General features: G+C 52.1%; 2 protein-coding genes across 7 annotated transcripts; one reads left to right on the top strand and one right to left on the bottom strand.

The window, feature by feature from the left end:
* The first annotated feature begins 26,036 nt into the window (after nucleotides 1-26,036).
* Nucleotides 26,037-36,765, top strand: FAM240A (family with sequence similarity 240 member A). Its single transcript, XM_055342791.1, has one exon. It carries the CDS (start codon nucleotides 26,047-26,049, stop codon nucleotides 26,215-26,217), a length of 171 nt encoding a protein of 56 aa, XP_055198766.1. The 5' UTR covers nucleotides 26,037-26,046; the 3' UTR covers nucleotides 26,218-36,765.
* Nucleotides 36,766-46,659: 9,894 nt separating this feature from the next.
* Nucleotides 46,660-68,028, bottom strand: ALS2CL (ALS2 C-terminal like). Of its 6 annotated transcripts, none has more exons than XM_055342787.1 (27): nucleotides 67,973-68,028; nucleotides 65,204-65,329; nucleotides 64,034-64,232; nucleotides 63,625-63,690; nucleotides 62,994-63,159; nucleotides 62,340-62,471; nucleotides 61,571-61,690; nucleotides 59,999-60,057; nucleotides 59,807-59,873; nucleotides 59,231-59,427; nucleotides 58,074-58,139; nucleotides 57,559-57,657; nucleotides 57,292-57,453; nucleotides 56,483-56,594; nucleotides 55,510-55,587; nucleotides 54,477-54,607; nucleotides 53,125-53,298; nucleotides 52,848-52,944; nucleotides 52,502-52,659; nucleotides 51,917-51,985; nucleotides 51,528-51,635; nucleotides 50,847-51,020; nucleotides 49,614-49,656; nucleotides 48,744-48,805; nucleotides 48,499-48,648; nucleotides 48,099-48,195; nucleotides 46,660-47,688 (listed from the first exon to the last, which is right to left on the bottom strand). In XM_055342787.1, exons 2-27 carry the CDS (start codon nucleotides 65,304-65,306, stop codon nucleotides 47,608-47,610), a joined length of 2,970 nt encoding a protein of 989 aa, XP_055198762.1. In that variant the 5' UTR covers nucleotides 65,307-65,329; nucleotides 67,973-68,028; the 3' UTR covers nucleotides 46,660-47,607. The 6 variants fall into 6 exon arrangements, 4 of the variants coding, with proteins under 4 accessions (XP_055198762.1, XP_055198761.1, XP_055198763.1 ...); XM_055342786.1 differs by having other exon boundaries at nucleotides 67,906-67,979; XM_055342788.1 differs by lacking the exon at nucleotides 67,973-68,028 and having other exon boundaries at nucleotides 49,606-49,656; nucleotides 51,539-51,635; nucleotides 65,204-66,214.
* Between the last annotated feature and the right edge of the window lie 1,900 nt (nucleotides 68,029-69,928).

Raw genomic sequence — 69,928 nt, 5'->3', positions numbered from 1 at the left:
AAGAAGAAGAAGAAGAAGAAGAAGAAGAAGAAGAAGAAAGAAGAAGAAGAAGAAAGGAAGGAGAAAGAAAGAAAGAAAGAAAGAAAGAAAGAAAGAAAGAAAGAAAGAAAGAAAAAGGAAAGAAAGAAAGATTTTTTAAATTTTTTTTAAGATTTTATTTATTTATTCATGAGAGACGCAGAGAGAGAGAGAGAGAAAGAGGCAGGGACACAGGCAGAGGGAGAAGCAGGCTCCGCGCAGGGGACTGGATGTGGGACTCGATCCCCAGACTCCAGTATCACACCCTGAGCTGAAGGTGGCGCTAAACTGCTGAGCCACCTGGGCCACCCAAGATTTTTTTTTTTTTTTAAGATTTTATTTATTTATTCATGAGAGACACAGGGAAAGAGACAGAGACATAGACAGAGGAAGAAGCAGACTTCCTGTGGGGAGCCTAATGAGGGACGCAATTCCAGGACCCCAGGATCACACCCTGAGCCAAAGGCAGATGCTCAATCACTGAACCACCCAGGCATAGAAAGAAGGAAAGAAAGAAAAAAGAAAGAAAGAAAGAAAGAAAGAAAGAAAGAAAGAAAGAAAGAAAGAAAGAGAAAGAAAGAAAAAGAAAGACAAGGACTATAGACTAGATAAGTCAGCATGGAATCAATGTCAATCAGAAAATCTGACAATCATTTTCATAGGGTTTTATCTTCAAAAGAAAAGTCAAACTGACTTTCTGGATTTACCAGACTAGCCCAGCAAAACAAAACTGATCTATGAAAAGAAACCCCACATCTCCTTTGGTATTGTTAAAAAGCAAGACGCCGGATAGAAGGTGTTTCCCCCTCCAAAGGGGGTCCTAGGGACCACAAGTTGTCCAACACATCAGTTAGAAATGTCGAGAGCCCCATAGGACACAAGATGGCCTCAATTAGGTCGTCTGCCTGAGACCCTTCCCTTCTCTCCCCTCTCACAGTTGCTGACAGCAAACACCACCCAGCCTCAGACTGGGAGCCAACTGAGTCTGCCCAGGCCCGGCCTCTCCAAGGGCTTCTATCACCCCAAGTCCAAGACATCTCCCTCTCTGGGCAAGGGAAGGAGGAGGGGAGTCCACAAAGGGGAATGGTGACCAATAGCTTTGCAACTCCACGAGCCCCTAAAGCCCCAAATAGGAAGCCACTGGTGACGTGCCCTCCTCCCATACTTTCCTGCCTGGTCCCTGTCTTTCCCTCCAGCCTGGGAAACACGTGGAAGCCCATCGTTTTCTGGGCCCAGGTCGCTCGGAGCAGCTCTTAGGAGGCAGTTGTGAATTCAGCTGTGGATTATGTGGCTTCTTAGGAGGAAGCTACAGCTGCCTGGTGCCCGCAGTCTGCAGAACCAGCAGCCACACCTAGCGGGCAGATTGGACCCATGTGACCCTCCTCCCACCCATGGCCTCGTTCCCAGTCCCCAGCCTCCTTCGTTGAAACTGCCTGGTGGGCAGAGCTGATTGATGCCCTTTGAAATGGATGTGGCTCTTCCCCTGGTTTCTGCTAGTCACTGGGGTGGGTGATCTCACTAGTGGTCTTAACCACCCACTTAGAAATGGCCATAAATAGATCAATATATATTACACATGCACACACACACACACACACACTCATTCATACAGGCCCCGGAGATGATGTATCATCTCGGGCAATTTTTACCGAAGGGCTCGTTTCCCCTTTGGACCTGGAGGAAAGAAAGCAAGTGAGGCCTTGCCCTGTCGCACAGGGAGACACCCATCCTTCTGGGGTCCGGCCTCTTCTGGGAAAAGGAGTGGAAAGAAAGAAGGGTCTTTAAAGAGATGGAGGAGAGCAGGGAACCGCAGACACACCTTCTCGGGCTGCCAAGAGCTGGCCCGCCCAAATGTTGGTCTTTTTCCCAGCACAGTGGGTTTGGACTCGGACATCTAAAAGCAAATCTCCGCCCCACCCTGTGCTAGCAAACAGCTTAAAGGGCCTGTGCTTGTTGCTCGAAGGCAGAATGAGGGCACTGGCGGGGATGGAAGTGGTGCTCTGAAAGGAGGTGGGGGCGAAGGTCCAACCACTGAGCTTCCCAGTAATCCCCAGCCTCTTCCCAGGCGCCCCTTCCAGCCACTTTCAGCTGCCTTGCCACTGCCGTGCCTGCCTTGAACACCACTGGCCAAATCACAGGGCAGCATAGACTTCGTGCCCTTCGTGCCCTCCGAACCTAAAGCAATGGTTCGGAAAAGAGGCAGATTAGGTTCTCATAATAATTGGATTATTAAGAGTCTATTTTCTCTTTTTTTCCCTTCCCTTTACTTATTTATTTATTCATTTATCCATTCATTCTTTCTTTCTTCTTTTTTTTTTTTAAGATTTTATTTCTTTATTCATGAGAGAGGCAGAGACATAGGCAGAGGGAGAAGCAGGCTCCTCCAAGGAAGCCCGATGGGGGACTAGATCCCTGGACCCCAGGGTCATGCCCTGAGCCAAAGGCAGACACTCAACCACTGAGCCACCCAGGCGTCCCACTCATTCATTCATTCTTTTGCAGTTGTTTTGGCAAAACATATCAGAGGTGGACACAAAGCAGTAGTGTTGAGTGATCTGAGTTCAACCCCTCTTGGCAGCTCATCCAGTGCCCAGTGCCCTTCAGCTCCACCGCAGGACATCTGGTGTGGTCGGAGATGGCCGGTCTGACCCAGGATGCCAACTTGACAGATATTTGGACTAAAAGCCAATAAATGATTTCCCTCTTTCAGGGATATTTCGCTTTTTCTTGCTCTTGCCAAAGAATCACTTTTGCACCTGGCCCAAGCCAGCAGCCACAGCAGGGAGGGGGGTTTGTTTCCCTGCCTTGCCCCCAGGTGGGGGTGGACACCAGCCGGACTCCCGGCTCCTGTCAACCAGGCTGGCCCTAGGGACAAGGAGTGTCCTCTCCATGCAGCTGGAGGCAGAGGGAGCAGCCAGCTGTCTGGGAGTGTGCTCCCTGACTCCAGCCTTTCCTCCCCTGAACTTGGCACCCTGGCTGTGAGCTGCCCATTTGGACGCATGTGGAGGTCCCCTTGGGAGGACCCTTCCTCACCATTTGGGGCCCCACTGCGATATTTTCTTCTCAGAGACCCCTGACTGCACTAAGATCACTCATCTGAGACATTTTCCATCCCAGGGTCTTGCCTTTGTCCTAGTGGGTCAACTGCAGGAAATCTCACACTCTGAGGTTGTTTGTGTCCCTCCAACGGGACTTATGCTTTTCATGAGGGCTGAGGTCCTGTATCTTGTGTGCTGTGTCTGGAAATATGCCTAGCACCTCGTAGGGGTTGGAAAATTTCTGTTAAAAGAGTAAGTGGGGTCACCTGGGTGACTCAGTTAAGCGTCGCCTTCTGCTCAGGTCATGATCTCAGGGGCCTCGGATGGAGCCCCACATAGGGCTCCCTGCTCAATGTGGAGTCTGCTGCTCCCTCTCCCTCTGCTCCTCCCCCTGCTGTGCTCTCTCTCTCTCAAATACATAAATAAATAAAATTTTTTAAAAAAGGTTAAGTGAATGAGTCCTGCCTTACATTGCTATATTTAAAGATTCTGTGTTCACAGATCTTTACTTCTTCAATCAGGCTTCCAGCTGTTTATTCAACTACACAATAAAACAGTGTTAGAGCTGCTGACCCCACCGGAGCCCCGGGCAAGCTGAAGCAGGGAGGCAGGTGGCCTAAGGTCACACACGGAGTCACCACATTACATCTCTGCTGTCATTACAATACAGCAATGATTGAGCATCCACCAAGTCCAGCTGGCCCCAGGAGAGGCCCAGACCAGCCATAAAGTGAGGAATCAGGAAGTCCACTCTCTGCAAACGAGGGCGAGCCTGGCCTCAGGGACTCCATTCTGTCCCTGCTTCTGAACGAACGGCTCAGCGTCATGCCTGTGCTGCTGCTTTCACCTGCAAAGGGACAATAAAAAAAGACTCTGCCTGGCAGGACATGCACAAGAAGAAGAAACAGGTGGAACGAACGTACCTGGCATTGCAGTGGTTCTTTGGTAAATCACCTGGTCTACCTTTATCTTCACTGCACAGAAAAATCAGTCTTTAAGAGTCAAAGGCCATGAATAAAATTTGTGAGCTCACTGATACAGAGTCAGGCGTATGGCCTGTGTAAGATGAGAAACTGGACTCGGCATTCGGAGTCAGGAGTGGAACAGTGCACAGCATGAACTGCAGGCTCTGTAATGCCCAGGACTGGGCCTCCCACTGCAAGAAACATGGAAGTGGGAGGAAGCCCAGAGAAGTCAGAAGAAGGATTCGTGTCCCCTCAGTCCCTCCCTGGCCATGAGACCTGGGGTTCATGTTATTGTCACTGTGCGCTTTGCGGATTTAAGGAAGCTATGGCCTCTATTCAGAAAGAAATGCATGTATGAATGTCCATACGAGGACTTCACAGATCCCCTGAACCCTGTTCTTAAACTCGGATTAAGAACACTCCCCGAGGGGCACCTGGGTGGCTCAGTGGTTGAGCATCTGTCTTTGGCTCAGGGCATGATCCCGGGGTCCTGGGATCAAGTCCCACATCAGGCTCCCCTCGGGGAGCCTGCTTCTCCCTCTATCTGTCTCTGCTTCTCTCTCTGTCTCTCATGAATAAAAAAATAAAATCTTAAAAAAAAATAAAAAAACAAGAACTCTTCCTGAAACCACAGTGTACGCAACTGGAGATGACCTTGAAACTCTTCATTTCACCGGAGAACGGAAGGAGTTTCCAAGGCCACAAGACCTGACAGAGGTACAGCCAGAGCTTAACTCGGGAGAACTCTCCCACCTGTCCGGTCCTCACCCCTACTCGCCCCCAACACCAACCCAGATCACCCCGTAATACCATGGGAGGCCTCAACCTCAACAGGAGAAGGTCAGGCCCCGGGAAGTGCAGGCAGGAGCCTACTGGCCTGGGTCCTGACCAAAGGGTGGGGGCCCTTCTGTCCCACTGCTGGATTCACGCGCTGCCCGGCAGATCACCAGCTGTCCTCCAGACTTAGGGCGTCAGGGTGCTATGCCCTACACCCACGTTCTCACCCACCCACCCCACCTGTCCCTTCAGCCCGACCCCTCCTCCTGGAAGCCAGCCGCGGGGCTGGGCCGGAGAGCTGCCCGGGGGCCACCGCCGCCCTTCCCAAGCTCTATCCTTGAAACGGTAAGGACGTGCTTGGCCAGACGTGACTGGGCTCAGCAGCCTCATGCTTAGTGTCTGTAAAGACCCCAGAAAGTCCTCGCTCAAAATAATCTTCCCATGGCGCTGCTGGAGAATCTTCCCCGTTCTCATTTTTCTTCCCCGAATGGCCGGGAGGGCCGGTGAGACTACGGTGCGATCCAGGGCAGCTCGCTCACCGGCATCCCCTCCCTGGCAAGCAGGAACAGCTTATCCGAAGGTGGCAATGGAACATGGATCAGATTCATCAAAGGTCAGGCCAGAGAGACGCAAAGCCCAGGCCCTGGCGGTTTCGCAACTCTTATCTTTTGCAAAGCACAGTTTTAAGTGAGGTCGCTGAAGATGAATCCCCAGGGGGACAGGCTTCCAATTCCCTACAGATTCTTGCATCACAAAGTGGTCCCCCACTCCTGGCCACAGAAGGTCCCCAGAGGGAGGCTTCCGTCTGTTTGCAGAAGAGGAGCTTCCGTCCGTTTGTCTCAGAGGAGCTCCAGGTCCCAGCTCTGTGTCAGTGGGGTCCGAGGTGGGCAGGGGCCTCGGGAACCAGACCCTTGAGTCAACAACTCTGTTGGTCACGTGCTGTCCTGCCTCTGCCCAGGCTGCACTGCCCTTGGGAGCCTGCTCACCAACACATCTCCAACTTCACTTACCACCCCCAGTTAGGGGGGAGCATCAGTTTCTGGGGGGACTTCCCATGCTTGTCTTCTGTCTTTCATCATATTTATTGCACTTACCACTTTTCCTTATCCTCGCTGTACTCACTGAAGTACATCCTGCAGTTGAAAGCACTTTGTAAACTAAAAAGTCCCCTACAAAATCAGAATTAAATTTTTAGCTTTGCAAGACCACCATCAGGACTCAGGACTCATGACTTCTCTATTACTTGAAGAGAAGCCTGGAAGAAAGGAGTCAGGGGAAGGAATTGCTGAGAGAAGATGGAGGAGATGAAGAATACTCCACGGTTTCCTATGTCACCACCCATGGGTCCTGGTGAAGGTGCCAGAGAGGGCAAAGTAAGGGATGACACAGCCTGTGTCCACTACTAACACAGTCTCCAGACTTCCCTAGATTTGGCCTGGATGTATGCAGACCTCTTTGTTTATGGTAACTGCATTTTACAAACGAATGAACAAAGGAAGGAAGAAAGAGAAGAAGAAAGAGAGAGAGGAAGAAAGAAGGAAAGAAAGAGAGGAAGGGAGAGATGGAAAGAAAGAACGAATGAATGAAAGAAAGAAATATAGAAAGAAGAAAGAGAGGAAGAGAAAGAAAAAAAGGAGAAAGAGGAAAGGAAAAGAAAAAAGAAAGGTGTTTAAGTAGCAGCATCTTCAAGGGATAATAGGCTGGAATTATTTGTGGTCAGGCCTGTCTTCAAAATGTCTCATACGAAGGTCCCTATACCTGTCTCACACCTTCTAACCATCTCTGCTTAATGGCATGGCCTCTGGGCTGCATGCTCATGAGGGTTTCTTGTCTCCTGCTCAGGCCCTGGCCACATTATAACTGAAGCTCAGCACTTGTTCTGTGTTGCACAGCTAATGGAGCAGAGCTGTGGGAATCCTACACAATTAACTGGACTCCAGAACCCATAGTCCTAGACTCCGAGCCTTCATTTTCTATTGATCAAGCCGAACACCTCCATGCTGTTTGATCATTTATTTGGTCATCTGTTTTTATAATTGACCACACTGGAGAAAAAAAAGAAGAAGAAGAAAGAAGAAGAAGAAGAAGAAGAAGAAGAAGAAGGAGGAGGAGGAGGAGGAGGAGGAGGAGGAGGAGGAGGGGAAGGAGGGGAAGGAGAAGGAAGACCACATTGGCCATACTCTTCCCTATGAAAATGAGACCCAGGAATGTTGACATATCTTATCAAATGTGGCTCCAATCACATAATGTTAATTGTATGTTATATGGATATTCACAATCTGTATCTTATGTGCCTGACACATGGGCCAATTTCTTTTTTTTTTTTTAAGATTTTATTTATTTTTTCTGAGACAGAGAGAGAAAAAGAGAGAGCATGAGCAGCGGGAAGGGCAGAGGGACAGGGAGAAACAGGCTCCCTGCTGAGCAGGGAGCCTGACACAGGGCTGATCCCAGGACCCTGGGATCATGACCTGAGCTAAAGGCAGATACTTAATGGACTGAGCCACCCAGGCGTCCCTTGCTTGACACTCCTTCTGGCTGTGAAGTGATGGGGTGACTAATAGGTCATGGATAAAGCACTGTGAGCTCTCGGAGGGAATGGCACTCATCCTAGGGAGCATTAGGAAGAAAGATCATCAAACAAAACCAAACAGCAAGTGAGGCATTCTACAAAATACAGGCCTAGTATCTTAAAAAATGTCAGGGTCATGAAAGACCAAAAACAAAACAAACAAAAGATTGAGGAAATATTCTAGATTAACAAAGACTCAAGAGACAAAAACGAGTGAATACCATGTGTGATTTGAGACTGGATCTCATGGGGGGAAATTGCTATAAATTGCATTGAGAAAATTTGGAAAACATTTGTATATTGGATAATAATTGTTACATTTCCTAATTTTGACCACTAGATGGTGATTATGTAAGTGTCTTTATTCTCAGGAAAGACTCACTAAAATACAAAATTTTTAGAAGTAAAAGGGCATCATGTTTGCAACTTACTTTCCAACAACTCAGAAAGGAGATAATAGTAGAGAGATGATGACGGTAGCTAGCTAGATAGATGAGAGAGAGAGAGACGGAGACTGAGAGAGAAGTAGGAAATACTATAGCAAATGTAGCAAAAAATGAACATTTGGTCCATCTTGGTGAAGGATATGGGAATCCTCCGACTGTTCTTTTATTTCAAAACAAAAAAGTTTTAGAAAGAAAGCAAGACATGACAACTGAAAAAGAAGATACTAAGTAAAATATATGCAGGGTGGGAATAGAAAATGGTACCACTGCTCTGGAAAATCATTTGGCAGTTTCCTGCAAACCGACACTTAACTATGACCCAACGCGATCAAATTCTTGGGCATTTATCCCAGAGAAATGAAAAGTTGCATTCACAAAGAACACCTATACACAGGTGTTCACCGAAACTTTATTTGTTATAGCCCAAAGCTGGAAACAACCAAACATCCTTCAGTAGGTAGGTCGTGAAACAAACTGATGCATTCACGCCACGGAATACTACTCAGCAACGCGAAGAAGCAAACTCTGGATATACACCAGTTCAGGTGGATCCCAAGGAAAATATGCTGAATGCGGAAAGCCAATTTCAGACGGTTACATGCTGTACGATTCCATTTATATGATGTTCTTGAAATGACAAAGTCATAGAGATGGGGAACAAATTAGTGGTGGATAGAGGTTGTAGCAGGTAGAGGGAGGGGATTCTTGAAACGGAATAGGTCTGTATCCTGACACTCACATGCACACCTGTGAGGAAATTGCATAGAGACACACCCGCACATGTACACGCGCACATGGACACATGCACACACACAAATGCACAGCAGGTGAGTGAAACCTAAAGAAGCTCCATGGAGGGATGCCCGGGTGGCTCAGCGGTTTAATGCCTGCCTTCTGCCCAGGGCATGGTCCCAGAGTCCCAGGATCGAGTCCCACATGGGGCTTCTTGCATGGACCCTGCTTTTCCCTCTGCCGGTGTCTCTGCCTCTCTCTTTGTGTCTCTCATGAATAAATAAAATCTGAAGAAGAAGAAGAAGAAGAAGAAGAAGAAGAAGAAGAAGAAGCAGCTCCATGGATGGCACCCTAGCCGGCTGCCTAGTTTGGCTATCGTGCTGTAGTCAGTTATGCAAGGTGCTAACTCTGGCAGAAACTGGGTGAAGGGTACACAGGACCAGCCTGTACATTTCTTTGCAACTTTCCGTGAACTTATACTTATTCCAAAACTCAAAATTCAAACCAAAATAACCAGTGAGCCCTAGACAGAGTGAGTGCCAGCTTCCTTGCCGACACAGCTGTGACCTCTGCTCCCAAGAGGAGTTGTCCCATGGGCAGTCTGGCCTGAGTGTTGTCTTCTCGTCCCATTTAATCTGACAACCCCTGAAGCTTTTCATGAAGTCTCAACCCCCTTCCTCATGTAACTTATCACCGGGGAACAGATGATGTAAGCATGAGTGCAAAGACCCACAGAAATTGGGTCACCTCTAAGGGCTGGAGTTCACATTGGATAGAGCTTTGAAGTCAGACTGCTTGGGTTCAAACCCTAATTTGTCACTCACTATCAATGAGGCCTTAGATAAGGTGCTTACCTCTTAGTGTGTCGAGTTTCTCATCAATGAAATGGGGATGACGATAGTACCGTATCAGAGGTGTACATGATCCATCATGGTGGGTTGTATATATGAAGCTTGGAACAGCACCAGACTTGTAGAAAGGGTTGATCAATGTTAGTTATTAGTAATACGAATGAAAACAATAGCTAACTATTATCATATCTGTCTAAAGGTTTGATCATGGAGAGCCCTGGGTGGCTCAGCGGTTTAGCACTGCCTTCGGCCCAGGGTCTGATCCTAGAGTCCCGGGATCATATCCCGTCGGGCTCCCAGCATGGAGCCTGCTTCTCCCTCCTCCTGTGTCTCTGCCTCAGTCTCTCTCTCTCTCTCTCACTCTCTCTCTGTCATAAATAAATAAATCTTTAAAAAAAATAAAGGTTTGATCATTCCTATTTTACAGTGGAGAAGCTAAGAGTTAGCAAAACAAATTAACTAGAGTGGGTCAAGTAGCGACAGAACTGGTAACGTAATGCAGAGCCTCCAAGTCCATGCGCTTCCCAATATGCCTGTTTGAGTGTGTGTGGAAGCCTTACCAGAAAAAGGAGGAGAAAGAAATTCAGGGAGCAGAGAAGAGGAAAAAGAATCAGTTATGTGTGAGGAAGAAAGATGTGAAAGAACATCTGGACTGACTTAAACTATAAAGGAAATGTATTTATCCCATGCACCATGAATTCCTAAGGTTGGGAGCCTCTGGGTTGGTCAGTTCAGTGGCTCATCAATCAATTAATTAATCCATCCATCAATATTTAAAAATTTAAAAATGTTTTTTTAAAAAGGGGGGCAGCCCCAGTGGCACAGCGGTTTAGCGCCGCCTGCAGCCCAGGGTGCGATCCTGGAGACCCGGGATCGAATCCCACATCGGGCTCCCGGTGCATGGAGCCTGCTTCTCCCTCTGCCTGTGTCTCTGCCTCTCTCTCTCTCTCTCTCTCTCTGTGTGTGTGTGTGTGTGTGTGTGTGTGTCTCTCTCTCTGCATCTCTATGAATAAATAAATAAAATCTTTAAAAAATAAAAATAAATAAAAATAAAAAGGGGGCACCTGGTGGCTCAGTGGTTGAACACCTGCCTTTGGCTCAGGCCATGATCCTGGGGTCCCAGGATCGAGTCCCATATCAGGCTCCCTTCAAGGAGTCTGCTTCTCCCTCTGCCTATGTCTCTGCTTCTCTGTGTGTCTCTCATGAATAAATAAATAAAATCTTTTTTTAAAAAATTCAGTGGCTCATCAATGTCCTTAATCACATGTGTCTGTCTCTCTTTCAGCTCTGCCAATTTCAGCCATAGTTTGGCTCCTGTTGTGGTCCTAACATGACTGAGCCATTCCAAGAATCATTTGAAGACACAATCAATTCCAAGGGAAAAAAGAAGACTCTTCCCTAAGAAAAAGGAAATCTTAACCAGATCCCCCCACTCCAAGGAGACGCCATCTTAAATCTCATTGGTTGGAGTTGCCACAAGGCCATGGACCAGCATGGTGGTGTGGAGAGGGCTATGTTACTGTGATGGACTGAATGTTTGTCCCCTCAACCACCCATAATATGTTGAAACCTTACCCACCCCCAATGAATGTCCTTCGAGAGGTGATGAGGATGAGATGAAGTCATGATGGTGGAGCCCCCATGAATGGCATTAGTGCCTGTGTAAGAGTCACAAGAGAGCTTGCTTGCTCTCTCTGCTCTCACCACGTGAGAGCTAGCAGTCTGCCACCTGGGAGAGGGCCCTCGCTCAACCACGCCAGCACCCTGCTCTTAGGCATTAGTCTCCAGAACTGTGGGACGTAAATATCTGCTGTCTCTAAGCCACCCTGTCCATGGTACTTTGTTAGAGCAGCCCAAAGTGACTGGAGACAATGATCCAAGAGAAACCAAGTTTTGGTCACAAGGAAGAAGCGGACAGTGGTTCTCAGGCTCAGTAATCACAGCTCTACCATGATGGTAACAAGTCCTCCTCCCACCTTCTCCTGATCAACAGGCAAGATAATAGTTTGAGGATTGAGCCACAACATAAATCATACAAAGATTCAGCTAGGTCAGGGGCACCTGGGTGGCTCAGTGGTTGAGCGTCTGCCTTTGGCTCAGGTCATGATCCCGGAGTCCTGGGACTCAGTACCCCAACAGGCTCCCCGCATGGAGCCTGCTTCTCCCTCTGCCTATGACTCTGCCTCTCTCTGTGTCTCTCATGAATAAATGAATAAAATATTTTTTAAAAAAAGATTCAGCCAGAGCAGAGAGTCTTTGACAATCACATTGGACATCTGCATGTACCAGTCAGAGCAGACTGGGCTTGTATGCCACAATAGACAACCCCAAAATCTCTGAAATAAATTATCTTTTGTTCCAAAGCCCCACTACAGGTACAGGCAACTCTCCAGCCATCGAAGATCAAGCACAATGTCCTCGACTTACACGATCTTCTTATATCTCCGTCTCAAACCAAGGTTTCGGGGTTCTCAGCATAGGAGGAGCCAGCTTGGAGAATCTCACACCAGCCTGTAAGAGCTCTGGCCTGGAAGCAACAAGTGTTACTTCTTTTCCAAGCCTTTGGCTAGTGTGAGTCCCATGGCTCTGCCCAGCTGCAGGAAGTCCAGAAAAGGGAAGAGAGCCAGAAATATCGATTAGTTCTGGAAAAGTCAACCACATCCCCTGTCCAGAAAAGCCACAAAGGGGCTCTGCTCCAGTTGGGTGCAGGCATCAGACAAGGAATGTCTATCTGCCAGAACTAGGTTGGAGCAAGGCGCCTGGCCACTTCCTTCCATTCAGCCCCCATGCCAGTAGGATCCCTGTAATTCAGCAGGAGCCCAGTGCCAGGGGATGACTAATTCCAATTAATCAAAACAATTTGAAATTAAGCCTCAAAGTGACAGATGCAAAATTTTGCAAAATTATTTAAAAAAAAAAAAAAACCCGGGCAGCCCCGGTGGCGCAGCGGTTTAGCGCCGCCTGCAGCCCAGGGCATGATCCTGGAGACCCTGGATCGAGTCCCATGTCAGGCTCTCTGCATGGAGCCTGCTTCTCCCTCTGCCTGTGTCTCTGCCTCTCTCTCTGTCTCTATGAATAAATAAATAAAATCTTTAAAAAAAAAAAAAGATTTAAAAAAAAACCCATAGGTAGAAGCCTCCTAATTGGGAAAACAGTGGTGCCTTCTCATCCCCAGGCCCCTTTTTATGCTATGAGCTTTGTTAAATTCAACTCCAAACATTTCTTATCCTATAATATGAGTAATACTGGTGTTAGAGCAGAAAGGACCTGGCCCTAAATATCTCTCTCTCTTTCCCACACGACCATAAACCCTAAAGTGTGAGAAAATAGGTCAGCAACAGGTCCAAGTAAGTGAGCTTGGCTCCAGATGCACATGTGGCCAGAATCAGCCTGCCCCCCCCCCTGCCAAAGACAAGATTCTTCCTGTCTCTGAAGTTTTCTTTTCTTTTTTTTTAATATTTTTATTTATTTATTCATGAGAGACACAGAGAGAGGCAGAGTCATAGGCAGAGGGAGAAGCAGGCTCCATGCAGGGAGCCTGGTGCGGGACTCGATCCTAGGACCCCGGGATCATGGCTTGAGCCAAAGGCAGACACTCAACCACTCAGCCACCCAGGTGCCCCTCTCTGAAATCTTCTTAAATTTCCCAGAGAAAGTATGTACATGACATGGATCCTGGGCACACCCTCATTCCCAATAAGATGCTTGGTTTCACTCAGATGAAGAATCTGGGGATGCCTGGGTGGCTCAGTGGTTGAGCCTCTGCCTTTGGCTCAGGGTGTGATACTGGGGTCCTGGGATCGAGTCCTGGATCAGGTCCCAGCGGAGAGCCTGCTTCTCCCTTTGCCTGTGTCTCTGCCTCTCTCTGTGTGTCTCTCATGAATAAATAACTAAGTAAATGAATAAAAAGAAAAAAGAAAGAAAGAAAGAAAGAAAGAAAGAAAGAAAGAAAGAAAGAAAGAAAGAAAGAGAAAGAAAGAAAGAAGAAAGAAAGAAAGAAAGAAAATCTGATTGGAAAGATCCCCTTTAGGAGGAGTCTGTCCGTTAAATAAATCACAAACACAGGATGAAAACTTGGAAATTCAGAAGGTTGTCAGTTCATCCTTCACTTGAATTGGGAAAATCACAAATGTCTGTTCTTTGAAGTAAACAGACACTTCCAAATTCCATGCTAGAGGATTAAATCGATTTTCAGATTCCTGTGAGCCCGGGGGGGGGGGGGGGGGAGCAACAATTGGAAGCTTAGTAAGTTTTTTTCTTTCTTTTTATTTTTTAATAAGTTTTTTTCTTAAAGGCCGTGCTAATGGCCTCAATAAAGTTTGAGGAACTCCATGTAACCAGAAAGGCTTTGCCAGCATTCAGCAGTGGGAAAAGAAAAAAATCCTTCAAGATAATCTTTCACCTAATATGCAGTTCCACTGTGGATTTTTTTAAACATTTTATTTATTCACGAGAGACACAGACAGAGGCAGAGACACCGGCAGAGGGAGAAGCAGGCTCCCTGCACGGAGCCTGATGCAGGACTCGATCCCAGGATCCTGGGGATCATGACCTGACCCATGACCCAAAGGCAGACGCTCAACCACTGAGCCACCCAGGTGTCCCTGTGGATTTTTTTTTTCTGTAAAGAAGAAAGGGGATATTTAAAAACATGCAGTAGAAATATCTTACTAGCCTTATCATCCTATCCTCTCTGCTTGAGATATTACACTTACTAGCAGAAACACAAGAAAAGCAAAATGGGTGATTTTGTCTTTAAATGTGCTTTGGAGATGTCAGGGTTGCTGTAGGTGTCATTGTGAAGAGGTGGTGCGTGGAAGGGTGGCCTATCACCCTCTTTCCCCATGAGAAGCCTCAGCAGCTGCTCCGCTGCTCCCCCGGGGCATCCACATGAGGAGGGGAAGCCTTCGTGAAATAGCTCCACGGGTTCGAGGCCCACGATCCTACCTGGCTTCACTTTCTGGAGACCCGCAGGGCATGCAGGGTTGGGCTTCCACACTGCCCCTCGGATTACTGGGTTATAAGCATGCGTATCAGTGACCCAGCAGAGTTGGATAACGACCAGACAGTCCTCAGGCAGGGACCATCCCAGATGTTTCACTCAAGGACACAAATGAAATGGCGTGAAGGTCCCTTTCAACTGAGAAGCCTGTCCCGGTTTGGTGCCCTTCACTGGAAGAGAGTCACCAGTGGCCAGTTCCTGCGCTCCCCCCTGGTTGGGGGGGGAGAACCAAACAGACCGTAAAAGGTCGTCACCAAGCTCCCTGCATGGATTAGCAGCTCCGAAGGACAACACGCCTCTCTAAGTCGTCCTGTAAAGTGACCTCTAAGTGTGACTCGTCACGCCATCCCAGGCTCTTTTACCCTCTGAGGGGTGGAGGGGCAGCTTTGCCTGATGCACTGCGGGTGTGAGCTCCCGGATAATCCAGAACATGTTCTGAACTGTAACTCTGGTTCCAGCCAAGTCATGGTCACGCAGGGCCTGCCAGACCAGAAGCCTGCATGCCCTGGGGTGGGTAGGGGTAGGTAGGGGGAGCAGGGGCTAGGGGCTATTTTTCACCAGGAAGGAGGCCACCATGTCCCTGGAATGAGACTTCCGTGACTCTGCTACTAATTTGGTGCACGTAACCTTGAAAGGTTGAGGCCTTTCTGTGACTCCTCCGCTCTGCATATAAAGGGTTGCGCCCTCGAGGTTTTGGGACCAGGAGGCAGCCTCGTAACCCCCAGAGCTGTGGTACTCGCCCTCTTTTCTACGTGATCGTGATCGAGGCAGCAGCAGCTCCATCTCAAAGGTACAGGATGTTGAATTTGAGTGTGCCTGGGATGGATGTTCTCTTGCCCTTCTCAGGGAAAGCGAAATGGGTATAGTCCTTGTAAGAGCCTGTCTTTCTCAGCTCCTGGGGTGCATCTTTCCCTCTGACCCTCCTACCTTGCATCTGCTTGGGAAGGACTTGGAAATCTGAATGGGACTTTTCATATGTAATATATATATACATATATATGTGTGTGTCTGTGTATATATATGTGTGTGTGTGTGTGTGTGTGTGTGTGTATTTAAATGATGCATTCAAGACGAGCTAACCTCTGTGAGAAAGCCAGAAATCAGAGCCAGTGTTCACTTAACACAATTCTGATAAAATGAAATACTAGAAAGAAAAACAGTGCCTATAGAGGAAGAGATGCTACAACCCCCAGAACCAATACCCTCAAGAAATTATTTAAACAGGGACGCCTGGGTGGCTCAGCAGTTGAGCATCTGCCTTCAGCTCAGGGCATGATCCCAGGTTCCGGGGAGTCCCGCAGAGGGCTCCCTATGAGGAGCCTGCATCTCCCCCTGCCTAAGTCTCTGCCTCTCTGTATCTCTCATGAATAAATAAATAAAATATTTTTTTAAAAGAAATGATTAAACAGATGCTGAGCCAGGGTGGGCTTCTCAGGAGGCTGAGGCTCAAGAGCACTTAGTGGATTTGGGGTCCTGTAATTCTAAACCAGAGCTTCTTAAACATTAATATGCATGTGAATCACCTAGGGGTTAGGTTAAAATGCAGCTTTTGATTCAGATTCTGGTCTTGATAAATTCTATGTTTCCCACAACTCTAAGTGATGCCCCTGCCGCTGGCTCATGGGATAATTGTCAGAGTTCAGCGGTGTTTCAGGGATAGTAAATAATCTTTACATAATCAATGATTGAATCTTATCAAATCAACAAAAAGTCAAGATATGTTTTACTAAAGACAATTCTGTCCTATTTTTTCAAAAAAAAAAATTCAGGGATGCCTGAGTGGCTCAGCAGTTGAAAGTCTGCCTTTGGCTCAGGGCATGATCCTGGGGGCCTGAGATTGAGTCCCACATCAGGCTCCCTGCAGGGAGCTTGACTCTCCTTCTGCCTATGTCTCTGCCTCTCAATCTGTGTCTCTCATAAATAAGTAATTAAAATCTTTAAAAATAATTTGACAGAGAGAGAGAGAGAGAGAGAGAGAGAGAGAGAGAGAGAAAGCACAAGCAGGGGGAGCTGCAGGCAGAGGGAGAAGGAGAAATGGAGGGGAGTCCTGGGCTCAATCCCAGGACCCTGGACCATGACCTGAGCTGAGGGCAGACACTTAACCGACTTAGCCACCCAGGAACCCCCTATTTTTAAATTTTTATTTTTACCTTTACAGCAAAAGATGACTCTCATGTGCATGCTGGGCTCTATGAGGTTATCAAACATACAGCTCTGTGTAACTACCATCCCAGCCAGGACACAGAACAATTCCATCACCCCGCAAAGCTCCCTTATGCCATGCCTCTGTGGTTATCCTCGCCTTCTTCCACTAACCCCAGGCAATTATAGTTTTGTCTTTTCAAGAACATTATATAAATGGAATCATAGAGAATATGGTCTGTTGGGACTGGCTCCTTCCACTCAGCATGTTGCCTTTGAGATTCATCCAAGTTACTGAATATGTCAATAGCTTGCTTCTTTTCATTGCTTCACAATATTCCATTGTATGGATGTTTGCTGGTTTTTATCCATTTATTCACTGAAGGACTATTAGGTTGTTTCCACTTTTTCCGCAGTTAGAAAGAGAACCGTGTACAGGTGTGCAGGTTTTTGCTAGAATGCGAGCGGGCATTTCTCTAGGCTAAATACCTGGGAGTGGGTTTGCTGTATATGTTTAACTCTGTAGGAAACTGCCAAACTGGTTTCTGGGGTAATACCTGTATCACGTCGCATCCCAGCAGCGGTGTACGTACGAACCTTCCAATCGCTCCACACCCATCCTCTCTAGCACTTGATATTGTCCGTGATTTTTTATCTGGGCCATTCTTTACGGGTATGATGGATCTCCATCTGGTTTGAATTTTCATTTCCCTAGTGGCTAATGGGGTTCAAATCTTTTAATGTTTTTGATGTTTAATTTGATATTTTTGCGTACTCTTTGATGAAGTGTCTGTTAAAGCACATTGCCCATCTTTTAATTGGTTGTTTGCTTCCATATTGCTGAATTTTGAGAGTTCTTTATATATTCTGGATACAATCCCTTTGTCATCTCTGTGATTTTTTAAAAGTTTGTATCTTGGGTTTCATTCCCTTCACGGTGTCTTTTGTAGAGCAAAAATTTTTAATTTTGATGAAACCCAACTTGTCAATTTTTCTTTTATGGATTGTGCTATTGATGTCATAACTAATAACTCTGCCTACCCCCAAGCCACGGAGAAAAAAACCTCCTATGTTTTCTGCTAAAAGTTTTACAGTTTGGGATTTTATGGTAGATCTGTGGTCCATTTTGAGTTAATAAGTTCCAGGGCTTAAGTAGAGGAATTTTTTTTTGTTTTTGGCATATTGGTGTCCTGTTGTTCCCATGACTTTTGCTGACACTTTTCGCCAACACCACATGATAGCTTTGTAGTGAGTCTGACAATCACGTAGTGGGATTCCTTCAACTTTATTCTTCATTTTCGAAACTGCTTAGTTACTCTATACCTTTTGCATTTCCACTTCCATTCTAGAATTGGTTCGTCTTTATAAAACTTTCAGGTTGGGTTTTTATTAGAGTTGTTAACAAGTCTACCATACTTTTGAGAGAACTGGTATCCCTGCCATGTTGAGTCTTCCAACCCATTAGCATGATAGGTCTCCATTTACCGAATTTTTCTTTTATTTCATTCTTCAGCATTTTGCAGTTTTTAGCAAATATATTTTGTACATGCTTTGTTACATGCATACCTATGTATTTTATTTGGGGGAAGTTATTGTAAAGGGTGTTGTGTTTTTAATTTCAGTTTCCAGTCTTTCATTGCTAGCACATACTGATTTTAGGTATTGATCTCATGTCCTGCACCCTTGCTGGGAATTAGTTCTAGGAATTTGTTTTGTGGTTTGCTTCATGAGCACTAGAAAAGAATCTAATCTGACATCATTGGGTGGAGAGGTCTATAAATTACACTTAGATCTAGCTGGCTGGTGATGTTGTTCAATTTTTCTAGGTCTGTAATGATTTTCTCTCTGCTAGTGCTTTGTTTGGGTCAGATCCACATGTGTGCAGCCCAGAGGCCAGCTTAGGCATCTGTAAGCAATTCCTAGGGGTCTCATTCCTGAGGTCCGCTCCTTCTGTGCTATTTATCTCTGGTAATTTCCAGTTCCCTGGACTCCCCTTTGCAGTCCTTTGGCCAGAAACCAGGGCTTTGGTTACCTGGTCTGCTGGATGCTTCTGGCGCTACACTCACATCTGGAGTCAAGTGCAGGGGGTGCTGAGAGAAGACAAGCAGTGGAAGGGGTAGGGTCGCTCCACCGAGAAGCCCACAGCCCCTCCTAGCAGAGCAAGTTGTGCCATCCTCCGGTTTTGTGTCTATTCAGCCCTGCTGCTGCCACCGGGTCAATACCATTGCTGAGCCTCTCACCCCTCAGAACTTTCTAGAGACTAGAGAAAGGAAAAAGCATATATTTTCCCTCGTTCTCTGAGCATTGCGACTGTCCTTTCTTCCTAGAGTCAGGGGACACAGAGCTCTCTCTGGCTGTGTCTTGTTTCTGGGTTCCCCCATTGTCCTGAGTCTGAAATGGGGACCCCAGAGTAAAAATGGGAAACATGGCACCATTCAAAGGTGACAGGATAAGGATTCCGGTCTGCTACTGTTTACTTTTTGGAGCCTTCAGTCAGCCACCCTGTGCCTTGGTCCAGTCTTTGGAGCTTCATTCTTTGGAAAGACAGAGGGAGAGTGTGCTTCCTCCATTTATCTGGAACTGGAACCTGGTGTTCTATTTCAAGCCATGATCTCCATGAAGCTTTTTGAAACATTGTGGAAAATCATCACAAAATAGCTGCTCCTATGAGGTGTTGGATGCACAAGACATAGGCTGGTGGCATGTGTGGTTGGCTGGTATATAATGAGCCACTCCAGCCAAGGGTCATAGGAATGATCAGTCTAAGCCAAAATTCTTTAAAAACAAAGCAAGAACCCCCCCCCCCAAAAAAAAGAGCTCATATTCCTTAATTTGGGTTTAATCCCCTGAGTAACTCCAGATCTGGAAAATTAGATGGTTTGTCCAGCATCAGGACTCATGGGAGACCAGTGTGCCTCTGTTTTAGTGGACTCACTAACATTAGTTGGCCCTTCATGCAGCACAGAAGCCTCACAGATGGGTAAAAGTTCAACTCAGTTTGTTTAACTGACCTGCTGTGAAGGTGTCCCATGCTGTCATTCTCTTTAAGCACCAATTGATTTTGTCAAGTAAAGTTCCTGTCACAGAAGTTATGGCTTTTCCGAGTTGGTGGCAATGGGCTGGAAGTAGTGCTACAGATGTTCTTAAAGGGAGCCCACTAGTGGCTGGTGTTCTTGGTCAAGGAGTTGGAGAGGATAGAGCCATTTGTTTATCGAGGACAATCCTTTGTGTGTCCAAAGGCCTTTCCAACTATGGATATCTTCCTCATCGCATTTCTGCAAAGTAGTTGTCTTCATTTTAGAAGCCTGGAAACCCAACCACAAATGCTTACAGAAACATCTGCTACCCATGGAGGAATGGGTTAACCCCTACACTGAGGTGCTGGCAGTGTCTCGGGGGAGGTTAGGACCAGGGAACTTGGATGGAGCTCTCTCTAGTCCAAGGACAGAAGACATTGCTTCTCTGCTTTTATTGAGATAACACTTATGTCAATAAAATTCACCCGATTTCAGTGTACGGCTTGATTCATTTTGACAAACTATCTCTAGAAACAGGATATAGAACATTTCCATAATCCTAGAAAGTCCTTGTACCCCTTTGAAGTCAATCCCTACCCCCACCCCAGACCATCCCGCACCTCTGTTCCTGCCACTTTGCTTCTGCAGGGCTCTCATCACAGACCTCTGTGGTGTCAATGTTTCCTGCACCCTAGGGGCTCCTATCCACTCACCCTGCACATCCTTTCCCCCCGAGAAGCACCCTGAACCCCTCAGACCAGGTCTGGTGGCTGCTCCTGTGCCCCATCCTCCATCCCACCTCCTGTCACAGGAAGTGCTGGTGTGATGAATCTGTATGATGAGGAGGGACCTTGTATTAGCCAGGTATCAGCCCTTGGGGATTGGGAGCTTAGGAGTCCCAGATATCTTTTATTTATTTATTTATTTATTTATTTATTTATTTATTTATTTATTTATTTATTCATTCATTCATTTATTTATTTATTTATTTATTTTTAAAGGTTTTATTTATTCATTCATGAGAGACACACAGAAAGAGGCAGAGACACAGGCAGAGGAAGAAGCAGGCTCCCTGCAGGGAGCCTGATGCAGGACTCGATCCCAGGACCCCAGGATCATGACCTGAGCAAAAGGCAGATGCTTAATCATTGAGCCATCCAGGCGTCCTTTTTTAAAAAAAAAAAAAAAAAAGATTATTTCTTTGAGAGAGAGGGAGAAAATTCAGGGGTGGGGGCAGGGCAGAGGTGGAGAGAGAGAGAGAGAGAATCTCAAACAGACTCTGCACTCAACTGACTCCCCTAGGAGCCCTAGATATCTTTAACTCCCTCTTTCCTCTTTTACTTTTATGTTTTCCCAAAAGTTGTCATTAATTGTGTTTCCCTGATGCTACATGACTGAGGAAAACAGCTGCTACAGGTTCTGGTCATACTGGGGACAATGAGTGGAACAGGTTGGGAGAAGATGAGGTAATTTGTCTAACAGCAAAATACATTTTTTTCTTAGAGCAGATCTTGCTTCTTTTCACCATTGTGCCACCGGTATTTTCCAGCAAAACAGCTAGTTAGGGATCCCTGGGTGGCGCAGCGGTTTGGCACCTGCCTTTGGTCCAGGGCGCGATCCTGGAGATCCGGGATCAAATCCCACGTCGGGCTCCCGGTGCATGGAGCCTGCTTCTCCCTCTGCCTGTGTCTCTGCCTCTCTCTCTCTCTCTCTCTCTCTCTCTCTCTCTCTGTGACTATCATAAATTAAAAAAGAATAAAAATAAAAAATAAAAAAACAGCTAGTTAGGTTATGAAATAACACGGCAGAGATAGAAGTGGAGCTGGAGGGGCACCTGGGAGGCTCAGTGGTTGAGCGTCTGCCTTTGGCCCAGGTCCTGATCCCAGAGTCCTTGGAATAAGTCCTGCATCGGGCTCCCCACAGGAAGCCTGCTTCTCCCTCTACCTATGTCTCTGCCTCTCTGTGTGTTTCTCATGAATAAATAAAAGCTTTAAAAACCAAAAAAAAAAAAAAAAGTGGAGGTGGATGCCAATCATGGGGGTGAAACCAGTGGGACCCCCCCCCTCTTCCTTGGGAAAACAGGCATCTTCCTTCTTACACAAGTGGGGCACCTTCCAATGAATGGTCACGGTGAGGCTCATCTCTGATGTATCAGAGGCGAAAGGAAATAAGAATGACACCAATCAGGGGCACCTGGATGGTGCAGTTGGTTCAGCATCCGACTCTCAGTTTCGGCTCAGGTCCCGATCTCATGGGTGGTGGGATAGAGCCCTGCATCGGGCTCCAGGCTCAGTGCAGCATCTGCTTGAGATTCTATCTCCCTCTGCTTCTGCCTCTGCCCCTTCCACTTGTGCTTTCTCTCCCTCTCTAAAATAAATAAATCTATCTTAAAAAAAAAATGACACCAGTCAGAAGTTTTTATCAAGTGCTCCACTGAGCATCATCCTATATGGAACATTTGTCCAATCTGAAAACCTGAAACACTTCTGCCTTGTTATCTAAGTGTTCCTAAGTAGTGCCCAGAAGACCAGGACAAAGCTAAATGAATCTCAACCACATACTCAAGAAGCCAAACATTCAAATTATGTACAAATAAGGAAAAGTGACACTTAATTTGGGGTTGTCAATTATACTCTATTAGCTGTGGCTAATGATGTGCTTGTTCAGACAACAGTCTGAGAAAATCAGAGTCAGAGAGCCAGGACTGGGTTCGCCAGAGCCCAGCACACAGCGTGACGCTTGACACATTTGTGTTAGGCATTGTCTTGAACATGATCTGATTTAATCTTCATCACAATCCCATTTCACAGACGACAAAACTGAGGTGCAAAACACATAAAGAGAATCCCGAAGCTCTGGGGTGACCCCGGCAGGGTGCCCATTTGCTTGTTGGATGTGAATCTGGGCCCCGGGGGTGAGCAGGGATCACACTGCGTTAAGCAAGCAGGACAGGTGCACCTGCACACCTGCTACAGGCAAGATGAGATTTCACGAATAGCCGATTCCAGGAGCTGCCAGGACAGGATGGCGGAAGAGCGGCAAACCAGGAACAGAGTGTGGCTTGGGGAAGGGAGAGGCCCTGAGAGACTCTGAGGCTCTCTGTAGCAAAAGAAGAGAGAGCTGGAGAGCGCAGGGCACCCTGAGGACATCTGGAGAGCACAGGTGGGCTATCTACAGACGGTTTGGGGGCCAGCCCTGGGGCACGGGGTGGGAATACACCTGTAAGAGGGGTATAGGGTACATTACATTCGTGGCTGCAAACGGGCCCAGTGTGGCCCAAACTCTTCTTTCCAGGGGCCAACAGGGTCCAAGACAAAGCATTCTGATGCTCATGGGTAGAATGTGAACGGACTCTGTAGTGGTCTCAGCCCTCAGCTTGCTATGGGGCACAGGTGCTTCCCTCCCTTATGAGGCTCGCCTGGCCCGTGGCGTTGGGTCTGTGAGTCTTCCTTAACCTCCTCTGCTCGCGGTGACTCCCCTGGCCTGGTGTCCCAGAAGCTCAGCCCAAAAGAATGACTGAAGCAGACGGAGAATGAGTGGTTCCCACAGCTTGCTGCCTGCCTTCCACTGGTCTCTCCTTGATGTGATCGATGTGATCATGTGCTTGGTGCCTCCCTTGTTTTCAGCAATTCTCCGAACCCGGCTCCCAAGTCTGTAGCTTTGGCAGCCCCCAGACCTGAACACAGCTAGTGCATCCGGGCGAACAGTTGTAAAGTTCCCTGACATTGTACACAGTCCGTGTTCAGGCTCAGGCTTCTATTTTCCTAAATAAGAAAAAAACAAAAACAAAAATGAAACAAAAAAATGAAAACCTTCAGAGTAAAAATAAGCCCTCCAAATTTTGTGGATAAAAAAAAACCTAATGAGCATTTGCCTCCCCAAAGTGACTCTCCTCTGAATGCCAGAAACTTCATATGAACTCAAAATTGTCAGAATCCAGAGAGTTCTTTCCTCTGCCCTCCTTGAGAAGCATGTTCTACAGCAATACACACAGTCCCGGTCTACCAGGGCCAGTGGCCTGGCAAGGTGACATGGGAATGCCCCTCACACTGTCCCTACACGCCTCCCCTCGATGCCACCGCCACTGCCAGGCCAGCCCTTCAGGATAAAGATAACTGGGAGGCCGAGGGGGGCATTTATTCACTCAACAGGTATTTATCGAGCACTGCTGCATGCTTACAACATTGAAATAAAACAGGAAAAATCCTCATTTCGGAAAAATTCTGCTCTGGGGTGGGGGGCTTGCTGCAGTCAATGAGCTCTCTGCTCTTTTGCCAGGAAAGTACGAGATCACTGAGCACATCCAGGAGGTAAGAAAGTCACTCTTCTCCACCACAGGGAACAGTTAGGGGCAGGGGATAGAGTCTGGGTCATGAGTATGACAGCTGTCCTACTTACCACCTGAATGACTTTGATAAAGTCAAATTGCTACTCCCAAGCCTCAGTTTTCTTACCTGCAAAATGGGGGAGGAAAGTGCATACTTTGCAAGATGGCTGTGACCGTGACATCTCTGTGCCTTTGTGCCCAGCCCTCATCACCTCAGCCTTCCTGGACCCAGCACACAGGAGGACACGGTCCATGATTGCAGTTTGCACCTTGGCCACACGGTGGAATCACAGGGGGAGCTTTCAAAAACCCTGAGGCCGGGATCCCTGGGTGGCTCAGTGGTTGAGTGGCTGCCTTTGGCCCAGGGCATGATCCCGGAGTTTCGGGATCGAGTCCCATATCAGGCTCCCTGCATGGAGCCTGCTTCTCCCACTGCCTATGTCTCTGCCTCTCTCTCTCTGTCACTCATGAATAAATAAATAAAATATTAAAAAAAAAAAACCCTGAGGCCCAGGCCACACAGTGGGCTGCTCAAATCAGACCCCCTGGGGATGAAGCCCAGCGTCAGGTTTTCACAAAGCTCCCCAAGAGATTCCAATGGGCAGCCAAGGTCAACAGCCACTGATCCAGAAGGAAAGAGAAGTGCAATTACTTCATCTCTATAGAAAGTTGGAGGGGGTTATTATTCCTCACCGTTAATTATCGTATTAAGCCCTGTACAATTTGAGGTTTATGAACTACACAAGTTATATTTATTCAGAAATTTATACATTGCTAGATAGTTTCACATTCGTGATCAAATTTCATCTTCAGAGAAATTTCACAGCTGAGAAAACTGAGGCCTGGAGAATTTATTGACAAGCAGAAGGTGTGTCAAGTGGATGGACAAACAGGTCCAGAGCCAATATCTGGCTTGAAACCCCCGTCGGTATCTGTGACAGAGCTGTGGTCCTGACCTGCACACTGAGTGTCGGGCCCTGGGTCCAGACGCCCCTTCAGGACCTCCCCCTGATGTCGCACCCGGGCAGCTCAGACTCTGCCCAGCACTGCCCAAGGAGCTCCCTCCTCTGCTGTTTCCCATCTGTGCAAAGGCATTGAAGTCTCCGCGGGGACCCCTCGCCCACATTTGGCAGGGGGGGTGGGCCACCCCCAAGATGCCTTGTGAACCCGTCCGCTTTCCATTAACCTGGCCTCTGCTGCCCGGTCACAGCTTCTCCCCGGATATTTCCAATAGCCCACCGCTCCTCTCTCTGCACCCCTTGCCCCTCCAGTTGCTGCTTCTGGCCTGTCTGCTGCACCCACTGAGGTCTGGAGTTGGGCAGAGCTCCTTCGTGTAAATCAGCGAGCATCCTTGAGTGTCTGACACGTACAGTCCCATACAAAAGTGCATGCACACACGCATGCACCTTCGAGCCACCTACTCCAGGTGTGTCAGGCACAGGGGCCACTTTGTGTGACAAACCCCTTTAGCACAGGGCTTGAAAACATTCCGAAGCATGCGGCCTGCCTTCTGCAGTCGTGGGAGTTACGGGCAAGTTCTGTAACTTCCGGCCACACGTGGAGAGCTGCTCGGCCATAGTCTCCTGGCTGAGCACACGTCTCACCCACAAAATGAGGAAAGTAATGCCCACTCGTGGGGATGCTGGGGTAACGCAATGGACCGCACATCAGATGCCTGGCATGCATTGCCTGGGGATTCAAAGTTGAGAAGGCCCGTTTTTCTGGGAGGAGGACGCAAGGTCAGAGGTATTTGCCAGGTGCCTGTGCTAAGCCCCGCTCCACTGGGGCTTCTGCAGTCCCATCCCTGTATCCTGACGACAAGCAGCCAGATCATGCTGTCATCCCCCAGCTGAGGCTCTGTGGCTGGCCGGGGTCCCCCTCGAATAAATGGCAGGGACTGGGTTCAAAACAGCCTATACGGGCAGCCCGGGTGGCTCAGCAGTTTGGTGCCGCCTGCAGCCCAGGGCCTGATCCTGGGGACCTGGGATCGAGTCCCATGTCGGGCTCCCTGCATGGAGCCTGCTTCTCCCTCTGCCTGTGTTCCTGCTTCTCATGAATAAATAAATAAAATCTTAAAAAAAAAAAAAGAGCCTGTACCCCCCAGCGTCTAAGGGAGCTCAAGGCTGAAGGGGCTCAACTGATACCTTCTTTTTCAGGGGATGAACAGTCAGTACGCCCGCCGGGAGATCTTCTGCCGGAACACCTGTCACGAGCTCAAGCGCTTCTGGGAACGGGAGATTGGCAAGCAGACCTACTACCGGGAATCCGAGGAGTATCGCCTGGGACGGAGTGCCCTGAGAAAGTATGTGGCTCGTTTGTCTATTTTTTAAACTAGTTTTTAAAAACAGACTTTATTTTCGGGGACACCTGGGTGGCTCAGTCAGTGACGCATCCGACTCTCGATTTCAGCTCAGGTCATGATCTCAGGGTTGTGAGTTCGAGGCCCGAGACGGGCCCTGCCCTGGGGGTGTGAGGTTGAACCCCGAGTCAAAGGCCACTTGAGATTCGCCCTCTCTCTCTGCCCCTTCCCCTACTCATGTGTGCACATGAGCTCTCTCTCTCTCTCTCTCTCTCTCAAATAAATAACTTAAGTCTTTTTTAAAAATAGACTTCATTTTTTAGGGCAGTTTTAAGTTCACAGCAAACTTAAGCAGAAAGTAGACTTCCCCTATATCCCTCCATGCACAACCTCACCACCATCAGCGTCTCCACCATGAAGACACATGGACATAGCATTGCCACCCCTGTTTATTTTTTTTTTTTAAGAACAAAACTGACTTCCCCAAAAGAATGCCAGATGGGCATCTTAGAGAACAAAATTATTTTCATTTTCCTTGCATATGGTCCTGCCACCACCTATAGTTGTGGGCAGTGATTTAAAAAATTCTTCTACGTTAACAAACGTACACTTTGATTCAAATCTTTATAGATGGAAAAATCTCTCCCCTCTGTCACCATTTCTAGGGCGTTAGGGTTACACTAAATTTGGGGAGCAGGTTAACAGATGTGTCTGTGAAAAGCAGATTCTCAGTGCTCATTTGGGTGAAGACACAGGACACCCTTTGAGGTTCTCTGAGAGGGGTTGATGGGCTGTCGCCCCTCTGCCGCGCATCCCTGCTGTAGCCGCACCAGTCTGCCCACTGCAGAGCAGTAATGCAACTGGGCGAACGGAGGTTGCCGTGGCTGTGGGAACGGTGGCAGCTCAACACCCTCACACACTGCCTCCACGTCTGGGAGCCAGTGAGGAACAGGCCCATCTGGGTCCCCTGTCCCCTCGTGGCACAGCGCAGCCGCTGTCTGTTTGCAAAGGGCACAGCTTGTGTGTGGCCAGGGGTGGTGGGGCAGCTGTGTGCTGGCCGAGACCCCACGCGGCCGGTGCACGCTCGCTGGGCTGACGGTATGCACCGATCCACATGACCTGAACTCACTGCTGCCTTCCAAGCGCCCTCCCAGCCTCGGCCACACATGGAGAGCTGCTCAGCCATACTCTCCTGGCCGCAGGCAAGGAGAAGCAGCCTGTCCCAGCTGCTGGAGGGCCACGTTCCGGAGTCCCCTCCGGGGAATCTCCGAGAAGCTGAGGTGCACGGTCAGTTAGTTCTCAGTTAGTCCCTATCATCTTCCTTCGCCAGGCCAGGCCACTCAGCATGCTGCCCATGCCGTGCATGCACGCGTGTCCCTGCCGTGCATACATGTGGCCCACCCCACCATGCATGCGTGTGTCTCCCCGGGGAACCCACAGAAGGTCCTAGATGCAGTGGAACTGCTCCAAGAAGACGCAGAAAGTGAGGCGCACCCCAAGGGGGTGAGCAAATCGGCTCCGAAACAAACTGCAGTTTGTTGAAACATGAAAACATATGTGCACCGGGCCCATCTATGCACGTAAGAGGAAATAAGCTTTCTGGCTGGTGGGACGGCAAGACTCCAACTTACGTATCCTTCTTCCCCTCTCCCATTTGAACCGGGTGGCCCCTTCCAGAAGGTCTCTGCTCTCACCCACTGCTCCATCTTGTCCCTGCACAAAATGGAGAAGAGGGTCCCAGTCCATCAGGCTGTTCCGAGGCCAGGACAGGAAAACATGCCTGGGGTCGGTTCCCCTGCGTCCCGCCTAGTCCAGGACGGCACCCGCAGAAACAAGACGCCAGAGGACGGCCGGGCCCTGAGGTCGGGGCGAGTCGGCAGCTCTCCCCGGGCCTTCGGTTTCTCCTTGTTACTTTCCCACAGGCAGTCAGAGGAGAGGCTGAGGACAGTCCCCAGCTCCCTGGGGGTGGGGGGCCGGCGCTCAGCAGTGTGGCTCGAACGCTCCACAACCTTACCGATCTCTTGCCTGTTCCCTCGACACAGATTTGTGTTTCTCCCTACAGCTCTGTCTCATTTCATTTCTTGCATTTTTGTACAAATGTTGGATATTCTCTTGATATATCATATCCTCCCAATAAATTGACCCCCTTACTGCACAATGACCGTCTTCCTTTGCTAATGTTCTTGCCTAGGAGATCCATCCTGTGGGACATTACTATGACCACGCGGCTTTCTTTGATTGGGGTTGAGATGGAGTCTTTTCCCATCCTTTAGTTACAGGACTTTTGTTCCCTTAGCGTCCGTGGCTCTTGGTCATGCTGCTTCGAAGACCAAGACCAAGGCAGAGGCCTAGGCAGAGGGAGAAGCAGGCTCCCCGCAGGAGTCGTGGGCAGTCAAAGCGAAGTTTAATGAGGGATAGTATAAAGCTCCCGGGGAGGGAGGGGACCTGAGAGGATTGCCGTTTTGGGTTCAAATCTAGGAGTTTTAACAAGCTCTTTCGAGGAAGTATCTTAAGCATCGTGAGTGTGGGCCCCCTGTGGACTGGCTGCTCAGGTGTGCCAGTGAGGGCTTTGATCCCGCACCTGTCTACCTATCGGGTTATTGTTCACAGGTTGCTGGTCTTTTGGGCTGACGTGTGGAGTCAGCCTCAGCTTGTGATAGTGACCAGTGTTTTGTGGTTAACTGTTTTGTTTCAGGATGTTTTGCAAAAGTCACTCCTGCAGAGGCTGCTCGACAGGATGGTACTGTGATCTTGTCTAAGCTGTAAAACAGCATGCTAGGCCGGTTTTGTCTTAGCTGCCCCGGCTCCCTGTTTTCTCACTGGGGACCCTGGCCCTGACTATCTAAGTGTCCAATCAACCTCTCACTCTTTTAATTTTCACCTATTGCTGTCTTATATTAAAAAGTGGTTTTCCTGCAGGCAACACCTATTTCAATATTTTTTTTTATTCCATTTGGCAATCTTGCATTTTAATTGAGTGGTTCACATCATTGATGCTAATTGGTGTGATTGGGTTTAAATCTGCCATCTTGCTATTTGTCCCCCTGTTCTCTCATCTGTTCTTCGTTCCTTTCTTTTCTGCCTTCTTTGGGGTGAATTAAATATTTGTCATGATTTCATTTCATCTCCTCTGCTGGCTTTTTCACAGTATCTCTTGGTGTTATTTTAGGGGTTGCTTTACGACCCTTGTCGCAGTATGCCATCGAGCGGCACGTGGTCTCCTATAGGTGGGAGAGCCTCACAATGGCACAAACCCACTCTCCCCCCCACCCCACCTGGCCCTTGTGCCCTGGTGCAGAGTACAGATCCTCTGTACAGATCCACACAACACCATTAACAGTTTTGCTTTCAGGCACTGATTATCTTTTAAGGAGATTCAAGGTGGGAGAGAAAATTATTAATATACCCACACAGTTGCATTTTCAGGTGCCCTTCCCTCCATCATGCAGATCCCAATCTCCCATCTGGTGTCATTCTCCCTTGGCAGATTCCCTTTAACGTGTCCCATAGAAACAGGCTGCTGGTGATGAATTCTTTCCGTTTTTGTATGGCTGAAGACATCTTTATTTCACCTGTTTTTGAAAAATAACTTTGCCAAGTGAACAAACAATTCTAGATGGACAGATGTTTTTTTTCCCCCTGTAAATTTTTTTCAAGGTTTTATATCTTCACTTTTAAGTAATCTCTACAGCCAACATGGGGCTTGAACCCCAAGATCAAGAGTTGCGTGCTCCACCAACTGAGCCAGCCAGGGCTCCTCTCCCTGCATTTTTTTTAAGATTTTATTTATTTATTCATGAGAGACTCAGAGAGAGAGGCAGAGACACAGGCAGTGGGGGAAGCAGGCCCCACGCAGGAAGCCTGACCTAGGACTCGATCCTGGGACTCCAGGATCACACCCTGGGCCGAAGGTAGGCGCCAAACCACTGAACCACCCAGGGATCCCCTCTCCCTGTATCTTAAATACATTGCTTTCTCAAAGGAAGAGTTAGAAGGATTAATATTAGAATAGCCTGAACAGAAGTGAGAGCTAAATATATACCTATAAAGTATAAAGTATGCATATATTTAAATTTCAAGTCCTCTGCATACCTTTTTTTTTTAAAGATTTTATTTATTTCTTTATTTGTTTATTTGACACAGAGAGAGAGAGCACAAGCAGAGGGAGCAGCAGGCAGAGGCAGAGGGAGAAGCAGGCTCCCTGCAGGGAACCCCAATGCAGGACTCGATCCCAGGACCCCGGGATCATGCCCTGAGCTGAAGGCAGACACCCAACCACTGAGCCACTCAGGTGTCCCCCTGCATACCTTTCCCCCCCCCACATACCTTTTAAAACCTAAATGCACACACAAACACACACACACACACACACACATTTTAGGGGGGAAAAAAAGGAAGGAAGCATCCCTGAGCCAAATGCCATGGACATGGGTGCTCTGCTTGCTGTGTGGTTTCTATTTTCAGGCTCAGAGAGGAATGGAGGCAGAGACTGGAAGCAAAGCTGAGGCTGCGGAACAATCCAGATGAGACAGAAAAGCGGGCAAACATGGGCCGGGAGCTTCTCACTTCGCTGACACAAGAGGATTCAAAGCACTAAGGTGGCTCTGCCAGTAGAAATCAGTGCAAATGCCCGAGTCCCTGAGCTATGCCAGACAGATGTCACACTACCCTGACCCGTGACAGATCTACCCGCACGTCCTCCTCGATGCCAAGTGGGCCTTATTAGCCAAGTCAGGCACCTCCACGTGGGGGCCAGGATATTAGCCTGAGCGCCTCTAAAGATGAGATTAGCATCCATGTAGCATACTTTATCTCCATACAATTACCTTCTAATTTTCAAATCTACATATTTTAAATTCTAAGCACATGCTGGGAGGGGGGTTGTCAGGGAAGGACCTGATCTTCATGGTCACACTTTAACATTGCCCACCAGTGTCATTTCGCATCTCTCCTAGAAACAGTGTCTCATGATCCTTTCTCTTGTTTTCTTTTTGTGAGAAGAAAAATGCCATCTGCAGAAATAGCTATACTGTAAATAGTCATAAAAATGTTTGTCAAGAAATTGATTTAATATTATTTCTCCTTCATGTGAATTTAATTGGCTTCCTCAAAGCATGTTTGCCAAGAACCGTTCAATCATATCAGGATAATTTTAATAAAGCTTGGTTGCCTTGCCACCACAGACCTGCACGCTCTGTGTTTCGTTGCTTTATTTCAAATTCCCACACACTTGCCCTGGCTAGCTCTCTGTCAGCTCAGCTGAAGTATATCTGGCCACCCCCAACAAAGTGTTTGCCATATACATGTTCTGGATTTTGAAATGTCACAGTCACTCCCCAGCCATGTCTTGGGTCCCCAGGGTAGGGTTGCTACTTCCTAAGGTATAAACTGAAATGGGGCCTTGGCAATAGTTTCCACCTGGGACAAGGGCTCCGAGAGACCATGTAAAGTACTAGAAGGCTGCAGGCCTTACATGCACAGGACCAATGTCACCAGGACACACAGCAAGGCAGAGGCAATTCTGGGCAGTGGCACGTGTGTAGTTCCAGTCCTCTGTGTGCCCTGGTGTGCCAGACGGTGCTTCCATCCACATCCTCAGGGAGTCCAAGAGGCTTCATTAAGGCAATGGAAGCCACCAGAAGGCGAATAGGGTTGGAGAGCATTTCCCCAGGTCCCATGCTCACTTGATTCAGTGAAGAGGTCTCAGAGCCCTTCCTCCCTCTATGGTTTCATTTAACGTGGGATTCTTTTTCTTTCTTTCTTTCTTTTTTTTTTTTTTAAGGTTTTATTTACTCATAAGAGACACAGGGAGAGAGAGAGAGAGAGAGAGAGAGAGAGAGAGAGAGAGAGAGACACAGGCAGAGGGAGAAGCAGGCTCCATGCAGGGAGCCTGATGTGGAACTCGATCCCGGGTCTCCAGGATCACGCCCTGGGCTGCAGGCGGCGCTAAACCGCTGAGCCACCGGGGCTGCCCTTAATGTGGGATTCAATTCAGCTAATACACTACAAATTCCAGCTGGGTTCAGGCGAGAGTGTTGTGATGGCAGAGGAATTTTTGTTGAGTAGGAGGAAAATAGGAATTAAATAGAGGAAGAAGAGAGGTCAGGGCTTGCTGGTGAGGGACTCTCAGATGCAAAGGCCTGCCATCATGAACTACAATGGGATCCAAATGCAGGTGAAGATTCGTTCATTGACCCATTGACCACACACCAGGCACTGTGCTAGGCAACCAGAGAACTGCAGAGAAACCCAGAAGCACAGGCTCTGGAGGCCACAGTCTGAGAAGACAGCAGAAAAGTGAAGGGTATTTGGGCATAAAGGACTTTCACACTGGGAGCCATAGTAGGCAAAGCTGCCCACCCTCTAGGGGGCCCATCCTGGTCTAGGGAGGGCTTAAGAAAAGGCTAGTAACATAAATGTGACCCTGATGAAGGTAAGATACAGGGATGGTGGGTCCTGGTGGCCTTAAGGGAATACATATAGTAACGTGAGACTGGGAATGAGGAGAAGCTGTGAGTCTGCAGAAATCACCCTCCCAGGTCTTGTTGGCCAGGAGACTTGGAGCTTCTCCCAAGGGCACAGGAAGCCACCGAAGGGTGTTGGCAGGGGTGGGCCACAATGGCCTTGGTCCTGGAGGGTTACCCTGCACTGAAAGGTAGGAGGACAGAGGTGGGAAGGCCAGACAGGAGCATCTGCAGATGCCTCCTGAGAGGCAAGAAGGTCTATGCTAAGGCCTTGGTGCTCTGGCAAGTCCCTTTTTCTGGGACTGGAAAGAAAGGGGCAGAGAAGCATCAGGGCCATTTTCTCATAGTCCTGGAAGCTAGAGGCTGGAAGTCCAAGATCAAAGTGTCAGCATGTCAGTTCTGAGGAGGGTCCTTTCCTGCCTTGCAGACTGCTATATTCTCATAGTGTTCTCACACGGGATGGGAGGAATGGGTGGGGAGTAATCTCTGGGGCCTCTTTTTATGAGGACAGTGATCCCATCATGAGGGCCTCACCCTCCTCATCTTATCCAAATCTAATTACCTTCCAAGGGCCTCATTTTCAAAAACCATATATGAATTCTCAGGGCTTCAACATATGAATTTTAGGGGTTGGGGAGGAAGAGGAGATACAACAAATTCACAACAGAATGGGATGTTTTAAATCTGAATATCAAGTCCTGGATACATCACATTTATAAAACTGACCAGGATCAACACAGCAAAAGCTTTGAGAGCTCTACTATGGTGTGGGATCCTGCCCAGATTCCAGGCTGGCCTCTGAGTAGCACACAAGTAGCAGATCACAAAAGCACGGCAAAGGCTTTGAAAAGTAATTGACATTTAAAACATAGCCCACAAAAGTGAGCCAGGACATGCGTTCTTAATATAAATAGCTTGACTGCTTGCTAAAATAGATTTGTAAAAAGGGGAGAGTCTCATAACCTTGTACTCCAAATGTCCAAGATATAATCCAAAATTACTTATAACATAGCCAAGTAAATCTCAACCGAGTTGAAAAAGGATAATCAGCAGATAGCAGTACAGAGATGACACAGATGTTCGAATTATCAGACTAGGATTTTGAAGCAGTTATGTAAATGCTCCAACAAGCAATTACAAGCACTCCTTAAGCAAATGGGAGAAGTTTAAAAATCTCAGCAAAGACATGAAAAATATAAAAAAAGAACCAAATGAAATTTTAGAAATTAAAGATACAATAACTAAAATCCACAAACAACAAAAATAACACTGGATAAGCTCAACAGTAGGGTGGAAAATACAGAGGAAAGGATTTAGCAAGCTTAGACAGTTAATAAAATTACCTAATTTGGACAACAAGGAAAAACAGTTTCCCTTTTTTTCTTTTTAAGTAATCTCTATGACTAACATGGGCTCAAAGTCATGATTCCAAGATCAAGAGTCATACATTCTACCAACTAAGCTGGCTGGACACTCTAATAATTTTCTTTTTTAAAAAAGGAAGAGAATCTCAGGACCTGTGGGGCAATAACAAAGTATCTAAACTTTGTGTCAATGGAGTTCTGAAAGGACAGGATGTCCACTTTCACCACCTCTATTCAACATAGTACTGAGCCTAGCCAGAGCAATCAGGCAAGGTTGACACAGATGACGTGTGACATGACACCATATATACATAACCCAAAAGATTCCAGAAACATACAAAAAAGAAATGTTAGAACTATTAATAAAGGAAATCAGAAAAGTTGCAGAATACAAAATCAACATGCAAAATGCAATTACATTTCTAGTAAACCAACAATGAACTGCCTGAAAAAGATTGTGAAAATAGTTCCATTTGCAATTGCATCAAAAAGAATAAAATATTTAGAAACTAGCTTAACCAAACAGGCAAGAGACTCATGCACTGAAAACTATAAAACATTGCTGAAAGAAAGTAAAGATGACACAAATTGATGGAGAAACATTCTGCGTTCATGGGCTGGAAGACTCAGTATTGTTAAGATGTCAATACTACCCAAAACAAACAATAGATTCAGTGCAATCCTATAAAAATCCCAATGGTGTTTTTTATAGAAATAGAAAAATCCATCCTAAAATTCATATGGCATCTCAAGGAATTCTGAATAACCAAAACAATCTTGAAAATGAAGAATAAAGTTAGAGGACTCACATTTCCTGATTTCAGAACTTTTTAGAAAGCTAAAGTAATCAAAACAGTGTATACTGGCATAAAGACAGACATATAGGCCAAAGGAAAAGGATAGAGAGCCCAGAAATAAGCTCTCACAGATGTAGTCAAATGACTTTTGACAAGGGTGCCAAGACCATTCAATGAGGGAAAGCACAGTCTTTTCAACAAATGGTCCTGGGAAAATTGAATCTCCTCACACAAAAGAATGAAGCTGGACTCTTACTTCACACCATATACAAAAATTAACCCAAAATTGATCAAAGACCTAAACATAAGGGCTGAAACTTTAAAACTCTTAGAGGGAAAACATAAGGGGGAAGATTTATGACATTAGATTTGGCAATGATTTCTTAGATATTACCTTAAAAGCACAGACAGCAAAAGAAAAATACATAAATCGCACAACATAAAAATTTAAAACTTCTGTACATCACTGGATACAATTAACAGAGTGAAAAGGCAACCCATGAAATGGGAGAAAACATTTGCAAATCGTATATGTGATAAAGGGCTAATATCCAGAATATACAAACAACTCCTATTACTCAATGACAAAAAATAAACAACCCTGTTCAAAAACAGATGAACTGGCATATTCAAGTAGAAACTCAATAGAAATCTCCAAAGAAGATACACAAATGGCCAAAAAGTACATGCGAAAATGCTCAACATCACTAGTCATGAGGGAAATGCAAAATAAGATACCACCTCACACGCACTGGATGGTCACTATACAAAAACAGAAACAAACAAACAAACAAAACAGAAAACAAAATGTGTTGGTGAGGACCTGGAGAAATGGAAACATTTATGCACTGTTAGAGGGAATATGAAACAGTACATGCAGTTGCTGTGGAAAACAGTATGGTGGCTTTTCAAAAAATTAAATGTAGAATTACCATATGATCCAGCCATCCCACTTCTGCGTATACACCCAAAAGAATCGAAAACAAGATGTTGATATATTTGTACACCCACGTACCTTGCAGCATTTTTCACAAGAGCCAAAACGTACAAAATGTGGTGCATCCGTACAATGGAATATTATCCAGCCTTGAAAAGGGAAGGAATATCAGGCACAGTATACAATGTGAAAAAACCTGTAGGACATCATGTTGAGTAAAATAAGCCAACCACAAGGATGCCTGGGTGGCCCAGGTCATTGAGCATCCAACTCCTCATCTCAGCTCAGGTCTTGATCTCAGGATTGTGAGTTTGGGCCCCACCTTGGGCTGTATGCTGGACATGAAGCCTATTTAAATATAATAATAATAGGGGCTCCTGGGTGGCTCAGTGGTTGAGTGTCTGCCTTTGGCTCAGGTCGCGATCCCAGGGTCCTGGGATCAAGTCCCGCATCAGGCTCCCCTCGGGGAGCCTGCTTCTCCCTCTGCTTATGTCTCTGCCTCTCTGTGTCTCTCATGAATAAATAAATAAAATCTTAAAAAATAATAATAATAACAAGCCAACCACAAAGGGAAAAATACTGCATGATTTCTCTCAGGCCTACACGGAATGGAGGAGGAGTGGCTTCCAAGATAAACAGTGAAAAGTGTACTGAGTATAAACTAATGACAGTCCCCACAGATCCAAGGAGACTATGACCAAATGGCAAGCCCCCACAGGACCTCAACAGACTCCTTGTTGGGGCCCGGGCCCGGGCCCAGTCACACTCCCACCCTCACTATTCTGAGCAGCGTCTGCTCAGGACCAAACTCAGAGAGGTTCTTCCTGGCTATCCCTCTCCAAATCTGTGCCCCCAACGACAGCCATGACTGAACCACCAAGTCCTGACCTCACTCGGGCCCAAGAGAGCACTGTGCGGATGCAGCAGACATTTCCCCAGAGGGTGGGGTGGGACCAAGAAAGAGTCCGCTTTCTTCCATGTATCTGAACCAGCACCATGGAAATCTGACTGCTTTGCCACTGCCCCCCACCCTCAACCCCCACCCCCCACTGCTGTGCCTGGAAAGCAGAGAGGTGTAACCCCTAGGAGAGAAGTAGGAGAGAAACAGACACCTGGAGAAAGAACACAGGAGGCCGAAAAAAGCACCTTCCTGGGTCCTGGGCAGCTTTCTAGCCCGGGCTGGTCCTTTCCAGGAGTCTGGCTGCTTTCTGGCCTTGGGCTCCAAGAGGCGCTGTTGGGTTCACGCAATGAATTCCTTTCTTTTAAGCTGCTTGGAGTTGATTTCTCTTACTCCCAAAGTCATGAATCATATAGATTAAAGGGGATTTCAGGGTCTCAATCAGGAAGCAAGGCGGTTCTTTGGGAGCGAAGCCATCCACATCCCCTGTAATATGGGCCAGGACCTGAGGCCCCAGATTTTGGACAATGGTCTAGAATGTCAAGCTACAGCTCAAGGGGAGAGCGTTGGTCTGAGACATCTGGTCCAAGACATCTGGTGTGAGTGCTTATTCCTGGGAGGAGACCACCCAGGGTCCGCGCACCCCGGGGACTAAATTCTGCAAACTGACCCTTCCCAGTTCTATCTCCAGGAGAACCGGATAAGCTGGGCTCTTGAGAACAATCCCACCTGCAAATGTGCTACCAATATCTGATCCTGGGTCAAAATGTTTGGTGAAGAAATAAAGTCACCATTAACGTATTCCAAGAGTGTTCAAGGGTTTTTCAAAGACTTTGCTCTCAAACTCGTTTCTCTCAGCAGGTCCGTAGGACCATTTACTCCCTGGAGGAAGGCCCTGGTGGTCAGAAGAAAGTTCTGGGTAAACAGGCATTTCACAAGGACCAGGAAGCTGGTGCTGTTGGTTCCGAAGCCACAAAGCACCTACTGGATTGGGCTGACTTTTCATATAATCTGAATACACAAGAAGAGAGCTTATGGTGCATATTTCTAGCTAGGTGACCTTAGTCAATCATTTCTGGTCAATCATTCAAGTCATCTTCATCATGACTTCGAATATAGTTCCTCATAAATGGAGTATGGTACCTGACCTGTAGTAGGTTAAGGGAGGCAAACAGACAGTGACTGTCACGGGTGAACAACTGAACAGATCACTAAGCTTCTACAAGTGAAAACATTTCAGAGTTACCAAAGGCTGTCTGGTGAGTGCACTTAAAGGCTGCTCCTACATTTAGACTTTTAAGATCAAAACATTTTTTTCTTCTAAGGAGATTTTTCCAGAAAGCGTCTCCACACCCACTCCCCAACTTCCACCAACCCCAGTTTCATTCTATAACCGGTGTCCTACTCACCCAGAAACTCCCACTAAAACCTATTACCCCAATTCCCTCCCTAGGTCACTCACAAATCTGCCAGGTGCATCCTCAAAATGTCAGTTCCACCACCTGAAGCTTACATGGTTTAGAATCAGGCCACCAGACCCTCGTTCAAGGGTGATGGTAAATTTAAAGCAATTGGAATGTATCATCTTTAGACAGCTTAATTTATAAGAGAAGCCCACAGTCCTCCATTCTCCCCTCCTCTGGGCAGCTGTTGCCTCGTGTCCATGAGTGATGGCTTACTCAGGAGAGGTACAAGGGAACTGGCTTGGTGAGTTGTAGAAGGTCACTCAAGAAACTTGGTGGATGTAGTACTTTCAAAATGGAGTGTAGTATAGAGAAGGAATTCTATTCCCAAGTCACTGCCCAGACAGTCTCAAATGTTAGCTCCTTGGGACACTGTTTAGATAGTAAAAATAGGCATCTCATGCGTTGATGCCCGTTTGATCTACTAAATGGGGGTAGAGACTTGGAAGGAATCTTGGCTGGTTCCATGCTGGTCTCCAGCGCAATGTGTATGACTCATCAGAGAGAATGATGAACTCACAGCCAAGGATAGATGAGTGGGAAGAAGAGTTTTAGATTTGGAGACCCCATTTCCATGGGAAGGGTTTTATTATGGGTGTGATGAGAAGTGAAACCATTTGTAAATGTCCTGTCCCTGAGTATCAAAAAGGGGTGTCTTTTTTTTTTTTTTAAAGATTTATTGATTTGAGGGAGAGAGAGAGCTCTGAGTGTTTGAGGGCTTGCATGAGCTGGGGAAGGGGCAGAGGGAGAGAGAGAGAATCCTCAAGCAGACTCCCCGCTAAGCATGGAGCTCAACACGGGGCTTGATCCCAGGACCCTGAGACCATGACCTGAGCCAAAATCAAGAGTTGGCCGTTTAACTGACTAAGCCACCCAGGTGCAGCAAGATGTCTATCTTTTGAAATACCCAAGCACTTGTTGGGCTCTATCATATTTCTAGGCTGAATCTGTACTAAAGGGATTCTTATTGATTGGTGTGTTTTGGTTACCAATGTTTTAGATGCTTTTTTGTAATGCATATAAATACAAGCAGAATGAAGTTACTTTTGTAGGACTGATATATAAAGTCACATTTTCACGTCCACTTGTACGGATGTAACTGGTCATTTTTAAAGCTCTACTGGAATTCTCTTCCCCAAAAAAACAGCATGTTTCTATGGAACCTGGTTTCATTTCTGGAAAATAACAGATGTGTAACATAGGATTCATCTGTTCAAGGTCACAAAGAGCTTTAGAGGATGACTTGGGCCTTGAAGCCCATTGGCTCCATTCTGTGCCATCGGTGTGGGGTCCTCTCAGAGATCTGAATAGTCCTAATTGCTGCCCTTTGAAAACCTTCACTCCCTGGAGGTGAGCCAACAGGCCTCCTCCTCTCTAATGTATGAAAGGGTCACCAGGATGAAGCACCTGCTGGGCTGGAGGCCAGCTTTAAGAGAACTTGAGAAATGAGATGGGAGAAGACCATGAAGGGAGGCTCCGGGCTGAGCATGAAGGCAGAAACTTTGGCTGCCTTGGCATCTGGTACAGCCCTAGGGTCTGGAACAACTCTTACAATATGTTATGAGACACAAAACTTAACTGTTGGATGAATGAATGGAGCGTTTGCCTATAGCACAAGCACACTGCTCGATAAGAAAGTCCTAAATAACACCCCATTCAAAGCAGGGCTGATGTCACTTGAGGCTTATTTCCTCCCCCTTTTAGCAGACAACTAGCTCAGCTTGTCTAAGCCAACATAAAACAGACTATGTCAGCTGCTAAGCTTAGACGCTTCCCCCTTTTCCAAGACCACTTCCTGACCAGGAACTTTTTAGGGTTTCCTAATTGTCCCAATGCTTCCATTTGGCCTACAAAGCGAAGGGCATGACAAGGGTGTGGTGCTTGTGGAAATTTCCCACAGCCTTTTCACCTCCAGGTGCTCTGCAGCTCCTCTGCCTATAGTTAATAATAAACATCACCGGTACCTTGAGAGGCTTTAGTGATGGGTGGTCCATGCCCCCATGGGTCACAATGGCAGCCCCATTCAGATCCCACCAGCTCCAGACGGTTGTCTTGGAGGACAGCTCCTGAATCTATGTAGATCTCAAGAAGAGGGAAGGAGGGACGCCTGGGTGGCTCAGAGGTTGGGTGGCTGCCTTTGGCCCAGGGCGTGATCCTGGAGTCCCAGGATCAAGTCCCACATTGGGCTCCTTGCATGGAGCCTGCTTCTCCCTCTGCCTGTGTCTCTGCCTCTCTCTCCCTCTCTGTGTCTCTCATGAATAAATAAATAAAATCTTTAAGAAAAAAAAAATAAAAGAAGAGGGAAGGATATGAAGAAGGCAGAGGACAGAACTGAGAAAAGTAAAACAGAGGAGAAAGATGGTATCATTTTCTGGAAAGACTCTTGCACAGGCTTTAGAAGAAGTCAGTCTTGACCCGATTCATCTGACTGACATGCTAGCCAAGTTCATTTAGTTTGATTAATAGAACAACTACGCCAACTCTGAGCAGAGCTTCCAGCCACAGGAGGAAGCCAGTCCGCAGCCCTGTCCTCCAGGGTCCTGGATCCAACCAGCGGAACAAACCCCATCAAACCTTCAGGGATTTCTACCTTAGAAAGCCAGGCGGGGGCAGCCCTGGTGGCGCAGCGGTTTAATGCCGCCTGCAGCCCGGGGTGTGATCCTGGAGATCCAGTATCGAGTCCCACATCAGGCTCCATGCATGGAGCCTGCTTCTCCCTTTGCCTGTGTCTCTGCCTCTCTCTTCGCTCTCTCTGAATGAATAAATAAATAAATCTTTAAAAAAAAAAAAAAAAGAAAGAAAGCCAGGCGGCTTTCTCCTTGAGCTTCTGTATCACTGCTCCTCTTGGCCCGACGGACGAAGCTGAGTTTGGCAGAATGCTGTAGCCACTGCAGGCTCCACGTGAGCCTGCGATGCCGAGGTCTAGGGAGAGCCCATCTTCCAGACCAGCCCGGCCACTGTGCTGAGGAGGCTGCCCAGAGTCCCTTCCAGAGCCGAGGTAGGACCACTGACCACTCAGCAAAAATCAGGCACAAATTTCCTACCATATCATCAGCGCTCACACTCAAATCAAGATCACTGTCTCCCAAAAAAAAGCAACCCTCCTGGCTTACCAAGACCCACTGGGGACAGCTCCGCATGCCCAGATCTATGCGTCTCTGTCCCCATGGCTGTGGTTCTTGAGGTCGCTGTGAAGCACCAAGACATTCCTTTGTCAAGGCCAACAGCCAACTCTCAGCTACCTTCTGCTCACCTCCTTTCCCGGCTTCCCCTCTTCCTTCCCATCGGCCCTCCCAACAAAGGCACCTACGTATTTCCACAGATGAGGTTCGCCTCTGGGTTCTCTGGGGCTACTTCTGCTGCTTCGGCTAAAATCATCACTGTGGTTTTGGCTCTCATGACAACCGCGCCAAGGAAGAGGAGGAGGCAGGGATGTTATCAGGAGCACCTGGCGGTCCTTCCCATCTGTGCCTTGATCCACGTCGTTACCTGTGGGGTCTGCTTGAGACCACTTCTCCTTTCGTTGAAATGAGCACATACTCCACGTCTGCACACATCACCACTGGATGCAGTGAGGCCTCTGCCAACTGCCTTCTGCTACGTCCAGGGACACCTAGGATCCTTTGCTCTGGGGAGCATCTCTGTGGCTTTCCTGGCCAGGACTCTGTCTGACAACCTTCGAGGAAGCCAAGTCCAAGCACACGGGCGTGCTGCAGCGCCTGGGTCACCTTTCTCCCTGTCCATCACAGCACCAGCGGGAAGGCCGACGTGGCCATGGAGATCCTTTCTCTCCTGGCCTCCAGTGCCGACCGACCAGGCTGCCTCCTTGCCCCCAGGTGCTGCAGGATTCTTCTCCCCAGGCCTGATAAGAACACCCTGCAAGGGAAAAGGAACGAAACAGGTCCTAGAGCTGCAAAGATTTACCTCCCAGCTTTCAAATAGATGAGTAACAGACACATGAAATTAAATCACTTTTTAAAAACAATAGAGACAGTGGTTCAAAGCTAAGTTGATGACTCCTATCCCAATCAATGCAGGCTTTTTTTTTTTTTCTATATTGTCTAGTATATCAGGGGCACAGCCACTCAGTCAATAATTCCTAAAACTTTAGGGCTAATTTGGGTATTCTGCTCCCCAACACCAAATCTATTATTTATTTGCAAGCATGAGGACTTCATTTTATCCTCCACTTCTGAACCAGTTCCGTAGCCCATGCTCTGATAGGTGGTACAGCCTGCCAGGTAGTCCAGGGTTTTAACTTTGCCCAAAGAACCTTCAGGCAGCAGCAACAGCAGCTAATGCTTGTCCATAGATAATATACTCTCTCAGATCCTAATTTCAGGGCTCACTCTCCTGTCTTTTCATTTTCTTAGAGTTTTATTTTTACCTTCTAACTCTTCAGTGCATCTGGTTGGTATTCATTTTTGTGAAGGTTCTTGGAGGAAGTGACATCACTCCTTTTTAAGAGAGGGAACTGGAGGGGGTTTGGTTTGTCACCTGCCCTGTGAGTGGGGTCCACATGACCAGAAGGGCCTGAAGGGGGCTTCGAGCCAAAAGACGACCCCCCCTCTCCCTGCTGGCTTGGAGGAGGCTCTACATGATGACAGGAGAATATAGGAGCCGAAAATGTCACGGGCAAGGAGGGGACAGTCTTGGCTTCCTGGGGCTCTTGAGTCCTGGGGATCTGTAGCAGTGACGGGAAGTACAAGATCAGAGACAGCAGAAGGGAGAGTCCTGAGAGTCACAGCCCACCAGCCCCCAGGGGTGGAGGCAGGAGAAGAGGGCTCTGGCCTCAGCTGATACTGCCCACCATGTGGGGTGCCAGGGAGCATGCGGGACTTGATGGAGTGGGAGGGAATCGGTGTGACCAGGGCCAGGACAGAGTTTCATATGGAAGCGTTAACCAGCGTGTGTGTTTTCTGTTGCTGCTATAGCAAATTATCACGAATTTAGTGGCAAAAAACAACATAAATTCACTATCTTTTAGTTCTGGAGCTGAGAAATCCGACACAGCTCTCTTTGGGCTGTGTCCCTTTCTGGAAGCTCTCTAAGCCAGAATCCATTTCTCTGCCTCTTGCAGCTTTTGGAGGCTTTCCCTCCTGTTCCCAATGCTTCAGGCCATTCCTCCTAGTCATAGCTCTCCAATCGTCTTCTGTCTTCCACTTTTAAGGACCCTTGTGATGAGGGTGGGCCCACCCAGGTAATCCAGGATCACCTCCCCATTGCAAGGCCCTTAACTTAATGGCATCTACAGCATCCCTTGGGCCAGGTAAGGTGACTTATTCACAGGCTCTGGGGATTATTAGGTCACGGATAGCTTTGGGTGACCCTGATGCTGCCTAGGACACGCAGCAACTGAAGAACTGAAAAGGCAAAATGAGAATTCTCAAAGAATTACAGAGAGCAGCCCCTCTCCCTGGGGCTGGAGGAAGAAAGGAAAGAGGCTAAAAATATTAAAACTTAGAAGCTTGGAAAATGGGCTTCATGGGGCAGGATCCCAGGACTCTGAGAAAGGGGTGCATCTCAGCCGGTGATGGGGCTTGGAAGGGAGCCTGGGGTTCTGTGAGTGCTGGGAAGCCTCCAGCAGGACTCACACCCCCACCCCCGGGGCCCTTGCAGTGAATGGCCACTGTCCCTATGTAGAAACTGATTACGTGGTTGTTTCCTGTATTACTTTATACAATTGTCTTCCATTTATTGCCATTGATGATGGATTTCCACATACATAGGGACACGAAGCTTCCCATCTTAAAAAATTCTGGGTTTAAGAAGGAAGCATATAAAAGTGTTCTTAATAAAAGGTTAGATAGTGAGTATTGGAGAAAGGACAGTTCTATGTATCTGTTGTCGCATTAAAAAGACACCCCCAAACAGTGGCTTGAAACACCAGTAGTTATGCAGTTTGCTCCTGAATCTGGGGTTGACTGGCTTAGCTGTTGCTTGAGGTGGGGGGCATCTCCTATGGTTCCCGACAGATGGCAGTGGAGGCTGCAGTCACCCCAAAAGTGGTTTTGTTCACATGCTCAGGGTCTGAGCTGGGAGACCCAAGCAACTGGATCCCAGATGATCAGGTCTTGCACAGCGACTATTCTTACAGACAGCAAACAGGACCCATGGAGGGGAAGGCCTGCGCCATGGTCACAGGGGGACCAAGGCCTTGGCTGCCCAGCCCCCACCCCCGGTTCCTGCCCACAGCAGGAGTAATACAAGCCAGACTCATGTCTGCACGACCTCAGACAAGGCCAACCAGGAAAGTCCCCACCTGGACCCGGACCCTGCACTGACCTGAACCTGACTTTTACCCTCATGCTAACCTTGACCTGAACTCCTTCTGAACTCTGGCCCTCACTCCCATCCTAACCCCTAGCCTGACATGGACTCTACTTCTGACCTTAACCTTAGTCCCTAGCATCGGCCTCGACCCTAACCCTGAACTCATCCCTTCCCCAGGGCTCACCCCTCCCTGGTCCCACAGTGGGCAGCCGTCCCTCAGCTGAGGCCACGTGGCTCTCACTTAGGAGAGAGCTCACTCAGGGAGCATCTACCCAGCATTGCTGAGGCTTCTCCAGCAACCCTGCACTCCCTGGCTGCCCCCCACACACTCACTCCCCCCAGCCTTCACCAAGGCTGCAGTGGGCAAGGGATTTGTTTGGGCCCTGGCTCCCAGCACCCTCAAGGATGATCTGAATAGAGGCCTAGTCAGACCTTGGGCCCTCTAGTCGCCCACCAGCTCCTACTCTGGGGTCCCTGAGGACTCAGCTTCCCTGGCTTCCTCTTCTCTCTACCTTCCGTGCCTTTCTGGGGAGAGCCAACACTACACACCTGCTCCACGTTCTTCCAGACAATACCCCATGCAGGGAACAGGGCTGGTATCCAAGAGGCCCCTGTGAGGCTCGCTGACTGAGGGGTGGGGGAAGCAGCCCCTACAGGGGACTTCAGGGGCCCCTCTGCACCCCAAACCCCTTCAGGAGGACACCATCTCCACCAACCACAACCATTCAACAGATGTAACCTGGCTCCCACGTGGCATTTCCTGCAGGGGGTGGAAGGGAAATGGGGGTGCAGAGGAAGCAGGGGTTGAGAGGTTGCAGGAGAGGGTGCATGTAGGGCTGGGGCTGCAGTGCGGGGACGGGGACGGTCAGGCTGTGTGACATCTGAGAGGCCATTTAATTTCTCAGGTGTCTCTTTCTCAGCCCCAAATCCAGGTCCTCCAGGGCAGGACTGTTATGGCCCTTTGCAGCCTGTCAGAATGCCACCTGCAGGTGTCAAAGAGCAGGAACCCCCTGACCTCTTGCCTCTCTGGCCCAGGAGATCATGAGGGTCAATTATAATGAATTTTGCCACTTTGTCACCAGCACTATTGAAAGAAGAATCCTCATCCTGGAAGACAAGGTGGGGACTAGAAAGGGGGCAGACGGGACCCAAGCCATGCCCCACCAAGCCACTTTGACACTGTCCAGCTCACCATGATGCCAGCCTGACCTCCCAAGTAGATGTTAGTGTATTCTCGCTACAGCCAAGGGGCTCCTGCAGCAGCCGGGAGAGGTCATTGCGGGGGTCCCTGCGGGTGACCCACCTCCATCGGCCTCCCTAAGGTGTCCACACCGTGGGTGGTGACCTGGCTCCAGGTGTCTCTTTTGTAAATGAACACTGACCTCAGAGTCCATGTCCTCACCATCTCTGGTCTTGTGGTAAGGGTCTGCTACGGCCCCGGCTGCCCTCAGGGTCTCCCGAGGCCGTCCTGACGCTCCGGCTCAGCTGGTGTTGGACAAGGCCCAGCAATAGCGTGGGTGGAGGGGTCCCGGTGGATCTGAACTACAGGGAGAGTTTATGGATCTTGAGTGGGGCTGGAGCCTCACGCCAACTCAGGGCCCCTTGAGTCAAGTCTGTCCCCACTTGTCACAGAACTAGCTGATGACCACTGAAGAGGCTTAAAATACAAGTGGGCTGCCATAGTCCTGGGTAAGCATGAACGCCCACAGCATCTGGATACCGCCACTCGTCATCAGTGCTGCCCCCTTCCAGGGACCTTTGTGGGGACACCACAGGGGTTTCTGGCAAAACCAGAGCCCAAGACTTCATTCACACTGCTACATTTGGCAGAACCAGCCCAAGGAAGCTTCACTCCCGCCCCACAGCCCTACGTCACCTGAGGGTCTGTGGGTGTCCCCTCAGCCACCAGCAGCCCCCACCCTGAGGCTCCCAGTGGGGATTCAGCTCAGGTGTGATTGGTCTTTGTCAGAGCCTCCCTCAGCCCCTCCCTCACAGGCCTTGAGATCAGGGTTTTGTCTATGGAAAGTACACTTGGAGCTGAGAATTTACAATCCAGGGCATGGTGGCAGGGTGGCCCTGGTGCCTGGGGCCATATCCCTGCATAAATCCACCTTTTCTCCATGCTTCACCCCACCCCGCCCTCACCCCACCCCCAGACCACTTCAGAACACAGTCACCCTGCCTATTGACACTGTTAGGGCAGGGGGAGCAGCCCCTATGGGTCACCTGGCCCAAGCCCCTCGATGTGGGAAGAAGAAACTGAGGCCAGGCAGGGAGGAAGTTGCCCCAAGACCTTGCTAACTGTGTCCCACACTAGAACCACCATGGGAATGAGGTCCTCCCCTCCCAAAGGCACCTGAGCTCCCGCTGGCCTCTCCACATGCCTGCAAAGTGCTGAGCCTGGACAGGGCACAGCCAGCTGTCCTGCACACAGGCCTGTGGGCTACAGGTGTGTGGTTCGTAGGCACACAAGGTGAGTTTGCACAGCCTGCCCTGCAGCTTGCTCTGGCACCATCAGGTATGCACAGATCCACGATTGTTGGAGGCCTCCAGGCACCTGTTCTATCACAAACCACCAAGGGGAAGGGCCACGCCAGAGGACACCCAGCAGGTCGAGTGGACTGCAAGTTTGTTCAGCCTTGCCTCCCTGAAAGGCCAGTTCAGCTCTGGGGCAATCAGGAAGGAGGCAGGTCCCCAGGAGGCCACTAGCGGACAAAAGTTCCAATAAACAGAGCGGTCACTAGCAAGTTGGGGCCTCTGACTAAGAGTGGGGAAACAACGACACTGACAGTGAGGTGAGGATTTCAGCCCAGCAGACTAACGTCAAACTTCCAGAAGGGATTCCAGAATCCAGCAAGATGAGTGGAAGGTCCGTCCCAGACAGTCCAGCCCACTAGTATACAGACAGCAACACTGAGGCCCAGGGAGGCTCTATAATGGGAGCAAAGCTCAGGCAGCAAAGAGCCCGCATGTGTCAAGGGCGTCATCCAAGATGGACCTCATGGCAGGCCGTGGAGGCACACGTGTCGCTCCCCACCCTCAGCCCGCCCAGGGCAGCAGCAACATCTCCCTCGGAGGAACTGTTCATCTCCTCCAAGACTCCCCCAGGGGCGCATCCTGCCCTCTGCTCCGTGGGCGATGGGGGCCAGGCCGGGTCACGCTTGCTCCCTCGGGAAGTCCGTGGCGGCGCCTCTCAGCTCTGCGGTCGGCCCGGGAGAGGCCGAGCTACCAGGGCTCCCTGGAGTCCCAGCGGCCAGGAAAGCGGAGCAGCCTCATGTCTTCCTTCTGGATGTGCTCGTAACAGGACTGGTGGGAAAGAGGCGAGGCTGAGGGGGATCCAGCCTGCCCACTCCCGGCCCCGTGCAAGGACGCCCCAATACCAGGGTGCCCCCATCTCCCTGGCCGGGGCCACCGCGTCTCCAACCTGGCCTTGGCCACTGTCTGCAAGGAAGGGGGGCTTCCCCTCTCCTGTTATGCTCAGGGGTACAGCCTGGAACAGGCTCGGGGCCCCAGGGACCTCAGGGCTGGGATGAGGTACGGGCCCCCCTGCAGCCCTCCAGCAACAGCAGGACCAAGAGCTCTGTGAGGACCTTCCCACAGGAGCACAGATGAGCAGGGAATCTGGGTTCATCCCCACAACAGGGTCCAGGGCAGGGAAGGGGTCTGCCCCACAGGCCAGGGTACTTTTGCCTCAGTCTACCACCTCTCTCCCTCACCTCCAGGGCCGTGAGCAAGAAGTCATACAGGCCTCCCGTGTGGATGGGGTCCATCATGTCCCGAATCAGGTGGATCTCGGCTCCCAGGTGCTGGATTCTGGGGAACATCCACCCCCACCATGAGAGGAGGAACGGGGCCCATCAGGGACAGGCACCGGGCAGCTGGGGAGGGAGCCCTGACCTGGGTGGCTGGACACCTGGGATGTGGCCCATGCTCTGCTCCTGGCACCCATGCGGGACCTTAGGTGGGCTTCTCTGGGCCTCAGACCCCCCACACTGTACCAAGAAAAGCTGTGTCCATAAACCCTGATGTTCCAAGACTCAAGAGTGTGTCTTGGCTGGGGGTCAGGCAAGATGGGAAGGGGTCATCCTGCAGCTCAGCCCCCAGCCTGGGGCTCACCGGGCACGTGACACCACATAGATGAGCAGCGGCAGCAGGTCATCCATGGGCAGCTTGTGCTCCTGGCCCAGCACACGCGACACAGTGGCCTCAATTTCCCCGTATGTCTTCTCTAGCACCTCCAGCTTCTCCCGGGGGTCCACTGTGGTGCTGCGGCAGGGGAGCAGGTTCCAGATCAAGGCCCTCAGGTTCAGCCCCAACACCCCCGCCTCCCACCCCTCACCCTCCTCAGGGCTCAGACTCACATGATCTTCTGCAGACACTCCGTGGCTGACAGGAAGCACTTGTCCCTGACCAGGGAGAGTCTCTGCATGGCAGGGAGCGGGGAGGTGGATGAGGCCACGGTCCCCCCCACCCCCCAGATCTGTCACTCCCTCCCACCTGGGGCTGGAGCTCTTGCCACCACTTTTCCCCCTCGCTGGCTCCAGCACAGCCCTGCCCAGAGGGTCAAGTGACCCAGGGCAAGCCACAGCTCCACCGGGAGCCTCAGTTTACTCAACTGTAAAGTGGGATAAAGGGTCTCCAGGAGGTTGGGAAGGAAGATAACAATCCCAATCTACACTGGGTGCCACCGGGGGTTGAACACCTATGTCGGTGGCTCTCAGACAAGGGCTTTTTGAAACACAAAGTCCAGGTCCACACTCAGAGTCTGACTCAGTATGTCTGGCTAGGTCTGAGAATCTGCTTTCCTAATAGCTCCGCAGATGGTGCTACACCGCTGGCCCAGCAAGCAGCCTGAGAGCCACCGCCTCGTGTGTAGCAGCCCCCGTGCCCTCCCAACACTCTCATGCGGGGATACCAACACCGCATGAGAGCACCCTCACGGGTGAGAACTGAGGCTCAGAGATCGGCATCCTGCCCACAATCACACAGCCAGGAAAAGGGGGGAGCCCATGTTTGCACCTGCTCATGGTGGGCCAGTGGCTACACCCTCACAGGAGGTCAGAATGACCCAGAAAGCTGGGGATCTCCCCCCTCACCTATCTCTGTGCTGTCCCAGCTCCTCTGCAGCAGGGAGGCAGAGGCCTGATCAGAAGGTTGAGCAAACCCTGGGGGCCCTACCCAAGGCTCCAGCCTCCCCCGACCCGGGGCAGGTAATGGACCCACCTTCTCACCTGATTGGTGGTCAATGTGAGGTCCTTGAGGGGCCACAGGTGCCTGAAATTAAACAAGTGTGACATGGCGACTTTACCAGAAGGAGGGGGCAGGGTCTGAGGTCAGGGGGCAAACCCCCTGTATGCCAGGACCCACGGCGGGGCTGAGCCAAGGAAAGGGGTCCATGACGGCATCCTGGAGTGCTGGTGAGGAACCCAAGGGGAGGCTGGGAGAGATTCTGGAGTGGATAGCCCCCCAAAACTTGGATAGGAGTGAGGGGCAGCGCTGTACACCAAGGGACCCTAGGAGCAAAGTCCTGGTGGTTGGGCCAGAGAATGACAGCAGAAGAGAGTGTTCTGGAGTCTTGGTGGGCCAGGGAAGGCTGGTGCACAGGGAGGGACATGCCATGCAAAGCAGCACAGGACAGGAACTTGGAGAGACAGTGAAGCAGGGAGGCCAGCATGGAGGAAGGAGCACAGAGGCCGCAGGAGGGGGTGGGGAGGAAGAACACTGGGGAAGCTGTTGGCACCCAGGTTTCTGGGCTGGTGACTTGTCAGTTGCAGGAGACATTCATGATGGAAGGAGAAATGGGGTTTCAGAGAGGGTGGCTGGGAGCACCATTGCTGTGTGACAAAGGGGACCAAGTGTGGGAGGAGAGAGAGCACCCACACCCTCCTTTGTAGCATCAGTGGATCAGAAAGGGCACTGAGGAAAAAGGATGTTTCAGCAACTGAGGGTACAAGGGACTTGCTCTCACGACAGTCCTCGGTTTCCCCTTGAAGACCTCCCCTCCCCCACTCAGTCCAATTGCTGGGAGCAGAACACCTTGCCCCAGCGCCCCAGTGGTAGGTACCGAGGTTGGCTGGCCAAAGTGGGCCACAGCCAGCATCTCGGGGCAGGCTCAAGACCAGGGAGGGATTTCGGGAGCCCTGCTGGAGCTGCTGTGAAGGGGACACCAGCTCTCTAGAGTGCAGTGGGGACCTGAGTGGGTACAGTATAAATCTTGAGTGGCTGGTGCCATGTTCGTCACCATCAGTGGAGGCCAGAGAGACATCAAGAGAGGAAGAGAAGTGGCTTCCCTTCACCACTCAGTTAAGCAGCTAGATCCAGCCACGCCTGAAACTAGCCTCGCCAGCATGATCCTAGAACTTCGTGGGTACCTGAGCCAGTTGACACCAGCCCTATTTTGCTAGAGGCAACGTGAACTCCACTTGCGAGAGCCCTGGCAAGCATGGCAAGGCAGGGAGGCTTACTTCTGTACGTCCAGGAACTTGAGCAGCTTGGTGTCGGGGAAGAGGCTCAGGCTGGCAATGCCCTGGCTGTACAGACCATCCTCCCTCTCGTGAAGAAGCAGGTAGAGAGTGAAGAGCTCCGAGTAGAAGCTGGGCAGCATAAGAGGCAGTACCAGTCCGTGCACCTGCAGGTCCCTGGGTGACAGTGGCCAGGACAGGTTGGGACCGGGGGAAGGGAGGGGGCACCTGGGGCTGGGGCAGGGATCACGACTCGCCCCTCAAAAAGCCCTTGGAGCTCCTCATCCCCATGTCCTCCATTCTCTAGAAAACGCTTCTGAAACCCATTCTCAGTCATTCATGCCTTGGTGGAACTCTGCAGCCACCTGATCCTCTCACGTGACACTGAGAGAGCCGCTATGGCAGCCGGGGCAGGAGTTGATCCCCATTTGATGGAAAGCAAAACTGGGGCCCTGGGGAGACCAGGGACTTGCGGGGAAGCACTCAGCAGCCATTCCAGGCTGGTCCAGTATTGCCTCTTCGTTTTCTGGCCTTCCTGGGACTCCAGGGGGGGAAGTTCTACCTAACGTCTAACCCCATTTCCCACGTCTCCTGCCGTGGAGGATGGCCTCGCTGATAGGATCTCTGAAGGCAAACTGTAAAGTTCAGTTATGGGGATCGAGGGAGACAGACTGAATAACCCACTTGACTCTCACTCTATGTGACCTCAGGCTCAGCCCCTGCCAGGCCTCAGTTTCCTCGTCTGCATGTAGGGGGGAAGGTGTCCGGGGCAAAGGCTCAACTTCTGCACACCTAAAGGAGGAGGCTGGGATAGCGCATTTACCACAAAGATACACGTGACACAACGTGATGGTGCCCCCTCCCAGGTGACCCAAGGTTGAGGTCATGGGACATTCGGACCCTCAAATGGTCAATGAACAATGCTTGGTCGATAGCATGAGCCCCCAACACTTCCCCAGAAGAACCCCTACCCCCACTGAGGGAGGCTTTGGGAGCGAAAGTGTGCAGTCGCCGGGTCCTGAGGCTGGCTGCCTCCAGGGAGGGGACCCCGCAGGCCCCATGGGAACAGTCACCTTGTCTCTGTATCCTCGTCCTCCTCCGGAGCTTGGCCCTTGCGCTGTAAGGCCACCTGCAGCAGACCCCTGGAAACGGGCCAGAGGGACAGCATGGCTACCGCTTCCCGCAGAACCCGAGTCACCAAGGACTAGGGCAGCAGGCTCCACGCCCCGGAGCCCAGCCTCCCAGGCCTCTGCAGTTAGGAAGCTGGGAGCACAAGACATCAGCCCCAGAGCGCTGGCACCCTGCAACAGAAGGACTGCAGCACCTGGGGCCCCCATGTGTAATGCTAGATAGAGTCTTAGCTCAGCCGGGACTGGAGATGGAGTCTGACTCCAGAGTCAGGCTCAGCCTGCAAAGGCTGAGAGCTCCTGGGGTCAGGGGTCGGCCTGGGGCCTGGCCGAGGCGAGGACTCTGCCTGCAGGCAGCCCTGGATGTAATCTCCTACCTTCTAACCCCTTTGCTCACCAGCTGGACGCTGCCTGACCCGCTCTCTGGCTCTTCCCCAATCCAGAGGCGCCATTCCCGCCCAGGGTGCTTGGCAGAGCACCTGCCATGTGGAAGAGGCCAGAGCCCTACTTGCCTGCCGTCCCAGGGCTCACCTGTAGGCGGCCCAGAGCTCCCGGGCATGCTGCTTCACCTCCTCCTGGGCCAGCGCCTGTAGGTGCTTGTTGGCCCCAATGCCGGCATACGTGGCCTGAAAGGTTAGCATCAGCGTCCGGAGCAGCTTTCCCAGAGGGTGCAGCGAGTTGCCCAGGGCCTAGCAGGTGCAAAGGCAACAGAGAGGTGTCCAGGGCCAGGGACTGGAGCACAGCACACCCCAACAAGACTCCCAAGACAGCTCCCACTTCATAGATGGGAACACTGAGACCCTCCGAGGAGAAGGGGCCCACCGGGCGCAGTGAGGAGGTCCCCTCCCTGCAGACCCCCCTGCCCCAGGGCCCTCACCTTCCTGAGGCACTCCCGCAGCGCCCTGGGCTCCCGGTGCTGCAGCAGCTCATCCAGGACGTCTTCCATTCTGCCCGCACAGGCCTCGGGCTGGGTCCTGGGGCACCAGGCACACATGTCTCTCACCCACACCTGGGCCTGGGCCCTGAAGCACCCCCTCCAGGAATCCTTCCTCCCCAGGCCACTCAGAGCCCCACAGATGCCAACCCTGGCCCTCTGGATGCCCCTGTGGGTGCCTCCGTGCACACATGCACACACGTGCGTGCCTGCGCCTCACCTCTCACAGCACAGGTATTCCTGGGACTTGCGCAGCTCCCTTGCGTTCTGCACGTGGAAGCCCAGTAGGGCCTCCTGCTGGTCCCCAGGGCAGCCGGCACTGACGAAGTCCCGGAAGGGGCCATAGACGCCCTGCCAGCGGCTCTCCACCGGGAAGGCACCCACACCTAGCTGCCTGGGATAGTGGGGGAGGTAGCGATGGTGCTCTGGTGGGCAGGACCCTGGCCAGGCCCTTGGAGAGACAGGGATGTCCCACCTGGCCCAGAGTCAGGGCCCAGGAAGGGTGGGGAGACTGGAGGGGCTGACCTCCAAGCCTCCAGGAGAAGAAGGGAGAGGCAGAGAGGACACAGAGCATCTACTCCATAGTGGAGAGGAAAGAGACACACAGAGCCCTGGAAAGGAGACAGAAAGATCTGGAGAGCTGGAATCCAGACAGTGGGGTCTTGGCCTAAGAGGGAACAGGGCCCAAAGTCCAGGATCCTCCTGCCTGCAGAGCCCACTCTCCCTCCCAACACACTTGGTTCCTTCCTGAGCTTGATCCTGTCTTGGCCAATGGGCCTGGGGGTCTAGGCCGTGTGTGTGCCTAATGGAGCACTGCCCTCCCACATCACGTGCACAGATTGTCCTACACCTGTACCCCACCCAAGCTTGGTCCTGCTTCTGGGGTTTGCTGTCTACCCCCAGCTCCTGCGGTCAGGGAGAAGCATGCAAGGATGATGGGTCTAGTATTCAACTCTGCTACCCCCCGACATCCGAAATGCTACCTGGGGCCATGTAACTACCACCCACATCTCAACAGACATGGCAAAAGTCACCACTTGAGCTACAGTTTTCCAAGGAATAATTCTGTCCTCATGGGGAAGAAGTCTATCCCCTTCTCAAAGACCCCACAAGAGTGACAATGAGTCCACTTAGCAAGTTTCCTTCTTCACCTTGGCTGCCAGGGAACTTGGATCCAGGTTCATGTTCCATCATAACCAGTATAGGGCTTATTTGTACCTTCTTTTCCTTTCAGTTCAACTCTTACTTTTATTTTCCATTTTATTCTTATTTGTGTTAGTTTTACAAACCATCTTGTACCCTTCCCAGAAAAAAAGCAGAGTCTAAGCAAAGCCTATGCATAATATTTCTCTCCAGTTTTGTGTGTGTGTGTGAGGTTCTGTCATGGCCCTTGATTCCAAGAGTCTCTGACTTGAGGGCTTTGTGGCCCGAGCTCTTTGAACTCTCCAAAGAGCTAAGAGGAAGTACAGAAAAGCCCCTCTGATGAGACCTGAGTCCGTGAGGTCAAAATGCAGACACATACACAACCCTCCAGGATGTACAGGTCAGGCGGCCAGGCGGCCAGGCTCTCACCTCTTACGGGTGCTGCTTGGATCTGGCGGGAAGGCAGCCGTGTCCAGCATGCCTTGGGTATGCAGCCCTTTCCCTGTCCCGCTGCCAAAAGAACCCTCCAGGGTGAAGCCATTGGGGAAGGTGACCTTGCCCTGCAAACGGGGGAAAAGAGGCAGAGATACCTGTCTGCCTGTCTATCCAGCTGCCCTTCCATCCAATCATGACAGGTGTCATGCCTGTCCATTCTGGGTCACAGGGGCTAGGGACTGATAGGGCGCCATCCCACCATCCATCCAATCTGCCCCACCCTGGGAGGGCTCATATTCCTTCACACCTGCAGGAGCCCCTGACCAAGAGCTGAGCCTACAGCTCGGGGGCTCACCTCTGAGGTAGGAGGCTGGAGGCAGGGGGGCGCATAGGAAGGAACTCGAGTCAGAGCAGAAGAACTGCTACTGTGGGACTTGGGGGTGGAGGGTGGGGTGCAGGGTAAGTCCCAAAGTAGGAAGAGGCCTTGGGAAGGTATGAGGCACCGCTGGCCCTTCGGAGGGCCAGTTCCTGCTGCCTGGGCTGTCCTGTTCATAGCACTCCTGGCCTCCAGCCTTCAGATGCCATGGTGCCCTCTGGTCATTAGGAGACCGAAACAGCCCCCGCATTTAAAGGCCCAAGCAGGGCCCGACTGCCTTCTGCTGGGTCAGCTTGGGCAGGAACATCTGAAGGACAGTGACTCCGGGGGCCCCTGCCCAAGGCATCAATGCCAGTGGAGGGGGTGCATTCCCAACCGGAGGCCTGCAGGGAGACACAGCCACGGCCCACCAACACCCTGGGCCCCCAAGGCAAGTCCACCTGTCCCCTCCTGACTCCCACCAGGATCAAATCCCAACTCCACAGCAGGAGGGGTCACTGAGCCCACCCCCTGGCCGTGGTGGAGATGGGAGAGGCCCTCTACTACCTTCCACACCCACTGCCCACGCCCTTAGCCCTGGAGACAAGCGGGGAGATTACAGGCTCCACCCGAGGCCTTGGCGGGAGTGGAGTAAGTCTCGGTGGTCCTCACCTTCCCCACAAGGGTCAGGTCCCTGGTGAAGGTGCCCTCATACAAGGAGTCATCTTCAGAGAGGAGGACGCCTGGACCCTAGAGAAGGAAGCCAGGGAGAGGAGAAGCCATGGAAGGGCTTCCAGGAGACTGGGGGTGGGGAGGGTGTGGCAGGAAGACAGGAGCAGGCCTCGACCCAGGATGGAGCAGTCCTGAGCCTTGCCACACCTCCCAGGACTGTGCCTAGGCAAGATGGCAGCCGTGGGCCTGCTGAGAGCACTGAGCACCAGACCCACGGACCTCACCCCTGGGTTACCCTGAAAGACTCCCAGGGACCTGGCTCCTTCTCTCTGGCAGCCTCTCTCAGAAAGCCTCCCAGGGACCCTTCCTTCCTCACCTCCTGCTCAAGAAGCCCTGGGCTTCTCCTCAGCCATCCCCACTTCCCTGTCACTGACCCTCGGTGACAGTGGAGCTGACCAGGCTCCCTTGTTGCATTGGTTTCCAGGAAGCTCAGAGCCAAATGGGATACAATTTGTGCCCTACTTGAATCTATTTTGTGTCTATTCTGGTCTTTTCTTCCTTCTTCAAACTTTTCCAGAACAAAGTGGAGCAAGAGCAAATGTACAAGCCATAATAACAATAAGAGTCACCAGGCCAGAGCCCTACTGTGTGCCAAAGCATCTGGCAGGGTGTGGGTGAGGCCAGAAGCAAGTGCTGGCGTGCCTGGCCTCAGGAGACCCAGCTGTGAACTTCAACCCTGCCACTCAACAGAACGTGACACCAGGCAGGTTCTCTGACCTCTCTGAGCCTCATATTTGTCTTTCATACACTGGGGACAATGACATGATCCCATGGAACCCAGCTTCCCGCCCTATCCACCCCTGCCCAAACTCTGCTCAGCATCGGGGCCTGCAGAATAGGAGGGGGGCTCCAGAAATTCAGCCCCAGTGCAGGGAGAGGGTAGCTCAGGGCACACGGGGGTCACCCCACTCACCACCATCTTGTCTGCCTGGAAGGTCCCCTGGTAGCAGACACCAGCCTGGGTGACCATGACCCCTGGGCCATGGCGCTGGTCGGCCTGCCACATGCCAATATAGCGCTCACCCCTGGAGAGGAGCCAGAGTTGGGTCAGAATTGATCCTGGGCCCCTCGGTGTGCTCTCCTGGCATGGATGGGGTAGGGGTGGAGAGCAGATAAGGAGCAATGATACTGCCTGAATCCACTCAACTCAGGCCCAGGGCAAGAGAGATCAGGACCTCCAAAAGGAAGAGAGAGTGGAGGAGGGAGGGAGCCTGCCTGGGGGAGGTATCCTGGCAGGCTTCCTAGGGGAGGTGGCAGGAAGGGCAGATGGTGTGCAAAGCCCTGGAGCTATGAACCTACCACAAATAGGACAGGTACGTGGGAACACTGAGTGGTCTAGAAGGTTGGAGGGGTGTGCAGGTGGCATGGCAGGGATGAGGTCAGAGACATGGGCAAGCCTCGAATGCCAGGCCAGGGGCCCTGGGCTTTGTCTCACAGCCCAGAGCTCTGGCAAGGGCTGTGGTCCTCACATGGCACTAGACCAGGGATCAGAAACTCCTGGACAGCACAAGGAGGGGCCCAAGTGGGGAGGCTCCTCGGTCAGGTAGCTCAGGGCTCCCTCATCCTGAGCCTCAGCGACATCCAAAGTCATGAACAAGAAGTGAGGGGCTTCAAAGAGACTTGGGGGACAAATGGACAGACCCACTGATGACAGGACCCATGCCCTGAGGCACCTTGGTCTGTGAGGGTCTTCTCTGCCCCGCAACCCTGTGGGGCACTCACCTGTCACTGTCCTCCTCGATGCCATAGCCACTCCGCTGACCCCTCTCCCAGTGGCCGGTGTACTTGCAAGGCTGCAGGGCCTGGGGGGCGCTCTCAAGGACCCCAAATCCATGCCGCAGGCCCGCCTGGAAGTAGCCTCTGTATACCTCGTCGGTGCTGTACCTGCAGAGGCCACCAATAGCTGGCCAGGCCTCCCCAAGCTCAGCCCCGGGGATGGGGCCACCCCACGAGACCACCCTGCCTGCTGTCAGGCCGAGGGACACTTACTCACAGATGCCATAGCCACACATGCTGCCTTCCCGCCAGTGGCACTTGTAGCAGTCAAACGTGTCCTCAGAGGCCTGGGGTATCAGGCGGATGCCGAAGCTGTCAGTGTGGGTGCAAGGAGAGGGCAGTCAGCACCAGGGGCCACCAGCTTGACCCCAGGACACCCCGTGACGTCCCTCCGTACCACCCAGGAGTGTCCCTGCCTCCGAGTGGCCTTCTCAGACAAGGGGGAGAATCTCCCAGGTTCTCAGGCATTTCTTCTTCCCAAGGGTCACTCTTAGGACATGCCCACCCCCGCCGCCATCACCTGTGCACCCTAGGAGCACCTCCAGACCCTGACCACTCACTCCCTCCTCCGGGCTTTCTGTTTTGTGCAATCAGGGGAGCTGGACCAAATGGCCTCAAGTTCCTGCTTGAGCCTTGGGAACTGAGGACCAGGTCAGGTTCGTGCCGGGGGCAGGGACGAAAGCCACTCACCTGCCCCCCACACACTCCTGCAGCAGCCCCAGGCTTACCCATGCTCCAGGCCCTGGCAGAAATTCCCCACGTGATTCCGTCCATCCGGCCACTTCAGGGTACCCCTGGAAGACAGTTGGGTCCACACACACATCAGGCCCACCAGTCCCATCCAGTATGCACAGCTTGCACCCCCCCCCACCCCCCGCGGACTCCTGCATAGACTCTCTCAGAGGCTGAGGCTCCCCTTGGACTGGACGCTCTGCCCCCACCCAGCCCTCTTCTCTGACCCACAGGGGCTCTCAGCCTTTGTCGACTCCTGGCACGACCACTCGCCACACCCCACAGGCAGGGAGAGCTCTAGAAACATCCAGGTTCCCTTTCTCCCTTGACCAACAGGAGGCTCAGAGCTAAACTTCAAGCTTAAGTCAAATGCTAGTCAGTGGCTTCTAGCATCCTCCTCTCTGCTTCTGGCGCAGCATTGTTTTTTTATATTTTTTGTTTGTTTGTTTGTTTTGTCGTTGTTGTTCATTTGCATCCTCGAGCCCTCTCTGGAAGTAGGCAAGGTATCAGAAACAAACACGCTTGTGAACATAACCCTGGTAAGTCCAAGTCCCTCCTGCTTTCTGGGCCTTGGCTTTCCCGGAGGTGGTGCGGGGGTTGGGGGACACATGTTCTTCCAAAGCCCTCCTGCTTGTGGGGCTGACACAGGTCTGCGGCTGAAGCCAGACTCACCTTAGAACCTGCCCTAAGGCCTCAGGCAAGTCATGCCAGTCTCTGGCCTCAGTTTCCACACCTACAGAATGGGTGATAACACGCCCCCAGAGTGTTCTTGGTAAGGATGGGTGGAGATGGGAGGTCTGCAAACCATTTTTGCTAGCAGATGGTGCTACGTGGATACGAGAATTCTCCTTCTACCCTCCTTCTACCCTCTCCTGAGAACAGCCACTGCAGCCCTGCAGGCCAGCTGCCTGAAGCCTGTCCCCCACACTCTGGGGTCATCACCATCAGCAAGACCCTATACCCACAGACCCAGGATGGGCCAGGTCCTCTCCAACAGGGCTCAAGACAGATGGGAAGACAAACGGTCGACCAACCAATGCAGGAAGTAGCCTCCAGTTGGTGCCCGGAGGCGATCAGGTCCTGTCTGCCCCCCACCCCGTTGGACTCGCAGGGGAGCCCTGCGGCTTGCAGGCCCAGAGCCCCGGTCACTCACTTGCCATGGGGCCTGCCCCGATACCACTCGCCCTCGTAGGTGGCCTGGCAGAGCCGGCCCTCCGCGCGGAAGGTATACGCCACGCAGCGGCAGGTGGGGGGTTCGGAGGGCTCCAGGCCTGCCCCCAGCACCGGGAAGTCCTTCTTTCCGCGTAGGGCCTGGCACACAGCCTGAGTCATCTTCCACTGCCAGACCGTCTGGTGGGGGCAGGGGGAACGCAGGACAGGTCACTGCTGTGCAAGCAGCTCCTCTGGGAAGGACAGTGGGGAGACAGTACCCCCTCCACCGCCCCTCTCTGACCCTGTTCTGTCACTTGGAGCACCTCCAACTGCTCCACACTGCTCCCTAGGGTCCTGCACCCAGACCCGAGATCCTCGTGTGCAGTGCCCGGGCCTGCCCAGAGGGGCCAGCACAGGCCCCCGTCCTGGCTTCACAGGGAAAAATGCCCTGTTCTCTACAGCATTCTGATCCCTGGAGCCTCCAGGGTGGCATAGTTGTGCCCCACCTCCCACTCCTGGCGCCTTCCCTCACTCCTCTGACCCCACTGCCCCGACTCACAGCTCACCCCCCACTCACCCGGTCCTGAGTGTCCTTGGAGCAAAAGGAGAGCTCTTCCTCGGGTGTGAGGAGGTGAAACATGCACCTAGATAGATAGAGGTGACGAGTAGGCCCCAGCTCTGTCCAGGGAGCCCAAGCCCTGGGGTGCAGGCAGTTTCAGGAGGGTGGAGGGAGAGAAGGCCTGGGGTGTCATGGGAGGGGGCTGCTCACCCGTCCTGCCCAGGATCTATCCACACCAGCTTCAGATCAAAGATGTGGACATTGTGGCCCTGGAAGAAAATGGGGTACAGGTGTCACCCAGGGCCCAGACCAGACACTCCCCTACTGCTCTGGCCCAGGCTTGCTCTAGGCACCAACCTGCTGCCACCCCGCTGGGTGTTCCGCCAGTGGCTCACTCCAGCATGCCCAGCACTGAGCCTGTTCCCATCTCCAGGGCAGCTCCTCTGTGTCCCTTCCCATCTGACGGCCTGGCCAGGAACCCAGGAGCAGCCTGTCCACTCCCCTACATCCTGCTCCATCATGGCCACAACTCGGACACCCTTAGCCCCTGCTGGAAACCCCCCATAGGCTCCTACTGCCTGGGGCATGGAGGCCTCGCTGCTGAGCCTATATCTGAGACCACAAAGGTGACTCCTGGCTCATATGTCCTCACGCCTAGCCCTCTCCACAATGAGGTGCCACGGCCCTGCCACACTCACATCTTCTCAGGCTTGCCCCCAACCCCGCTCAATCTGACCCTTTGCTCATGCTGCTCCTTCTACCTGGAATGCTGTCCCTGCCCTGAGAACTGATGATGAATGAATGTCCCTTCCTCTAAAAGATTCGTGTAGCAACCTCCTGTCTGGCCTAGGCAGGCCGGTCACTGCCTCACTGCCACAGGAGGAGGAAGAGGCCCAGGCCCAGGCCTGAAGGCAGGAGGACTGTGCCAGACACAGGCAGGGACAAGGGTGGGCCTGGCGCAGGACATGCAAAGGTCCAGAGGTAGGAAAGGACACAGTGCATTCAAGTGACGGTATCTCATCCAGTATACTTGGAGCACTTTACGTGAGGTCAGGAGTGAAGGGGAATGCAAATTGAATCAGAACCCCAAAACCAGGCTTCAGGAGACACAGGTTTGGGCTGGGCAAGTAGCACCCCTCCCAGGCCTCAGCCTCCCAGCCTGCAGGAGAGTCCTAGACTGACTTTCCGAGAGGACAGAGAAGACAGTGCTATGGCTACCATGAGGGCAGTATGAGTTCAGGGGGCACTAGGCACAGTCAAGGTGACAATCCCAAACCCCAGGCCTGGCTCCCCCCAACCCCCACTTTCTGTGAAGTCCAGAACCCAGGCACTGCTTCCCCGTGGCACTCTTCTCTAGAAACTTCATGTGTGCTCTGGGTCCTTCATCCAACCCTCCTTAGCCACCAAGAGCCACCCAGGATCTCCCAGTCTGGGGCTCCTCTCCTACATGAGGAAGAGAAGTAAGAATTGTCCAGCATCTGCTGCAGGACAAACTCACAAGCATCCCACTTTCCAGATGAGGAAACTGAGGTGATGCCTAGCAGGGATGCCAGCTGGCAGGTGCTGAGGCCGGGATGTACCTGGAGCAGCGCACCGTCCTCCAGGGATGACCCCCACCTGTCGCCTCCACCCTGGCACGGCCTGCCTCTCAGCCCCCATCACCTCCCCCTCCACTCCCTCAAGCCCAAGTTCTTTCTCCCTGCTGTTTCCCTCCAATCCTTTCTCAGCCAGACCCCAGACCCCCACTGAAGCCCCAGGACCTCTGGTCAGCCCCACCCCAACCTGTAGCAAGATGAGGGCATCATCGAAGAGCAGCACACGCTCTGCCCGCAGCGGGGTGACCATCACGGGTATGTCCTGGCTGTCCTGAAGGAGTCGGCGAGCAGGGGTGCAGAGCACATCCTGAGGAGGAGAACGGGGAGGCATGGGAGTCAGGCACCCTCGGGCTGGTCACTGTGGCCGCTCCCCTGCCTGTCTCTGCCCAGAGCACCAGCCCCTGCAGTCTGAGACTGTCCCAGAGGCCCCCAGCTCAGTGGTGGACACTGGGGTTCTAAGGTCTGCAGGGGCATCACAACTTGTCTTGAACCTTTGCTCTGATGCCTGCCCCACCTCAAGCCACTGCCCCTGCCAAGCCGCCCAACAACACTCACCACAGTTCTGCAGTCCCTGCCTCTTACTGGCGATTCTGTCCCCTTTCCTGTCCACCTAATTCCCTATACTGGGCCCCAGGCCTGTCTTACCCTCTCGGGGCACAGGGGCTTTCCTCCCAGCAGGGACAGTGCATGACACAGTGGGCAGTGACACAAGGATATGGTCGTTTGGTGGCATCCCAGGACAGAGGGTCAGTTCCAACTGCTCCTCCCTAGAACCAGCTCACGGCCTGGGCTGCTCAGCAAGTGCATGGAGATAGCTAGACAGGTGGGCCTCACAGCCACCTGCTTCGGCCACCACTCCCACTTCCAGGTGGGGAAGCTGCGGCATGGACAGCCCAACAGGCCACACTGCCTGGTGAGAACTCCTTCCCTGACCACCCCCCAGACCTCAAACTCACTCTCAGCCGGCTGCTCAGGGTGTGCCAGAGGGCCTGCGTGGCCATGGCCTGGTCCAGCGCCTGCCTCATGAAGGACTGTAGGCTCCCAAAGACAGTGGCTGCGTGTACCACCAGCTCCCGAGTGGGGTGATGCTGCAGGGACACAGAGAAGCTGGTGAGCAGGGGATGGGGGTGGAAGGGGGCTTGTCAGAACCTCCCACACACTGAGACTGCTGCCCCAGCGCTGGCCTGGCCCCAGCTGCTCAGAAGGTCTGGATCTAAGCCGAAGTTTGTCCCTTTCTCCCTGCCAGGACTTCCTTCGGGGAGAGGCCAGCATGAAGGGCTTCCAGACAGGACCACTGGATGACTCCCCCCACTGGGCCTGGGCCAGGTGTCCTCTCCTCCCGTATATGATTCTCCGTCTGCTCTTGGGTCTCTGCTGGCCCCACTTGGGCACAGCTATGTACCTCAGACAGGCCAGGACAAGGACACACCCCTCCAAAGCCCCCAGAACACAGCCATATCCCCAAAGCATGGCCGGGTCCTTCTCAAACCACAGTTCCCAAATCAGTGTGTCCCCCAAACCAGGGCCCTGTGTCTCTCCTCCTTTGGCTTCCCTGCAAGCAACAGGCCTCGTGAGCAGCACCCGGCCCCCTGACAGTCCCTGCTACTTACCTCCCCGATGGTGTCCCCGAGGCTCAGCAGGAGGAACACGTACTGCTGCACGTGATGGGCAAGCGGCTGGCAGAGGGCCTGGGCCAGCGCTGTGCCCACAGAGGCCTCTGAGCTCACGCCCGACAGGAGCTGCCACAGTGCCTTCCTCTGGCGTCGCCAGTATTCCCTGAGCAGAGGGAGGGCCACACACCGCCTTCACTCCCCTACTCCATTCCTGAACCCGCCACCATCGCCCCCCCAACCCCAGCTAACTGCGCCCACGTCCCAGCGACAGTCCCAGACCCCAAACTACTCTCCTATCGGATAAATGCAGTTGCCCCATTGCAAGGTCAATGGCAACATCTCATTTGAAGGGGTGGCTGAGTAGAACCACCCACCCCGACAGGACGGCACTCCTTCTGCCTTCCCAGGGTCCAGCCTGGCTAGGGGATATCTGGATTGTGCTCACAGCCCCAGCAGACTTCCCTCCCTCCCTTCCGGTGTGGATCAGTGTAGAATTGTTAGAATCAGGAGTGTTCAGGATGAGTCATGGGCCATGACACTCACTGCTCTGGGGATGGGACTTCCCCGACCTGCCCCCCCTGGACACCCCTGCCCCACTCAGAGGGCCCCTGCAGCATCCTGGGCTCACCTCTTCTTCTTTGCTGCCTTCTGAAAGACCTGTACCACCAGGCACCTGGTGTAGGACTCGATGTACCTGCAGGCAGCACAGGGGACTCCCTGCAGGCCCAGCCCACAGCTTCACACCCAAGCCCCTGCCCCTCTGGGGTCCCCAGATCCCATTCACTGCATAGCTGGAACCCTGCCCCAACCAGAGAATTCTAACTCAGTCTTTCTTCACTGGGAAGCCCCAAGGCTCAGGTCTGCGGTGTCTGAGCCTGAGCCCAGCTAATGCCCAAGGCCCTGGGGCCAACCCCGGGTGAGCCCCACCCCCTACCAAACCCAAACCTTGGCCTATGCCTGACCCAGGTGGAAACCTGGTGCTTGGTGGTGGGCACCCTGATGCCCAGGCCAAGCCCCAGGCACCCTCGCTGTCTTACTCCACGTGGACCTGCAGGACACGGTCGGCACCACACAGCAACAGCAGGGATTCCAGACCCACGGAGTCCTGATGGCACAGCCTCTCCCGCAGCGAGTGTAGGCTCTCCTCTGTCACTTCCCAGAGCTGCTGGGAGCTCTGGTGCAGCTGCTGCAAGAGCCGCAGGTGCTCTCTGCCCCGGGGGTCCGAGGGCTCTGGGGCTAGGGCAAGGGGGGGGTGGGTACAAGCACAATGTGAGGGGGGCAGGGCCATTCCTCCACCCAGGGGAGCGGTGCCCCACAGCCCTGGAGCTGCAGCCGGGGTCCTCAGGACAGGGGAGGAGACCGATGTGGCCCCTAGAGCTCAGAAGGGATGGGCGGGCTGGAGCGTAGGACAGCATCTTTGAGGAGGAAGTGGGGGCACAGGTCCCCCCATCCCCTATGACACCAGGACAGCACTGATGAGCTAGGAGTGGGTCTGGGATATGGGATCCATTAAGTCCCGTGGTCCCCTGGCACAGACAGAGCCCCAGATGGAAGACGCCTCCCCAAGGTCACTTCATTCATGAGAGGGATTATAGGGGAAAGGGGAGAAAATGAGTGGGAAAAATCAGAGAGGGTGACAAACCATGAGAGACACCTAACTTTGGGAAACAAGCAAGGGGTAGTGGAAGGGGAGGTGGGCAGGGGAATGGGGTGACCGGAGGACAGGCACTGAGGGTGGCACTCGACAGGATGAGCACTGGGTGATATGTTGGCAAATCGAACTCCAATAAAAAAACATACAAAAATAAAAAGGAAAATAATACACATTAAAAACAAAAACAAAAACAAGTGAGACCCCCAAACTGGAAGTAAAAACCCTGTCATGTCCTGGCTGAGAGCAGGATGGGAATCCAGGCAAAGAATCAGGCCTGTGCCCTGGAAGAGGTGGGATTCTGACTCTATGTACAGCTGGGTCTAGGCTAGGGGGTCATGGCCTGGCCCCTCGGGGTGCCTCTGAGAAGGGAGCAGCCCCCAAAAGGAAGCAGAGCCCCAGTCCCATCAGAAGATGCCAATACCAAGTGTCAGCCCTCCCGTCTGAGGCTGAGAAAGCTGCACCCCAGGTCTAACAAGGTAGGACTCGATACCCAGAATGGTTCCTGTGTCCACCCCCACCCCCCGGCCCTCACCCCTGCAGAGCCAAGACTCACTGGTTTCGAGCAGGGGCTGGAGGACAAGGCTGTTGATGCGGGCGAGCGTAGCCGAGAAGACCTCCTCCAGCCGCAGCAGGGCCTCCTCCTCAGGGCTGCACATGGCCAGGGCACCGCACTCGGGGCCTGTGAACAGGGCCCAGGCCCAGTCTCAGGGCTGAGAGTTAGAGGGTCTCTTAGCCCTAGAGCCTCAGACTGCCTGTCCCTGGCTCTGACACTCTGAGGCTCTGCAGTTAGCTGACCTGGGTAGGGTGGGAGATATAATCGAAGCCGCTGGAATGGGCAGGCGACAGAGGCAAACAACAAGGGGTCTCATTCCTCCCAACCCAGCCCCAATGGCATCAGAGGTCATTCCAGGCCCCTGGCAAAGTCTACAACTCCCAGGGAACCGGCTCTGGGGCAGTGGGGCGGGTGCTCAGAGGTCTGGCCAAGGGCCCAGGCCCAGGCATTCCTGCCCCACCTTTCCTGCTGCTGCTTTAGGAGGGCGAGGCCTTGGGAGGGACAGGCAGGAAAGGGAAGCAGCTAGACACCCAGCTGTGGCCTGCTCTCTGTGGGTCCCTGCAGCAGTACCGGTACCCCCCCCCCCAACATGGGACAGCGAAGCAGTTAGCTCCAGGTGAACTCGGGCAGACCGGGGAAGCCCAGCCGAGGAGCCAGAGGGTACAGCAAATGTGGTCCACCTGACTCTTCCCCATTATCTCCAGAAATGGATGGAACAGAAAGGCCCTTTGGGGATGATCTTTCCATCCTCAGTTGGCAGCCAGTCCATTGGGGTCTGAACTGAGAGGTGAGGCCACTGGCTGAAGGTAGAGGAAGAGGGTGCAGCCTGGACGGGGTGTGTACTAGGAACCAGGTGAGGGCGAGTGTCACAGGGCAAGCATCAATAGCTCGAGGCTATTCGGGAGGTCCTGAATACCAAGCACCCCCCACACTCACACTGACCTGGAGCCCACCCCAGTCACACGGCACCTAGGACATGGAGCTCTGTCCCTCCCCACTTCAGACTTCCTCCGTCTCTCCCCCCGCAGGGCTGGCAGCTACCCCACCCCTGCCTGCACCCATGGTCCGCACCTCAGCTGCTCCACAGGACTCTGTAAGTCCTCCTTAGAAAGGATAAACTGGTGGGGGGAGCTGCTCTGGATGTGGAGACCTGGTCCTCAGCCTCCCTCCCAGTTCAAAGCAGCCTGGGACCCTCAGGATGAGTCTTACAGACCCAGGCTGCTAACAGACGCGACTCTAGGAACCTTCTAGATCCGTGGTCCCAAATGAGATGTCTACCCCCAGGGACGGGAGGCACATTGCCCAGAGGAAAGGCCAGAAGTTCCACATGGCTGATGAGACGGTGCATGGTTGGGGATCTGGCCTGGTGGTGCCCAGGGGCCCCTGTTCCTTGGGTGAAGAACTTGGGGCTTCATCCTGGAGGCAACCAAGAGTGTGAGAGCAGGGAGCAGACCAGGCATGAGTGTGTTTGGGGGTTGGGGGAAGTGCTAAGCCATAACACCTGGAGGGACCCAGCAGGAGTCATCCCTACTCGAACCCCTGTCACACCCCAACCCATCCGGCTCTGGTCAAGAGCATGGCCTCCTTACCCTCGCCCTCCACCCTGGTGCAAGGTTCCTCAGTGGTAGGCTGCACATGAGGTACATATGGAGAAACTGAGGCCCAGGAGGGAACTGGAGGGCCCAGACGCTACTTGTAGAGCATGTGCCGGGCTCAGACCCAGGCCTCTGGCTCCCTGTCCTATCAAGCTCACCAGAACTAGGTGGTTCAGAAGGGCTGGGCGACTTGTCTCAGGGACACACAGCAAGTTCCCAGCAGGGCCCAGCCTCCTACCTCCCTCAGGCAACCTTGGTGCTCCCTGCAGGGTGGGGTGAGGACAGAACTGACAGGTCCTGGCGTGCCCAGGTGAGTCAGCTGCCTGTCCCCGTGTTGATCTAACCAGCAGCCAGACCTGCTCTCTCCCCTGCATTCCTGGCCTGTGCATGCCAGGTGGCTCTCAGGCAGCAGGGCCATTGAGGCCTCCCCTGCCCCCCCCAGGGCCTGGCCCCTCGGGCCCCTCGGCCCCTCAGGCCCCTGGGCCACACCCTATCATGGCACCCACTCTGGTATTTCCTGGTCTGGACAGGCAAGGAAGTTTTGCTTGCTGTGGAGTCCTCTGAAACAACCAGCAAGTGCAGTGGTAGAGCAGAGAAGGGCTGCCCAAGGGAGGGGGCGCCCGACTGTCACTGCGGACGGCTCAGTCTGCACTATGGCCTCTCCCCTGGCACCCCTTCTCCGGCCCCCCAGGCTCTAAGCTTCTTGTCCTAGACGCCCCCCTCCGGTGTCTCACAGCTCCCTGCCCCTCCCTGCCCCGGCACACGCAGTCCCGAGTTTCCCAAACATGGGATCCTGTTCCAGCCACCAGGCGTTGGCCCGTGCCGGTCTCGCTGCAGGCGTCACCTCCTCCTGGCAGCCTCCCAGGCAGCCCCTCGCACCCTAGCCCTGGCCCAGTCCCTGGGCACGGCGCTCGTGCCCTACACGAACCCTGGGGGGCGGGGTGGGGGTGCGATCCCTGCGCTGCCCCTCAGCTCGAGCCGCGCGACCACGGGGCAGGGAAGACGAGGCTGAAGGCCGCGGGCGCGAACTCGGACGGCCCCGGTCTGGGGGAGTCGCGGAGGGACGGCGACGCGCCCGCCCAAGGGGGCGCTAGGCGAAGGTCCTACCTGGAGTGAGGGGCGCGCGGAGCACAGGAGCCCGCCCACAGACGCGCGACCTCCGCCCCGCCCGTACCTGTGCGGCGCCGGTGCCCCGAGCGGGGACTGTCGCCGCGGCCGCCCGCTCCCCGCGGTCCGCCCCCCCGCCGCCCCCCCGCCGCCCGCCACCCGCCACGCCCCCGGCGCAGCCACGCCCCTAGACACGCCCCGGCCACGCCCCCGGACACGCCCCCGCTCGCCCCGCCCCGCCTCCGGGAGCTGCAGGTGGAAGTGGGGGCAGGCGCCCACGGACCCTCCTGGCAGGAGGTGGGACGCGGCGTCGGTCCTCCCCGCCAGAGGTCTACTCCTGAGGCCTTTCCCTAGAGTCCTCCCGGGTCCGAAGGACCCTGAACCCAGCGGGAGTCAGAGGAGAGGGACTGACTCCTCCGCCCCCCGAAACACCCACCCACACACACACACACACACACACACACTCGCTCCCTCACCCAGACCCGGGCTAACCTGGCTTCCCCGGGAAAGGCTCCCAGGAGGCAGTGTCCGGGATCCTGGCGGGGCCTTCCCGGGGCACTCGCCCCTATTCTGAGGCGCTGGGGCCTGGGTGCTGCACCTTTTTATTTTTTTAAAGATTATTTATTTATTTGTTTGTTTGTTTATTTATTTATTTATTTATTCATGAGAGAGAGAGAGAGAGAGAAAGGCAGAGACACAGGCAGAGGGAGAAGCAGGCTCCATGCCAGGAGCTTGATGCAGGACTCCATCCTGGGTCTCCGGGATCATGCCCTGGGCCAAAGGCAGGCGCTGAACCGCTGAGCCACCCAGGGATCCCCTCCACCATCCTTCCTAATCACAGCGGGCGAGCATGAGCCAAGAGCTCCAGAAGCTTGAAGTCAGGAGTGGGATCAACCGAGGCTGCCCAGTGGCCCCTTGGGCCAGGTGTGTGTGGCCAGCCACCACTCCTTTCTGTGTGACCTTGGGGAATTCCCCCCTGCCCCCACGCCTGGGTCTCAACATGGCCCAGTAGGGTGAGAAGCCAGCACTTGTGTGTTCCGGGCCCTGCGACCTTGGAAAGGGTGGTGGAAGCCTAATCCCAGGAGAGGGAGGACGATGATTCAGCCTGTAACAAAGGAGCCCGCTGTCTGCTGCCTGGTCCCCCTCCAGTGGTCACACCAGCACCCCCTCCCCCGACACTTCCCGTGGTACACGGGTTTCAGGGCCACGTACAGGCAGTGGAAGAGCAGAAAGGGTACCCCAGCAACCCCCTACTCAAGTCTGAGTGCTTGAGAGTTATGCCCCATCCTGCCAAGCTGACCAGAGATCCCCAGTGGAGGGGGCACAGGGCAGTGCAGGGTGTTCCTTCCCAGATGAGCAGGGTCTCAGTGGGCCTGTGGGCTCCCTGGCACACATGGGGGTGGTCAGGCAAGGGGTTTCTGGGGCTTGGGAGGGAGGGTCAAGGGCTGAAGAGGGACCATGGCCACATGTAGAGAGAGCAAGGTTGTCCAGGAGTGTGTGTTCTTATCACGTGTGATAAGCAAGTCAGGCAGGACAGAATCCCTGAGCAGGAGGAAGCTGAATTTGTGTTTGGCTTCTCTGGACCAGCCCTTCATCTCTTTGGGTCTCAGTGTCCTCGTCTGTACCTATAGCTGAGGGAGAACAGTGCTGCCTGGGCTGGAAGAGGAAGGAACAGCCCCCCTCGGCTTCCTCCCCAGGGCCCAGACTTCCTGTTCACATCTAAGGGAATTGGAAAGCTGGGGGCTGGTCTTCCCTTAACTACTGCCCCCCCCGGCTGGGTGTCCACCCCAGTATTGCCAGGCTGAGTTTTATCATCTGCCAAATGGGGCAAAAACTGCCGAGCCTCTCTCCCTCCTTCTCTCTCGGATAAGGCCAAGTAATCTGTGGTGCCCCCAGCAGTGCCCAAAGGTCAGCCCCCACTGGGTCCACCTGCCCTTGGTCCCCTGCAACATAGCCAAGGGCCCCTGTCCAATCCCACCACAGATATGCACACACCCACCCACACCATTCCCACATCCCCTGC

The sequence above is a fragment of the Nyctereutes procyonoides genome, unplaced genomic scaffold, assembly GCF_905146905.1.
Source record: "Nyctereutes procyonoides isolate TBG_1078 unplaced genomic scaffold, NYPRO_anot_genome, whole genome shotgun sequence".
NCBI classification, from domain to species: Eukaryota; Metazoa; Chordata; class Mammalia; order Carnivora; family Canidae; genus Nyctereutes; species Nyctereutes procyonoides.
Note: the sequence above shows the minus strand (reverse complement) of the source record. Positions and strands in the feature narration are given on the sequence as shown.

Excerpts from the sequence above, each read along its gene's own strand:
- ALS2CL (XM_055342787.1), bottom strand. The coding sequence starts at position 65,306 with ATGTGCAGCCCTGAGGAGGAGGCCCTGCTGCGGCTGGAGGAGGTCTTC. Across the intron at positions 63,691-64,033 it reads GTCCTGCAGGTCCACGTGGA|GTACATCGAGTCCTACACCA; the intron begins GTAAGACAGCGA and ends TGCTGCCTGCAG. Across the intron at positions 58,140-59,230 it reads CGGGGCAGGCCCCATGGCAA|GGGTACCCTGAAGTGGCCGG; the intron begins GTGAGTGACCGG and ends ACTGTCTTCCAG.
- FAM240A (XM_055342791.1), top strand. The coding sequence starts at position 26,047 with ATGAACAGTCAGTACGCCCGCCGGGAGATCTTCTGCCGGAACACCTGT.